This window comes from Myotis daubentonii, chromosome 5, assembly GCF_963259705.1.
Source record: "Myotis daubentonii chromosome 5, mMyoDau2.1, whole genome shotgun sequence".
NCBI lineage: Eukaryota > Metazoa > Chordata > Mammalia > Chiroptera > Vespertilionidae > Myotis > Myotis daubentonii.
Window position 1 is genome coordinate 48,784,599 of NC_081844.1, and position 72,089 is coordinate 48,856,687.

Sequence of the window (72,089 nt, forward strand, 5' to 3'; positions counted from 1 at the left end):
GTCTTTGTTAAACCCAATGAGGAGGAAATAGTGCATGTCATCTCTGATCTTAATTTGAGAATGAATGTAATAGTGTTATGAATGCAGAGGTTGCTTTGTATTTGGTGACACATACAAATATTTTGTAAAGGCTCATTACAGTTTGCTTGGCATTGATTTATTAATGTGGTGAAAATGAAATAATCTTAAATAGCAATATTTGATGGGCAATCATGTAGGAAAACAGAACAACTGGAGATAGCAGCAGCAAATATTGTCCGGTTTCAAAAGTCAAAAGAAACCAGAAAAATAATAGTTGGTAGATAACACATAGAATGTCAGAATGGATATAATCTTATTTATACTCCTGATACAGATGTAGGTTTTCCTTCACTAAAGGTAGAACTGACAGCTAAAACCGGTTCATTTTAAAATTTTACGAATATTTTGAACAAACGCATGTCTAATTTGCTTTTGCCAAGTAACCCTACCACCAGCAATGAAAGGAAGATTCCATGTTTCCACATTCTATCTAATGCTTAGTATTGCTTTTAGTGTATATACCATCTTTATGGTGTGAAAATTAAATTGGTGTTGCTTTCAGTTTCATGTCCTAGAATACCAAGTTAGATGAGCAGTTTTATGCATATTTAATGTTAACAAATATGAATTTTTAGTTCTACAATTTGACTAACTTTTTATTTGTTTGTATTTTTTAACCATTTAAAAAATAGCTTTTCTGTATTCTGAATACCAATTCTTTGTTAAATTTTCCAGATACTAATATAGCACTTCACATTGGCCCTTGCACTTTAAATTAGTTTTTCATACCTTTGGCCATGCCTGTGTTTGCTCAATTTTAAGAAAGTTCAATATATCCCTTTTTCTTTTACTTTTTACTATTTTTTAACTTTTTTTAGTCAAGTAAGTGCTTCTAAAATGTAAGAAGAAACCCTACAATGGATAATAAAGGGATCAATGCATCACAGGGCTAACAAGTCAAGAATACAAAGAACATTTACAAACTACAGAAATGGTTTTCTGAGATTTTTTGTTTTATTTTTTGCCATATAAAAAATATGTTGAGGATGTAAACAAAATACCTTTTTTAATAGCCACGTTTGATAGCATTTCCCTGAGTGACAATACTGCCTGAGACACCCCAACCCCATCCATTTCCCCAAATGCCTTACTCATTAAAGTATTTTATCCTGCTTCTCACAGATACAAATAAGGCTAGCTCCTCCCCCTGGCCCCAATTTTGTTGTTGTAGTAAGAACACTTAACATGAGATTTATACTCTTGACAAAATTTTAAGTGGTCAATGCAGTATCATTAATTATAGACACAATAGTGTACAGCAAATCTCTAAAACTTACCTTGCAAAACTGAAACTTTTTGCCCATTGAATAGCAACTTCCCATTTCTTCCTCTCACCAGCCCTAGGTAAGCAATATTCCACTCCCTATGTCTATGAGTTTGTCTATTTTAGATACCTCCTAAAAGTGAAATTATATTGTATTTGTCATTCTGTGCCTGGCTTATTTTATTTAGCACAATGTCTTCCAGTTTCACCCACCTTGTCACATATAGTGATCTTTTTTTAAAGACAGAATAATATTCCATATCATGTACTTATTGCATTATCTTTATCCCGCCATCCACTGATGGACATTTGGATTGTTTCTTGGCTATTGTTCACAATACTGCAAGGAAGGTGTTAGTGCAGAAATCTCTTTGAGATCCTGATTTCAATTCTTCTGCATTCCCAAAAGAGGGATTGTGGAATCATAAATAGTTCTATGTTCAATTTTTGGGGAACCTCCCTATTATTTTATATAGCAGTTGCACCATTTTACATTCCCAATAGTGTACAACTTCTCCATTTTGTTACCAACATCTGTTAGCTCTTATCTTTTATAGTAACCATGCTAACCTATGTGAAGTGATATCTCTTTGTAGTTTTCATTTGCATTTCTGTGATGATTAGTGATGCTGAGTATCTTTTCATATACTTGTTGGGCAATTGTATGCCTCATTGCTTTTTCTTTATTATTTGTGCTTCTTAGTACTTTTTTAAAGAAATTGACCCAAGATGAATTAATGGAGTTTTTCATATGCGTTTTCTAATACTTTTTAAGTTTTGCTTTTGATAATTAAGCTTTAAGTACATCTAGCATATTTTTACACATAAGGTACAATGGTAATGTTGAGTGTAAAATATAAAGAACTTAATAAAAGTGTCAACACAGAAAGAAAAAGCACAACACAATGTGTTGTTAATATTATAAAGCAAAAGTTATTCCTAAAATTATCAGCATAAAGAAAGAGGGTGGTTGCCCTAACCAGTTTGGATCAGTGGATAGAGTGTCAGCCTGAGGACTGAAGGGTCCCAGGTTCGATTCCGGTCAAGGGCATGTACCTTGGTTGCGGGCACATCCCCAGTGGGGAGTGTGCAGGAGGCAGCTGATTGATGTTTCTCTCTCATCGATGTTTCTAACTCTCCCTCTCCGCTCCTCTCTGTAAAAAATCAATAAAAATATATTTAAAAAAAGAAAGAGGATGGGGTTAGGGAAAAATGGAAAGATGTAGTGAGAGATTATAGGCTGGCTGTCCATGTTACTAAAGGTACAAAAAGATAAAGCAGAGAAAAAAAAATAGTGAAGTAATGCAATTCCCAATGATTCTAGAATTCACATTTGTTTTAACATTTTAACGTCTCTGGCAGTTTTTCTCTTTCTTAATAGTACACAAAATATGGTGTGACTTAGAGTCAACAGCATCTTAGATTTGATGAAGCACTTTAATAAGATTTTCCTAGAGCTGGAAAGAGCACAGATATTTACATTAATAAGCCCCACTGACTGCCGAATAGGAACAATGGTTAAAGATATATAGGTAGACAGATCATGGTAAAATGTCAGAGACCCAAAAATCAATCAATGCAGGGACGAAAATCAACGGAACCAAGAAGTAAAGAGAATGAGACCAACATCATTTTAATCAACAGCTTTGGAATATGGAAAGAGTAAATCAACACTTTCGAAACAAACCTAAAATAATTTTGGACAAAGGGAAGACTTTGTGAAGACACAGGGAGGTGATGGCCATCTGTAAGCTAAGGGGTGGGGCCTCTGAAGAAAACATCACTGCTGGCATCTTGGTCTCAGACTCCGTACTGAACTGTGTGGGAAATAAGGGTCGATAGCTTTAGCCAGCTGGTCTGTGGTTTTTGTTATGGCAGCCCAGCTGACTAGCACAGAAGTGGGAGTCCAGGAAGGAGGGGGAAGGGGGCGTGGCCCATGAGGCCCCTCTAGGCAAGGCTGTAGAGCTGGCATTGGCCCAGTGCTTTCTGGGTGGACAGGGACACAGCTGTCCACCATGGCAGCCTCTGCAGGTGTCTGCTGTAGAGGGGGACAAGCCCAGGATGCCCCAGGCACCAGGTGCCCTGAGCCACCCTCCTCTGAGTGTCCGGGCTCAGATCTCTGAGGGAGCCTGACAGGTTGGCACAGCCAATGTCAATCCACAGAAGGGGCAGGAGTGTCCTTCCACCTGCGCTGTGGAAAGCATCCGCCATGACCTTCAGCCAGATTAGTTGGCAAAACAGCTTTCCTCAAAGGGGCCTTGTGGATTTTAATTCTGTGAATAGACACCACGACCTTTGCTTTCTCGGTTAATCAGCAGGCGGTTTCTCCACTGGGCAGGTGGGCTGCCAACCAGCCAGGGCCCTCTCTCCTCCGTGGGGGGAGAACACAAGGTTTCCAGGGAGGGCTGCGCACTGAAGTTCAGGCAGGTGGAGTGGGGTTGGTGCCCTTTCAGGGTCAGAGACATGGGTCTGTAGGGCTGTCAAATCCTCAGCTTGGAGGCTGGACTCCCTGCACAGGACCTTCCACGGCTCCTATCAGTGCCCAGGAGACAGCCAGCCCGTCCCCAGCCGCATGCACATCTCACCCAGCTGGCCTTGCTGCGTCTGAGGTTTTCCTGCCACCCCTAAGCCCCCCACCCTCACCCCCCTGTTCACCTTTCACCAGGAACACTTATTATTGTGCGACTGTAGACTTCGGAATGTTGTAGTGAGTAACGTGTTAATACTTTCCTTGTTCTTGGTAAAATGAAAGATTGGTAGTTGTACTAAGGCTCTGTAAGCGACAGGTAGCTAGTGGTCCCACACACATTGCTTGTAATTTTAGCCGAAAGCAGATGCATTAGGTTTTCTGGCTGCCTCGTGTGGGGTTATCAAGAGTGGAGGCACAATTCCTTCAGCTTTTGAAAGAGTGGATGGAAGCATGTGGACTTGTCAGGAAACATTGGCCTGGCCAGTCCAGTTCCCTTTGGTCTTAGAATGTTCTGGGGTTTCAGCTGCCCTCCTTCTTTGTCCCCTGAGCCTTATTCTGCCCCCACCAGGCTCTCTTTATTATCAAGCATAAATGAAGTGGCGTAAATGGAGAGTTATAAGTAATTGAGAAAAAAAAGTTTTATCTTTTAGCTCATTTAATTTCACGTATTTCTTTTTCATATGCATATAAATATTGTATTTATTCTTTTTACTTCGTCACCCAAACTTTTTCTATTTCCTAGATTGCTTAAGGAGAAAACATTGTTTTAATTATAACTTTATTTCCCTAGTAACCCAGCAAATATCTAAATCATAATCTACAACTTAAACAGTGAAATATTTTTAATTAAATATATCAAATAAGAATCACCAGTCTCTAAAACCTTTTAATGATCTAAGCATTTTAATGACAATTTTCAATTAACTTCCATCTAAATATTTATTCTGAAATTGCTTTCTCTCAAAAAAACATTAGTCAGGATAAAATGTAAATGTTTTACTAATCAATGTGGACATAGCTGTTTTATTAAACTACCTGTACTTTTAAATTATTAAACTATTTTTCTTTGAGTCCACTGAAGAGGTTCAGTATACAGACCCCATCATATGGTATATTGATTTTATGAGCTAGCTTTATTTCAAGCACTGGCTCAAGAGAAAAATCTTTCTGAGCAGGAACCAGCCACGTTTAAAATGAGTGCTTGGTTTAAACCCATGTCTGAATCAGATTTACAGATATTTCTGATCCTGCTTCTTTAAACATAGTTTCATTGAAGCTAAAAACCATATGCTGGTATAATAACTTCAAATTTTATTTGTAATGGCAAAGAAAAATATAATATTATAACAGAAAGAAAAGAGAGTTTATGTCTAAAATGTGTATGTGTTGCTATATTAAGGATATTACATCCCAGCGAATAAAAATAAAATGGAGCCCTGGCCAGGTTGCTTGGTTGATTGGAGTGTTGACCTGTACTTCAAAAGGGTTCTGGTTTGATTCCTAGTCAGGGCACATACCTAGGTCCCATCCCTGTTGAGGATGAGTACAGAAAGCAACCAATTGATGTTTCTCTCTTGCATTGCTCTCTCTTGCTCGCTCTCTTTTCCTCTCTCCCTAAATCATTTTTTAAAAATCCTCTGGTGAGAATTAAAAATAATAATAGTAATAATTAAATGGAAATAAACTATTAAGACTCATGCAACTAACTTATAGCATTTCTATTAAAAAAATAAAAGATTAAGATAACATAATATGCATTGTCTATAAAAAACTAAGCCAGATTATAAAGAAATGTGATAGTAGACCATTATTCCTGTACTTAGACATTAATATTTTGTATTATTCTTCTGCATACACAGTGTTTTGAACTACCATTGGAAAAAGAGACAGTTATTCACTAATATAAATAGCACAGGCATGTCTGGGGAATGGTACTAGAAGTGATTATGTAAATCACAGATGTATATAAGAGGATCATAATTACTGTTAATTATTTAGGTTGAAGGCGAAACAAAAAATAAAGTTAGAGTTGGCAATTACAGAAAATCCAATGTGTGTTTGAAATATTTGAAATAGTTGCTGTCATTAAAAGGTATACTAAATAGCAAATATGTTTTATAAGGGTGTATAAATAATATTATTTTAACTTTTTTGCCAATATAAATTATTTTCCTTTATTACCAAATAACTTTCAACCAATTTTTAAAAGAGCATTTTATTTTTAGGTATCAAGGACTTTGTTAGTTTCTGATGTAGAGAAATGGTTCTAATTTTTCAACCTGGAGAACAGTGTTTGCTGTAGGACATTGCTAACTGCTCTTTAGTAGGTAAAGCACATACAGAAATTTTTATGACTCAGAGAGGAAATGATGAGGGCTGTTTTGTTGTTCTTTTAACTTATTAAGCTAGATAGTTTTTTATCCTTTAATCTGTTTATATATTGTATTACATTGATAGAATAGTCTAATTTATATCTGTCTTCAGTGCTTTCTTGCATCTATGATCATAGTGAAGCATCCATCTTATATAAAAACTGCTGTTTGAAATTTTAACCCTACTATTTCTGGCTTAAATAATAAGGAAAATAAGACTATTACCATTTCAGAGAGGCCATTAAACCTTCCCCAGACAAAGTTATCAGTGCTGGCGTCAGGCCAAGCCTTTGGTTGAGGTCTCAAAGTGCCAGCACATAGGGCCCTTTAAAAACTTGCAAAGAGAACCGGAAAAAACCCCATATTGGGGAGACAAAGAGGATAAAATAGTATAAATACAGGTAACTTCCTGTGTGATTTCACCCAGAATTTGAGAGATATTTTCCTCTGGGTCTGCACATAATAAATGTAACTCCATCTCTCTAAGTGTTGCTTGGTTCTTCTCCGGTTTGTCTGTAACAATAGGTAAGGTTAACTTTAATCCCCTCTTGTTTCTCTGGTTCCTTACTTGGCTTACTGTCTGAGTTGTTTTTTTGTTTTTGGTTTTTGGTTTGTTTGTTTTTTTGTTTGTTTGTTTTTTACATTTTAATGCAATTTGGTGATTGAGTGGGTTCCTGTGAGGCTGGTTTGAGAGTTTTTCACTTCATGGAGATTGGTTTTGCCTCTGCTACGCACCCTGAATAGCTCCCACTAGAACCATTTTAAATTAATCTTTCTGCTTTGGTTTTGATGGGCTTTATCAAGAGGCAACTCAAACCCCACATCATTATAAGTACAGGCCTCTATTTACAAATTTTTATATTAAGAAACATCTTCATCTAGCACCTAGGTAAAGCAGACATGCTTGTGTGTGCCTCCTTTGCTGGAAATGCAGGTTTGTTTTTCTCTCTGAGTATTCTTTCACTCAGGCTGTTTCTTTGAAGGCCTTGTCCTGAAAAGGGAATGGAGGGAAGTTCTCATTCCCTCACTTTGTAGGAGCCTAAAGCCTTGTCTTTTGTGTCCCCTGTGATTCCCAAATCCCTAGGCTCCATACCAGGCAAATACTTTGAACATAAATGTGGATTTATTGCTTGATCACTCATGTTGCCCTGCTATTTATCTATTTGCACTTATAAATTCTGTGGTTCACCTGGAGTCCATGATAGCACAGATGCCCTATCTCTCCTTGAAATTCTGGTATTCCCATTTCTCAAGTGCACAGTTATCTGGAGAAATTGCCACAGGTTCCTTCATGGAAAGGTCAGGGCTATATTTGCTATACATATTTATGGTGGTGTTACAATGTCCTTCCTCAAGATGCTTTTTCCTTCTCTCCCATCATTGAATTTGGGTTTTGTGAACTATATTATTTGTAGAAACTTGGTAAAGAACCTACATTTTCCATTGGGATAGCTGACACACTGACCTTCTCACTGACTCTCAATTTTATCTTGCTTCTATTGACCAAACAATCCTCTAGTTGGCTGATTGCTTATAATGTCACCAGGAACTTTACGAACTATTAAAGGTCAACGTATTGTCCTGAGAGTCCAGGCACATTGCATATCCCTTCCCCCCAGCCTTACTGCACATGAGGAATTAAACCATCTTATGTATGAAGGTAAAAAGTGTCATACCCTGACCACTGCCACTCTAGAATTCTATCAACCATGTTGACATTTAAGAAACACTGTTCCATGAAAACACCTTTCATTAACTTTGACTAGAATATGAGAGCCAAACATCTACACATCTGGGGTAGACTGAAGAGATTTAACAGTATTTAACCACTCTTTTTGCATAAGAAATTGGGGAGAACAAGAGTAGGACATTTTCCTAAAGGACAAAATAGTCCAGATAATGCAATTAATCAAGAAATGATCTACAGTTTTCAAAATGGGATAGTAATTATGAATGTAGCCTGTCAGCTATAAGTCTAATCTTTCTTTATCCACCCTCATGGGTGCATAACTGGTTGTTAGGAGGAGAAAAGGCTGTAATTAACAGCAGCAATGGCTGTTTTCCTGTAGCACAAACAAGTAAATAATAATCTATAAAACTCTGTGGCTTGAGCAGAAATGATTTGGGTCCCAGGAACATAATAACAAAAAATACAGAGTGATGCCCTCTCCCACACTTCTTTCCAGACCTCCAACAAATGGTATTCTTTACAAAAGGAAAATGTCTTATATGAGCAAAAGAAAAAGAAAAGCCAAATCTTCATTAAATCAGTTATTGAATTTTTGTTTTAACAATTGGCAACAAGAAAAAATAACAGTCTGTTTGCATAGCTTTATTTACTTACGATTTCATACTGCTGGTGTCTAAGAGTGAGGGGTTACTCCTGGTGAATTGGATAGTTAGCAGTGTTAACCAAGTTAGATTAAGTGAATAGAACTTGTTTTTGAACTCATACAGAACCAGCAACTCTGCCAGTATATTCACTTCATGAGAATGGTGAAGATAATGAGAGAGATTCAATATTGAATATTATAATAGTCTATGGAATCTGTGCTGCATGGTATATCCACAAATATGGTCATTGGTAAAATATGAAATTTAGTGAACTCAACTTTCTAATGAGAAGAGAGGCTACTAAGGTTAAATTTAATGGTTTGCATGGACAGGAGGCTGAATAAAATATCATCCACTAGCATCTTCAGAGAAGTAGTCTATTGTGGGGAAAAGGCAATATATAAAAATGCTCTTCTTTCTTTAAAGTCCTGATGACGTAAGACATAATTTTACACTTACAGGTAGGGCAAGACTGAGCCTGCTAAAAAAAACTGTTGCTGCCAGTGGCAATAGTTTGCATGATTCAGATTCTTTTAATAGCCCACTAATTTTGGGAGTTTGTACAGAATGTCTAGCATTTTGATTTACCAACTGAATATATCAATATCTACATTCTTTCTTAGTATTCATTTCCTGAAATTAATTAACAATGATGAGAACTGTGCAATCCTATATTCTAAGTCATTTCACATTAGGAAAACGTTTGGATTACTGCCATTCAGTTTCTATAATTCTAATTTCTAATTTTCTCTATCTTCATTTTGGAGATATTGAAGCTTATCTTTTAAAGCTGCTAAAGACAACATGCATAAAAATAACAGTGGCATCATACATGTCATGACATATCTACCAAAATAATACATACTAAATATACTGTACTACCTAGGTAAAAGTACTTAGAACTCATATTTCTTCTTTTTTTTTTCTTCTCTTGCATGGATGCATGCATTTATTTATTTAATCATTAAACATATATTAATTGGGTGACTATTATTTCCTCAGCCATTGTTCAAGCATATGGAGATTTAGGATCCTGGTACTCATGAGCTCACATTGTAGGATAAACTTGCACTTTTTCTCTTTTTCTTCCCTCTCTTCATTGTCTTTGGTATCCAGTGATTGCTAACCAGTGGAAGTTTATAGAACTAAAATAATAATATAGAGATCTGTGAATATTTTTACAGAAGTACAACTTTTGATACATTTTGAGCTATAAAATGTATTGCAATTGGGCAATAAAGATAAATGAATAAAAACAAGCATAAAATAAGGAGATGAATTTGGCTATTATGTAAATAAATTGGTCATTTATCAGACAAAGAGTTTTTGAGATTCCATTTTTATTTGAAAATGTACATGCACTTGAAAATAGGTATTTTGAACTACTATAATTAAGTGGCCATTTATATGCATTAATTTAGCTAGAAAAATCACATTGTCCAATAAAATGGTTGTCTGACTAGACTTAAGAAATTACAAAATGCTTTTAAATCAAGTTCTGTCCTCATAAGAGAAAAATAATAGTGTAGGTTTTGCCTTCTTGCTTTTCTTTTCTTATTCTTCCTTCTCTTCCTTTCCCCCTCCTTCTCCCTCCACCTTCTCCTTCCCTGTCATGTTTCTGCTTCTGCTTTTGCTGTTACTGCATCTGCTTCATCTGCTTCACCTATTTATTTTCCTCTTCCTCTTTCTTTTTTTAAAATATATTTTTATTGATTTCAGAAAGGAAGGGAGAGGGAGAGAGAGAGATAGAAACATAAATGATGAGAGAGAATCATTGATTGGCTACCTCTTACACACCCCACTGGGGATCAAGCCCACAACCCGGACATATGCCCTGACTGGGAATGGAACCATGACCTCCTGGTACATAGGTCGACACTCAACCACTGAGCCACTCCAGCTGGGCTCTCCTTCTTAACTGCTACCTTTTTTCCTTTCTCCTTTTTCTTCATTGATTTCTTTTTCTCTTCCCTCTCTTCATTATCTTTTTTTAAAAATATATTTTATTGATTTTTTACAAAGAGGAAAAGAGAGGGATAGAGAGTTAGAAACATCGATGAGAGAGAAACATCGTTCAGCTGCCTCCTGCACGCCTCCTGCTGGGGATGTGCTCGCAACCCAGGTACATGCCCTTGACTGGAATCGAACCCGGGACCCTTCAGTCGACAGGCCGACACTCTATCCGCTGAGCCAAACCAGTCAGGGCTCTTCATTATCTTTTTTATCTTATTTTATTTCTCCCTCTTTTGTTCACCTCTAATTATTTATTTAAAGAGCACTCTTACCTGACCTTAGCTGGTTTGCCTCAGTGAATAGAGCAGCCAAGGGCAAACTACGGCCCGCGGGCCGGATCCGGCCCGTATGAAATGAATAAAACTAAAAAAAAAAAAAAAGACCGTACCCTTTTATGTAATGATGTTTACTTTGAATTTATATTAGTTCACACAAACACTCCATCCATGCTTTTGTTCCGGCCCTCTGGTCCAGTTTAAGAACCCATTGTGGCCCTCGAGTCAAAAAGTTTGCCCACCCCTGGAATAGAGTGTTGGCCTGAGGACTGTTTTAAATGGCATACCGAATAAAAGAAAGTGCAAATACCCTGGAATAAATAGCCTGGGGTTTGAGCATCCTATGTAATAAAGAGGTATTATGCGAATTCACCATCACTCCAACACTCAAGATGGCTACCCCCATGTGGTCAAAGATGGCCACCCCCATGTGGACACAAGATGGCCAACAGTGGAGGGCAGTTGTGGGCAATCAGGCCTGCAGGGGAGGACAGTTAGGGATGACTGGGCTTGCAGGAGAGGGCAGTTGGGAGTGACCAGTCCTGCAGGGAAGGGCAGTTAGGGGCAACCAGGCTGGCAAGGGAGGGCAGTTAGGGGTGACCGGGCCAGCAGGGGAGGGCAATTAGGGGTGACCAGGCTGGCAGAGGAGGGCAGTTAGGGGCAATCGGGCTGGCAGGGGAGTGGTTAGGGGGTGATTAGGCTGGCAGGAAGAAGCGGTTAGGGGTTATCAGGCAGGCAGGCAGGCGAGCAGTTGGGAGCCAGCAGTCCCGGATTGTGAGAGGGATGTCCGACTGCCCGTTTAGGACCGATTCCACTGGGATTGTGCCTAAATGGGCAGTCAGACATCCCTTGAGGGGTCCCAGATTGGAGAGGGTGTAGGCTGGGCTGAGGGACACACTCCCCCATGCACAAATTTCATGCACCGGGCCTCTAGTTGTACTATAATTACTAACAGTTTAACTCTAATACCATCTAAAATTGAGTTTAATTACCTAACAAGAACAAAAAAGATGGATTACAGCATATGAGCTAAAAATTACACACATTTTTTTTTGCAAATGCAGACCTACAGCAGAAACACTTTGCTAACTATGTTAGACATTTACATAACTACTTGAACTCCACATTACAGTTTTAGATCACTGAAGCTTAAAAAGATGAGCAATAGTTTTGTCAACTATTAAATATCACTGGGATATGTTCCATATAGTTAAAAAATATAACTCCTTTTCATCTTCCATTATATGGCTGCTACATGCTGATCATTTTTATTAAATTCCACATTAACTTTCTTTTAATACACTACTTATTCTTTTATATGTATTTGCAAAAATTATTTTATAATAGCATTGAAAGTCTATTATTGATTTCAGAGAGGAAGAGAGAGGGAGAAAGAGATAGAAACATCATTGATGAGAAAGTATCATTGATCAGCTGCCTCCTGCATGCCCCACACTGGGGATGGGAGTCCGCAACCAGGCATGTGCCCTACCTGGGAATCGAACTTGACCTCCTAATTCATAGGTTGATGCTCAACCACTGAACCATGCCTACTGAGCAGCACTGAAAACCTTAACCTGATGCATTTATCATGTGCCAAATGTGAGAATGTTTGAGACTACTTATGGTGAATGCCTGAAATTTCTACAATTCAGTAAATAAATTTTCCTTGTATATAAATTTTTATTCCTTGATTTTCAAACATGGAATATTTTAAATAAAATGTATTTTAAACTAATGGTATCAAATTGTTTTTATAAATAATTTATGTATTATAATATAAATGTCAATCTGGGAGAGGAACATATATGTATATATAATGTAATATGACACAATAACATATTATACAGATAATATATTACATATGGTACAACATAATAATGTATATATAAGGTAACATGCTGGGGTCCAGCCCCAGCAGGTCCAGGGGTCCCCAAAGGTGTGGACGGAGTCGGCGAAGAAGGAATGGCACGGAGACAGTGTTCCGTTGATCAGCAGCCTAGCCAGGATCTCTAGCCAGGATCTCCAGCCAAGTTCTGGTCTGGATCTCCAGAGAGGTTCTGCTGTTTATTGTCTTGTTACATCCGTATTTATACCAGTTGATTTTAATCCTGTCAATTTCTATTACAAAGGTTAGGGCGTTTCTTATCTCCATTCCAGGGAGTAAAGATTATGTAGCTTAAGCATGATTGTTTGTAGTTAAAGTGATTAACTACCCGCCTGGCACTTAGTTAAGGAGTTTCATCCCCTCCCTGACTTCAGGGAAAAATCCCTACCTGGGGAAACAACCTTTCTCGGAGAGGTGACCTTGGTTAAAACACACAGCACTAAGGGGAGCAAACATATTAAGAACAGTATGCTATATACGCCAGGTCCATTGAAACATATGCTGTGCAGATGTTTCTTTCCTGCAGCGACTGTGTCAAGCAGCAAGGATGGACCGGCTTCTGGCAGTAACATATACATATGTGTGTACATATATAATTACTTTACTGTGAAATATTTCTGTAGAAAGAATAATGCCACTTACGTGTGCATTATCACAAATTGAGCACCAAAGAAACCTAACAAAAGAAGCAGAATATTGCCAGTGCTATAAAAGTCACCTGTGTATCCCTCCCTAATAATAGCCCATTTGCTCTCCCAAAGTAAACTACTCTCCTGCAATTTACTGCTCTACAGTGAAAAACAGTGCTTGTTTACTTCACTCAGAACCTGTTGTGGGTAAAGGAAGGGAGGGTGAGGGACATCTGTGAAAGTGTCAACAATAAAAAAAGTGTGTTGGCTTTTTCTTAATATTATATATGACTCTTTTTAATAGTCATATATAATGAGAGTAAGGTTGGCTATCATTTATTAAACCCATAATATGTGTCACTTAATTCAATGTCATTTATAAAATAGAATTTTATCTCATTTTTATAGCAGCTTTCCAAGCTACATCCATATTGTCCCATTTCACAAATGAGGAAACAGGTTTACATAAATTCAGTGATTGCTTGAGTGCACACAGAGGACTGGTTTGTCAATTTTCATAGCCAATGTGATATTAAACATGACATTGATACCCATTGAGAAAGCCTAGAATCATAGGAGTCTTTGGAAAAATACCAAATTGAGGTAGTGAATTAATTGAAAGAAAGCAGTGTTTCATCAGATCAGTAGGTCAATCAGTTAAAATTGATAAGCCCAATTGCTTCCTATAATAAAATTTAAAAACATTTTCTTCTGCCCACTTAAAATATTTATTCAAAATATGCCATGAACTATTGGAAAAGACTTAATTTTAAAAACTAGGCTGTAGATTATACTTGCTTTGAAATAACTTTTAAGTAGGCAGGTATAGATATAAATAGCATGTAAGTAAATTTATTTTTATACATTGGAAAATGTATTTAAGTAAATGATATGGATATCATTGAATAAATAGCGAGGCATATGAAATAATGGAAGAGAGAAAAAGAGTAAAGATAAGAGTTAGAATAAAAATAGGTTATAACATGCCAGAAAAAACTCCAAATGTTAAACCAGATGAATGCTGATTATACTTCTCTCTACCTAAAGGCCTCCAAATTAAGCTCCCGACCATCACAGATGGAATAAGGCCTAACCTAAGCCAATAAGTTTTCTCTTCAAGCTAGTGTGAGTTGGTTTGCATGTGAACAGCCAGGGGTAGAAGACACAAGACTGATAATTTATTAAGAAAGTTTCTAGGATTAGTAATTACTAAGTGCATATTCCTTTTTCTTACAGGTGTGAAAACAGAGCCAGAGTCAGATGTGTGTGAGTGTGTGTGTGTATGTGTGTGTGTGTGTACGTAGATGTGTGTGTGAGTGTGTGTGTGTGTGTGTGTGTGTGTAGATTTGTTTGTGACTATCCTTCTTACAATACCAGCATCCAATTAATCTGAGCAAAGAACAAAGTTTTATACTCAAAGTATTTATAATCTATTGGCGATATCTAAATTTTTTTAGCCTATTACAAATGCTTTAATTCAAATACCAAAAATAAATAAATAAATCAGTGGAAAGCAAATTAATTTTAGGAGTAGCAGATAGCCTAAATTCATTAATGATAAAACATTGAATGATTTAATATATTTTCTGATGTAATTGTTAAATAGGTTTACAAAGCAAAATCTATTCCAAATAGGAAGAGGAATCAGTCCTAAGAATAAACTGAAGAAAGACTGTCAACGATAAAAATAAATTTAATCAACAAAGTTTACTTATCTTTAAGAATGCACCAACATATAAAGGTTATAAGTGTAATTTTTAAGAAAAAATTATATAAAACTATAAAACAGAGTGATCTGTAACTGGTTGATGCCAGATTGTGATAATCAAATATTTGTATCTTTTCCCAAGTCTGTGATGTGACATCAAAATAGTAACTTGAAATTGATTATGGTGGAAGTATTTACAGTACAAAAATTGGCAAACACTAGGAATTGGCAAAGAATGTACCAGCATTTACTTTTTAAAAATATAATTGGGGTGATATTTATTAATACTGGCATTTTCTTTTGCTATATAATTTTGTTATAATTCTTAAATGTTCCTAATTTTCTTATGGAAGAACTTTTTCTCAGATGAAAAAATTAATCAAAATGTAGATTCATTCAATCTATATTGATTTAATGTTTATTAAATATTATTATACATCAAATATCAGATGCTAAGTATACACACACACACACACACACACACACAAGATACAGTTTCATTCCTCCTGCTACTTAATATCTTGTAAGAATCTTTAAATTACATTGTTTAATATAGTCTTGTTTGTAGCAGGTCATGTAATTTTGTCCAAACCCCCAAAATTGGGGTGTAAGTCATTAATGTTTTTACTGGCATGGTAGTAATAAAATTGAAGTTAAAAATGAAAAAAGAAGAATTATACATACACAGACACTGTACCAATAAGCAGGACATACCGGCATATTTGGAACCTGTCAACTTTGATGCCCTCAATTTAAGTAGGAGTTAATTTAGGTGAAAATGGTGGAAATAGCATTCTAGGTCAACAGGAGATAAACAATAGGGGCACTTCATTATAATATAAATCATTGCAATGATGTAATACTTCATTCATTGAGAAAGTCTCAATGAAGAGGTGAATGTGTATGTGTGTGTGTGTATACATATAAAATGTATTATAGATATAGTTATAGATAGATTAGATATAGATAGATATACATATAGATACATGTGTGTAAATATGTATATAAGCACTATAGTCTTATCTTCAGCTACACTGAACACTTCCAAATTAATCAAATAAGCTATTTCCCCTTTTGTTTCTCAGTATTCAGATAGATTGAGCCTTTTGAATGGAACAGTACTTCCCAGAGGGGACTGTGAACCAGTTTGCTACCAAACCTTTTATGATGCTATAAGGAGCTTTATTTATTTTTTTAAATTTTGTTTTATTGCTTAAAGTATTACAAAGAGTATTACATATGTCTCCTCCCCTACCCCCTTGACATTCTTGTTTGACACACACATACATCAACACTTACAAGTTTAGCATCTAAGTTTATAATCCCACTAGAGGTTGCTGCACAACATTCATGCACTGCGGGATGTGGGGGTCCCTCAGCCCGACCTGCACCCTCTCAAATCTGGGAGCCCTCAGGGGAGCCCTCTCCAATCTGGGAGTTTCTATCTGTCTTTGCAATCATATGAGTGAATTGTCTGAGACCCCAACTCAGTTGGTTTGTTGCTCACAGAATAATAGAGGCATTTTTTTTCTTTGCTTCATTGGTGGAGATTTCCTGGAAGTTTTAGGGTATCTTCCCTTTAATTTTTCCTAGACACTGATTTTACTTGTGTCTCACCTTTGCTTTCCCTCCATCCCCCACCGCAACAGTAACTTTCTCCAGGCTCACTTTGCTCTAGTGTCTAGGAGATCCGTCTGCCACCAGAACTATGATTCCCAGCATTCCTGGTGCTCCCTGTGCTCTGGGCTTCTGCTTCCAGTCCTGGGGCAGCCACCAGAACTACTATTCCCAGAATTCCTGGTGCTCCCTGCACTCTTGGTTTTCCCTTCCTGCTCTGTCTCCATCCCACGGCCTCCCACTCTGCCAAGTCCTCCAAGCCACCAGCTCTCCCTCTCTGCTCTCTGTCTGGTGGCTTGGGGAGCCAAGTTCCCCAAGCCGCTCCACTCTCCGCCACCTCTCCCACTCTGCTCTCTGTTGCTGGGAGCAACCGAGGGAGCTACGTCCCCCCAAGTTGCCGGCTCTCCACCCAGTGCCTGTGTATGCTAATTAACCCGCCATCTTTGTCAGGTTAATTTGCATACCCACTCCTGATTGGCTGGTGAGCATAGCAGAGGGATGGTCGATTTACATGTTACTCTTTTATTATATAGGGTTATATAGGATGGGGTATCACATCACTGTCCTTGAGGAGAGTAACACAGTCCTCAGTTCAAAGAAAGATTAGAGAAATATGTTAGCAAAAACAAAAGAACAAGAAGGAACATGTGGTTCCCTTAAGACAGTGGTTCTCAACCTTCTGGCCCTTTAAATACAGTTCCTCATGTTGTGACCCAACCATAAAATTATTTTCGTTGCTACTTCATAACTGTAATGTTGCTACTGTTATGAATCGTAATGTAGATATCTGATATGCAGGATGGTCTTAAGCGACCCCTGTGAAAGGGTCGTTTGACCGCCAAAGTGGTCGCGACCCACAGGTTGAGAACCTCTGCCTTAAGATGTTAGTATTTAAAATCTTAGCTACTTGTCTCCTGAGCATGTTTCAGACATTCGGCACAGTGTTAAGTCAGAATTTAGTTGACTTTAGAACTAACACCACCCAAATGTTTAATTTCATATAAAAGGGAAACAGTGCCAAATGCTTAGATATGTCTATTATTATATATTAAGTTTCTTTCTAAGTGACAATCTTTCAGTTCTAGAGACTCTTAAGTCTGACAAAGTAGCAATTGTTAGAGTTATTGGGATCAGAATTACCACATCATTCAAACAAAGACTCTGGACATCATTTCTCCGGACTCATTTATTGGATACACATTAACTCACAGTGCTGTGGGCTTGGCAGATCGACATATTGGCATTAGGACACTACACTGTTCCTGTCTCTGTTGACATATAAGTTGTTCCTTCTGAAACACATTTCCAGTTGGCTAAGGAAGACATTTCCTCTTGTTTTAGAGACATTTGATTGAGATTGTTACCTTTGCAATTAAATCTGGGGGAGGAAAAGTAAACCTATATAGTAATAGGAAAGGAAGTTATTTTACTACTAAGATTTGGATATAACCTTTAGGACATGTCCCATGAATAGGTTGAAAATATTATCAAAACAATCCTGCTCTATTATTTAAGATAAATTAGGCAGGATAACTGGTTGGAGTGTAAGCTTTACTCATTGTTGGTAATATGACTACCATAGATAAAAGTCTGTATATGAAGTTTTAAAATATGGACATAAACAAACAAATGATCCAAAAACAAAGAATGGGATATAAGAATGACACTGTATGGAAATGAAACTGTATCATAAAGCGAGAGAAAATATTTTGTAGTTTTGGCTCCTAGTATCAGCACCTTCAGCAATAGAAGGTGACAGCAATGAGGAAGTGGCTCGAAGGACTTTGGAAGCAATAAGAAGTAGTGTTCATGGTCTTAAGTCTGTGATCTTGAAAATAAGAAAAAACATTCATTAATGTGAACGTAAAATCACAACATTTAACCTAAATGGATAACTCTGCAATGGAGAGCATATAGAGAAAGGGATTTTAAAGCAGAATACAAGTAGATTTTAAATGACAAATAAAAAAGTATCCAAAATGTGTACCCCCAACCCTAAACTCCTAAAGAGTTGGAAACACACTTTCCAGTATGAGTTATAGTTTCATCAATTTCAAGGACAAAGTAATAATAATTTTTTATTTTTACTAAGAGTAATAATTATTTTTTTATTTCTATCTATAATTGGTAGTATAATTCTATTTTTATCTTCAAGTTGGACTGTAGGATCTGTATTATATATCAATCTTAATAGAATGAAACCATGGTGTCAAAATCATGGTCCTGAAATTGTGAAAATTTGGTCTCTGAATAAGTCAATGAATCTAAGACATAGAAAACTGACCCATTAGTTGAATGTACTATTGAATGTTTAACAGAGATGGTTATTGTACAGGTCTGGACACCAAGGAGGAAGTGAAAACAAAGTGGTTGCTTTTATTTTTCAAATCACTAATGTGGAAATATTTAACCAGAAAGTAGAACAGTTAAATAACAGTTGAGTCAAATTCTGTCCAAAAAAGTTAACTGTACTTGGTCTTTATAGGTCTGAATGTATTTTTTTTATTAAAGACGTTTGTTGTAATGACTTGGAAGAAAAAAGATAAAATACTTTTAGATGGAAAGGTAATTTGGGAACTAAAGATAAATTTAACTATGAGAAAAACAAGGGAAATGGTGCTATATTATCAAATAACTAAAGATCAAAAAACTATTATACAAATTAAAAAGGAAAGACGTATACTGGGAGAAAACTGGCTTCAAATCCTATCATGAAAAATAGAAATACACTTTAAATATAAATCTCATTTTTAACTTTATTTTTATTGTTGATACTATTATAGATGTCACCATTTTCCCCATTTTTGCCTGCTTCCATCCAGTCCTCATTTCCCCTTCCCTCTGTCCATAGCCACACTATTATCTGTATCTGTGGGTTATGCATATATGTTCTTTGGTTAATCCCTTCACTTTCATCCAGTCCTGTGTCCCCCGGTGCCCTTCACCTATGATAGCTGTCAGTCTGTTTCATGTTTCCATGCCTATCTTTCTATTTGTTCATTAGATTTATTTGGGTTTATTTTGTTTATTAGATTATACATATGAGTAAAATCATATGGTATATTTCTTTCTCTGACTGGCTTATTTCACTTAGAATAATAATCTCCAGGTCCATCCATGCTTTCTTGAGGGGTAAAAGTTCCTTCTTTTTAATGGCCACGTTGTATTCCATTGTGTAAATGTACTGCAGATTTTTTATCCACTCATCTACTGATGGACACTTGGGCTATTTATAGATCTTGGCTATTGTAAATAGCACTGCTATGAACATAGTGGTACATGTATTCTTTCTGACTGGTGATTCAGGATTCTTAGTATATATTCCCAGGAGTGGGATCATTGGGTCAAGACAGTCCATTTTTAATTTTTTAAAGGAAACTCTATACTGTTTTCCACAGTGGCTACATCAGTCTGTATTCCCACCGACAGTATACCAGGGTTCCCTTTTCTTCACATCCTGACCAGCACTTGATGTTTGTTGATTTATTGATAGTAGCCATTCTAGAAGGTGTGAGGTGAAATCTCACTGCGGTTTTAATTTGCACCTCTTTGATAATTATTAATGTTGGACATTTTTTCATTGTCTCTTGGCCATCTCTATGTCTACTTTGGAGAAGTGTCTATTCAGGTCCTTTGTCTATTTTTTAACTGGACTGTTTGTCTTCCTGGTGTTGAGTTACAGAAGTTCTTTATATGTTTTGGAAATTAGCCCCTTATCAGATGTATCATTAGCAAATATGTTCTCCCATACAGTGAGTTCCCTTGTCAGTTTGCTGGTAGTTTCTTTTGCTGTGCAGAAGATTCTTTGTTTGATGTAGTCCCATTTGTATATTTTATTTTTTTCCTTTGTTTCTCCTGTCCTAGGAGATATATTGGCAGATATGTTATTACATGTGATGTCTGTTGTTTTACTGCCAATGTTTTCTCCTAGGTTTTTATGGTTTCCTAACAGACCTTGAGGTCTTTTATTCATTTAGGTTTCTTCTTGTGTATAGGATAAGTTGATAGTCTAGTTTCATTTTTTTGCATGTGCCTATTTCCCAACACCATTTGCTGAAGAGACTGTCTTCAGGATGCTCTTGCCTCCTTGGTCGATTATTATCTCCCATGAATGTGGGCTTTACTTCTGGGCTTCCTGTCCTGTCCTATTGATGTGCATGTCTGTTCCCATGCCAGTCCAGGCTATTTTATCACAATGGCCTAATAGTGCAGTTTGATACCAGGTACTGTGAGACCTCCAACTTTGTCTCCTTTCTTCAGATTATTGAGGCTATTCAGGGTCTTTTTTGGTTTCATATATATTTTTGGAATATTTGTTCTAGATGTGTGAAATATACCATTGGTATTTTAATAGGATATGTCATTTTTAAATTAAAGTAACTTTTTACATTTTTTTTGTTTGATTTAATAAATATGTGTAGTATCTGAATTCCTACGGAATTGAGCATATTGTGACAATATTGGGAAAAGTAGTCTCTCATGTGTACAATCTTTTTTACAAATTTGTTTTGAGAAATAATTGGCATAACATTTTGTACATTCAAGGGGTACAACATGTTGATTTTATATATAAATATATTTTATATGATTACCACTATAGCTTTAGCTGACACCTTCTGTGCATGTAGTCTTTTGACTCCCAGTCAGCCAATAGAAGAATGGGGTGTGGGGCTGTCACTTTACCAAGAGATAAAGAGGATTCACACCCTATGCTGGGATTACCACCTTGCGTGGAGCTGTCTCTCCCTGTTTCAGACTCAGTGTGTGTGTCCTATGACACTTGGCCAACCCAAATACTATATCTGTCCCCTATGGGAAGGGGTTGGGGTCCTTCATTCTACAACATGAGAGGGTTGTGTCCCCATGACTGCCACTGGGAAGGACCCCATGGCATGGTGGACTGTAACCAACGGCTAAAGCTGATCTCGCTCTGTCTCTTCCCTATGAGAGTAAAGCATCGCTCCACCCAGTGCTTGACTGTGTTGTGTTTTCATTCATGACTCCATTACCAAGATACAGTGGGCAGAGTGTTCAGACTTCTGCTACTGCTGATAGGTAAAAGATGCCTCTTGCATGACTATTATGCCATGGCTAAAATGGAAATAAAAAGACTTATCAAATTACTACAGAGGAAGAATTGCAAAAAAAAATTAAAAATCTAAAGAAAACATTGAAGATTTTCTGATCCCTTTACTACATGGACTCACAGATTCTGTGGTATTATATCAAAAAATGTTGGGATGGAAATGAAAGTAGAAGTAGACAAGCATATGTAGATAAACTTAGTAACAGAGTGATTTATCACATTTTCTTGTGTAAAATAAGCATTTTTCAGTAGACATAGAGAAGGTATGTTTATACAGGTCAACTTTGAAATAAATACTGAAACAGGAAGTTTCAGTCAATGAAATATGACAGTATTATATAGTACCCAATCATTCAAATAATAATGATGATCTTATTTATTACTAATATAAATACTAATATTGATAAAATAATAACATGTAAGTCCTATATTGGAGAGGCTATAGATTTATATATTTAAATCTAGATGTGATCATATCCAATATGCCATTACCCTTCTTGAAAAATGTTAATTTTGACTTTAATTTAATCAATGAATGGGTTAAACCACTCATTTTAAAAAATGAAATAAAATGATAAAATAAAAAGGATATGACCTGATGCATGCCTGGAATTATGGCAGTGGACCATCGTGTTATTCATCTTTCTTAGCATTGTAAGAGGTATAGAAACACATTTTATACTCATTGAGAATCTAAATATTATGTCATGTGAGCTTTGCAAACTTATAAATTTGTTGTTGTTTCATTTAATCACTGGTGGATGCCCTTCTTTACTGAGTTCATTAGTTTTATGTACCTCAATATATTTTCCTGAACATATTTCCTTCTGTTTTGTGATTTCATGCTCTGGCCATCCTGCTGTTTTTACTGCTATGAAGTGATCTGCTCTAAGCAGACAAATATCTCCTGCAGTAAAACACTCCCTGCTAATTTTGTTGCTTTTAAAGCTGATGCTATAAATCACTTTCTTAATCTAGGAACACCATTTTCCTTCTCTAACCACTTCACTGCTATTCTGGGAGCAACAACAAAGACTATATCCTGGCTCACTAGGTAGCTTCTTGATTCTATTCTTAACAAACAGCATTGATAAAAGAAATCATTTCTGCCACAGGAAGGCCAATATCATAGAGGATTACTTAGAGATTAGCCCGTGGAAGGTCGTTACCCATTGGCTTTGATTGCTATTCAATCTCAGCTAATATAGGGATTTTTAAAATGTATCTTGTTCAGTCATATTTATTTATGGCAATGATAAACATTCCTTTATCTCTCATTTGTCATAGTTTCCCTTCTACCCTACTCCTTCCTAACCATATCTCTTGCGTTTTGCTTACATAGCACTCCAGAAGAAGCCAGTCTTTATACTGCTTCAAAATGATTTTCCAATTTTATCTTCCAAAGCTGTTAAATAGGTCAAGGGTTTCAAGGTCTGGGACATTCGTACCAAATGCTATTCTTAGTAAATGATACAAGAGGCAACCAATGAGTTCATGAATAGGTGGAACAACAAATCAATGTTTCTCTCTCTCCCTTCCCCTCACTCTCTAAAAATCAATAAACTGAAGAACATTTACATGTGGCACAGTACTTTGCAGACCAGCTGTGAACAGGATGACCTTGACAGGAACCCAACCCAATAAGTGTAGCCAGTTGACATCAACATGTAATTGATCAAATAGTGTATATAAGCAACTGCTAAGTCTCTCTTCCCTCGTCACAGTTTGGATATGAATCCCCTGTCTCCTTTACTAGCTGCAAGTAAATAAAACTACATTAAGAGAACCAAGTCTCATTTGAAAAGAGCACCCCATGTGGGGAACCCCTTCAGTTCAGTGACAAAGAGAGGTGCTTGGACTTCGTTAATAAACCAAGAAGACAGAATAGTTTTCCTGGGGAAGTTTATTTTCTACTTAGGATTCAGAAATAAACTTAAAAAGACAAATATAGTAACTGCAAATACTAATAGGAAACAACCAAATTACTGAATTGAATAATCAAACGATGGAATGTAACTTGTGATAGGGTGATTAGAGACAATATCTGATCAGGTAGCATGGAAGCAAAGTCCCGAAGAAAAGCAGGACTAAGTATTTAACAGGAGATAAGCCGCAGGGCAAAGATACTATTGTGAAAGAAGTCATGAATGACTTGGTGAGAAACAGAAATCTTAGGAAGACATCTTGTTCTGAGATATAAAAACAAATCTAATGACAAGTAAATAGAGGTTTTAAAATGTTAGTTTGATGATACCCCTTTAAATAATTAATAGAGCACTTCACTTCACTTTGGGCTTTCTGTTTTTGTGCAAAGAGGATTTCTGTGAGGAGTGAAACTTGGCTTCTGCTTATCTAAATTTAACTGAGAAGAGCTGACACTGTGTGAGTTAAAAATTTAGTTAAATTGTCACAGATAAATTCTGACATCTCAGTGTCTTAAGTGAGTTAGTTCATTAACACTGAGAAGTGTGCCTTAACACTTTTCACACATAAAGTTTATTGTGGGTGAAGTTCTGCTCAATAGAGTTATTCAGGAACCCAGAGTGATGGTGGCTCTATCTTCTTCAACATCTGATTTCTCAGATCACCTTAGATTTTAAAAAAAAAAATTATTGTCAAATGGAGAGAAATAGAAAGGACTGACTAAACAACTAAACAAGATTTTTATTTTATTTTTGCTAGGGACTTGGCTGGAAGTAGATTTTATCACCTTTTTCCATATCCCATTAATTGACAATTCAGTCAAATGACCATAACTAATGACAAGAATACTGTAAAATGTAGTCATCTGTGTACTCAAAAGGAAATGCCAGCTTTGGAAACTAGCTAGCCAATCGCTGACCCAAAGAACAAAACTGGTTCTTTTCAATGCAACTGGAAAGTTTTCTGGGGACAAATATCTTTTTTAGGCTAAAACTAATAATAAAAATTGCAATCTTTTAGATTCAGTTTGTGTTATTAAATGCTATTCAAAATCAGTTTTATATCTTGTTATAAAATATTTATTCTAAATACTGTCCTTCCATACCTTTTAAAAATGTTTAATCAGAGGAGAACCAAGATGGCGGCATAAGGTGCAGACCTGTGCGTGCTGCCTACCACAACAACATTGAAACTACCAACTATAAGACAAACAACTATCAGAACCATGGGAAAGCTGGCCCAGTGGAAGCTCTACAACTGGAATGAAAGAAAGAGGAACATCGAGACTGAGTAGGATATACAGAGGCGCCAAGAACAGAGGTACAGAGTCGCATGCCAGGCGGGCTGCAACTGGATGCATGGTTTTTTACAATCAGAAGGGGTTACAAACTCTCGAATCCATTGGGCTTGTTTGGGGTGAGATTCTGAGGTCCCAGACCCCTACGGGGAGAGGCAGGATGGCCTTGCAGCAGGTCGGAGATCGAGGGTGTCTTTCTCGCGGAGCTGCTCACTGGCACTCAGGGACAGGGAGACGCGGAGTCACAGAGAGGCGAGGAGTCACAGAGACTCCATTGCTCTTTGCTCCGCCTTGGTGATTCCCGGCGTCCCGCCCTACTCAATTTACATCCCCGCCCAAGCTGTGCCAGTGGCACAAAAGGAACCACCTGCGCTGTTGCAGCCTAACCCAACAAACTGTAGATTTCAACTCCTCACATACATAAGGTACACACTCAAGAAGCAGAATTAGGTTCAGAGGAAGCAGGAGCCAGACCCAACTGGGCGGGCAACATGGAACCACTGTACCAGCAAACGCACAAGCAGGTCCACCAGATCCAGTCTCACATGGGACGCTGGGAGACAGCAGACAAGCAGTCTGTGTACTTAGTAAAAAATGAAATCCAAGCAAGCATACCAGATATTTGGCCACCAAGAACGCCTAGAGATTTTTTCCAGCAAGGAGCCACCCAACAAAAGACAGAATGCCAAACTTCATGTTGACCAGTTAAAGTATGATGTCCAGCACCTGCAGACTGCTCTCAGAAACTTCCAGCATCGATGATAAGCAAGGAAGCAGCAGGAGAGACAGCAAGAGGAGCTTCTGACTCGCACCTTCACCCCCAATGTGGGATGCGGCGCCCCCCTGTGAGGCTGAGAAGGCCCCAGCAAGGCTGCAATGGTCCCTGTGAGGCTGCAACAGCCCCTGTGAGGCTGAAACGGCCCCTGTGAGGTTGAAACAGCCCCTGTGAGGCTAAAGCAACCCCTGTGAGGCTGAGACAGCCCCAATGAGGCTGAGACGGCCCCTAAGACGCTGGGACAGCCCCTGTGAGGCTGAGACGGCCCCTGTGAGGCTGGGACAGCCCCTGTGAGGCTGAGACGGCCCCTGTGAGGCTGAGACGGCTCCTGAGAGGTTGAGACGGCCCCTGTGAGGTTGAGATGGCCCCTGAGAGGCTGAGACGGCCCCTGAGAGGTTGAGACAGCCCCTGTGAGGCTGGGACGGCCCCTGTGAGGATGGGACGGCCCCTGTGAGGCTGCGACAGCCCCGGTGAGGCTGCGACAGCCCCTGGGAAGTCGAGAAAAATACCACATGATCTCACTCATTTATGGATAATAAAAACCATTATAAACTGATGAACAAAAAATAGATACAGAGGCAGAGCAGCATTGAACAGACTGTCACACTATAGTGGGAAGCCTGGGGATGGTTGGGGGGGTGGGAGATCAACCGAAGGTCTTGTATGCATGCATGTAAGAATAACCAATGGACACAAGACACTGAGGGGTAGGGGAGGCCGGGGGTATGTCAAGCGGGGGGGGAGAGGAGACATATGTAATACTCTTTGTAATACTTTAAGAAATAAAACAAAATTAAAAAAAAATACCCAATAAATTTCACAGGACCAGTCTACCAAATCTTTAAAAAACAGGTAATACTTAATTCTGCTTAAATTGTTCCAAATCTTAGAAGAAAACTCTGGAATTATTTAATGAAATAAAACATTGATTTTGAAAAAGAAAATGTTTAATCTTTTGATATACTCTATCTCCTATTAGTAGAAACTAACTTCTAAACTTATGAATATGAGAAGGTTTATTTATCATAATGAGATAGGCTATGCTGCAGTAACAATCTCAGTTACTTAACAGTTGCTTAACACAATAAAATTTACTTCATGCTATGTATCCATGAGGGACATTGGAAGGGGTCTGCCTCATACGGTCATTCAGACAGAATTTGGATCAAATAGGCTTCTTTGATCATTGTAGGGAAGAATAAGTATATATACACAGAACACATATCAATTCTACTTATAGTCCATTTTCCAGAGCAAGGTATGACTTCCCTTCTAACTTCAAATTGGGCTGAAAATATGTGGAAAAACATTAATTTTAAATGAGCAATATTGTTTCTCAGGATGTGTGTTTTTCTTTTTTAAATTTATCTTTATTGTTGAAAGTATTACAGATATTCCCTTCTTCCCCCCCACCTCCTGCCATTGACCCTCACCACCCTGCTCCTACCCGTCCCAAGGCCTTCACTGTAGTATTGTCTGTCCATGGGCTATGCATACATGCATATATGTTCTTTGGTTAATCTCTTCCCACCCCACCTCTCTTCCCTCTGAAATATATCAGTCCATTGCATATTTCAATGTATCTGGATCTATGGAAATATTAGCAACATTTTATGGGCCCTATTTTTAAAAATACTTTTTTAAATATATATTTTATTGATTTTTTTACAGAGAGGAAAGGAGATGGATAGAGAGTTAGAAACATTAATGAGAGAGAAACATCAATCAGCTGCCTCCTGCACACCCCCTACTGGGGATGTACCCGCAACCAAGGTACATGCCCAGGACCCTTCAGTCTGCAGGCCAACTCTATCCACTGAGCCAAACCGGTCAGGACTATAAGAATACTTTAAGGAAAATTTTGGAGTTGAAATTGTATCTATAAGAACAAAAACTAGTCATACCTAGTAGAAATTTATGTGACTCTCTTACACCTGGTATCCTTATATCTTGAGTGGTCTCATCAAAGGTTATACCAATGGTACCAGCAGTGGTCTGGGAAATGAATAGAGATTTCTACATATATGATGTATCCCCTTTTCTAGTCACTGGTCCCAACATCTGTGAAAGTTCCAAGATCAACACTCTGGAATAAAGTGATTCCAGAGAAAGAGGAGTTGGTACTGAGGCTAGAAGAAGAAATGGATAGAAAAAAAAATGAGCTTATTAGCTCAAGAGTATGTGATATAGTTGAGAATTTAATAATCTTAATTTAAGAATTAATGTAAGTATGGTCGATTTATTTTTTTGAATTTAATGAAAATTATAAAATCACACATTTAAAGATTCTCAGCAAACCTTAAATAGTATATATAAAAAGGAAATTACATCAAAGCATATCATAATAAAATCGTAACACTAACTCAAAAATATTGAAATAAATTACAAAATGAAACATACAAAAGAAAAATAATGGTAGATTATTAATAAGAAAGGCAAAAATGTAAGGCATTTGTGATGGAATGACATCTTTAAAGTGTTGAAATAAATTTCTGCCATTTTAGAAATCTCTACCCATTGAAAATTTTATTCCAAAGGAAAGTAGATGTAAAGACTTTAGAGAAATAAAATCTGAAAGAAGCAATGGCTAATAGGCCTGTACAAAACAAACAAGAAAGAAAAAATATTCAGGTAAAAAAATGATAGCAGATAGGTACTTAAATTTACACAAAGAAGAACTATGAAAATAGAAAATATGGGCCAAATATAAATGTTTAAAGAAAATAATGATTGCCTGGCTGGCGTGGCTCAGCAGTTGAGTGTTGACCTATCACAGTTTGATTTCTGGTCACGGCACGTGCCTGGGTTGTGGGCTCGATCCCCAGTGTGGGACGTGCAGGAAGAAGCCAATGATTCTCTCATCATTGATGTTTCTTCCTCTCTCTTTTCTCTTCCTTTCTCTCTGAAATCAATAAAAATATATTTTTAAAAATAATAATAATTCACTACTTAAAGAAAAATTATTTTTTTCTGAGGCTTAAAACCAATGTCAAGGAAAAATATATGGTAAAAATTACACATGGTTTCCAAACAGTTCCACCTACTCAGTAGTTTTAAAAGCTATGGACTCCAAATCCATGGCCCCAAATCATAACAAATTTCATTTATCGTTAATATTAGCTCTTAAAAATTAAATTATTTGATTACTCAGTTTACATTTCCTCAAATAGATAATTTAAACTTAAGTGCCTATTTGAAACAAAATTAAGTTAAAAGGAGAAAATATATTAAAGTATGTAGTAATTTGGCATATGCAGGAGAATATATAACAGAAAGATCATAGTATATGTCTTGATTGGAATCCCAGTACTCCAAAGCTAGATTGAAAGACTATAGAGAAAAAAACAGGGCTAAAAGCAATTTCTAGAGCTGTGACTCCAGCTCCTGTTATAAGAAATAGGTGTGGAAGGAGGCAGTTTATGTGGAGACTGCCATGGATTAGTCATGGAGCCATACTGTGTCAATACATGGTGTGGCAATGAAAATATGAAGCCTACATCACTTTCCTTTACATGGTACTGAATTCATTTTGTGTCCTGGCTGTGAGGATCTATGTCTGTGTGCTCATGAGGTTGACTCACTTGTGTTAACATATACGAGGATTGGCATAGTAATAGGGATAGAAAGGTGAATACAGAGTAATTTGGCATATGCAATTTTCCTTCTCCCTCTATGTTTGTTTCACTGCAACAGACATTATTTTTTACATTTATTTAAAGTTTATGAAGTTTATATTAGAAAATATGACGCTAGGAAACATTTTCAAAGATATCTAGAAGGAAAGATATAACTAGTCTTATTCAGATCTTGGTCCCTCGTAAATACACAGTAAGGTATTTCATCTCTTTTTATAGTGTCATCAATAGTCTTGTCTTGGTTTCCAAGTATGTGTGAGACAGTCTTAAGAGTTATATTTATTTATATTTATTCATAGAAACCAAATGTGGAATTAACACGTCCCAAGGAAGTGAAGTGTCAGTTTGAGCCAATTGCATGTCATCTAATCAAATTTCTTGAATTAATGTTCCCAGTGAACAGTGTTTCCTAGAGGTATATTGGCTAATGTGGGAAGTGAAGATGCAGATTAATTGAAAATCAATTTATGGATTAGATAAAGAGCTCTTAGGTAATATGCCATTGGCAGTTAAGCTTAAATCCTTTGGAAAATAAAAGCAAAGAAATGATAAATGCACAACATTTCTTGGTCAGCATTCATTATGTAACAGTCCATAATTTCACAATTATTCCTAGGCGGGTAATTACTTGAGTTTATGTTAGCAACCATATAATTTGATTTTTAAAACTATGCTACTAATTATTAGGCTTAGGAGGATTTATTTTGTAGTGTTTATTCAGTTTGGTACTATATCGTTTGGAATTTGACCCTGTAAATTCGGGATTTCTATATGCTCCTGGGAGTATTCTCCCTTTAATGAGACATTGATAGTGCTGGGCTATTAACATGAATCATTTCATTGAAAAGGTCATTAAAGACCTAAATTCATAAGCAGGCCTACTTAAATGATGAGCTATAATGGCATTTTCATAAGTACTAGAAAAATCCTGAAAGATGCATTATTACTGTAAGTAAAACAGCAAATATATTAGTTTAAAATCAATTTTTAATTTATTTAGTGAATAGGAACATAAGAGCTGCAAGAGAGACTTCAATGTCATATGGTTTTGTAGTTTTCATACCTGATTTCATATTAGCATGTGTTGGTCCCTAGAAGTTCTTCTTTGGTAAGACTCTTTTGGAGTTCAGAAATCTGCATTTCAAACATGATAAAACAAGTTCTTTAGAAAATTCTGACATAGGAAGACTATGTAATTGATAATCAAGAGTGTCTTTCATTTTACATACAAAAAAATGATATCCTCCAACCCACCCCAAAAGAGACCATAGCTTAAAAATCTATTTTTTATTTTGTCCAGTTTCTTAGATGTGTAGGCCAAGGAAGAATCCTGAATACCAGTTACTTCAACATGCATGGCAGAGCACATTCTAATATTTTTTTTAGAGTGCTATATCCTTTCTTTATAAATTTGTGGCATACTTTTATTTATTTGTAATACTGTTTTTGAGTTTAAAATATACCTTATTAATGTATGAAGAGACATTTAGAGTCATTATTGCATTATTTAAGCTTTGTACTTCATACTTTACTTTTTATAGTCTCCCTATTTCACACCTTGTACTTGCCAATTGTTAGTTCCAACCTCCCATTTCTGACTTGTCAAATGAAAAAATATCCCATGAGTTAAGTTTTCTGTATCTACCCTCATATGTATATAGAAGTGTAATTCCAAGTTTTGTCATTGTATCTTGTATGTCTATATGCATTATAAATGACATTTTACATTTTATTCATTTTTATGAGTTCTCCACTATGAGTGTTATGAAATGAAATAAACACATACAGTCCTTTCTACTTACCCACACATTTACTTTTCTGGCATTCTTCTTTTCTTCAAACAGATTAACATTTTTGTTTTGTGTTATCCTTCACCTTGAAAAATATCCTTTAGCCTTTCTTGTCCTGCAGGTCTTTGGGAAACCAAATCTCTCAGTTTTCCTAAAAAGTTGTTATTTTATCCTTAGTTTCAAGAGTCTTTACTCTATATAATCCCTGGATGGACATAACCTTTATTTGTATTCCTTTCTTTTGGCCTTTAAAAATATCATTCTATTTTTTTGTTGTTGTTGTTGCTCTTGATTATTTATGATGAAGAGTAAATGGACATTTATATTCTTTCCTCTATGTACTATTTCTTTTTAATCTGAATGTTTTCAGATTATCTTTGAATTTTCTACTGAACATATTTGGATCTGAAATCTGATTTTTTTCTACCACTTTGGGGCGATTTTTCTACATTGTTTTTTCAAAACTATTCCATCCTCACATGCTCCTCTTCCTGGAGCTATTATTGCATATATGTTAGACTTCCTTTGTCTGAAAATTGCTGGCTATTCTGTGCATATTTCTTTCAATCATATATCTCTCTGTTATTCATATAGCATATTTTTGTTTTTTTAATATATTTTTATTTTCACTGAGGAAGGGAGAGGGAGAGATAGTCAGAAATATCAATGATACGAGTCATTGATTAGCTGCCTCTTGCACACCCCCCACAGGGGACTGAACCCACAACTTGGGCATGTGCCCTGACTTGGAATCCAGTCATGATCTCCTGGTACATAGGTTGAAGCTCAACCACTGAGCCACCCCGGTCAGGCCATATAGAATATTTTATGCTGATCAGTAATCAAGTTCATTGATTCTTTGCTTATCTCCAATATGATGTGAAGTACAGGAAAACTTTACACCTCAGTTATTATAATAATCAGTTTTAGAATTTTTATTTTATAGATTCCAATTTTCTGATGAAATTGCAAATATGTGCATTTATTGTCACCTTTATTTACTTTTGCTAAATTCTTTGAACATTATAAAACAGGCCCTACTTTGAACTGAATGATACCTGCTTTAAGCTTGTGGTCTGCTAAATCTAACATCCAAGACGTCACTGGTTTGATTCTTACCAACTGTTTATCTTATTGATTACTAGTCACATACTCTGATTTCTTCTCATATCTAATTTTTAAATTATTTTTTTAAAATATATTTTATTGATTTTTCACAGAGAGGAAGGGAGAGGGATAGAGAGTTAGAAACATCGATGAGAGAGAAACATCGATCAGCTGCCTCTTGCATACCCCCAACTGGGGATGTGCCCGCAACCAAGGTACATGCCCTTGACCAGATTCGAACCCAGGATCCTTGAGTCCACAGGCCGATGCTCTATTCACTGAGCCAAACCGGTCAGGGCTAATTTTTAAATTATTATTTTCCACTGAAAATAAAGTATCTTTGATGATGCATTAAAGATACTATTCTGTTAGCTTTCTCTGAAGTATGTTTATTTTCTTCTGGTAGAGAGTTTAAGTCCTGTCTATCACCTTGCCCTTAGTAGTCTTTGTTAACACTTTACAAGGAAGGATCTGTAGAAGGTCCAAGGTGTTTGTCAAGCTCTTCTCACTCAGTCTTTGCCTCTCCCATGGAACTTGTCAGGGCTTGATTTTCATGGTGTCTGGGAGGAAGAGTGTAACCCTTACTTATGTTGTCATATTTACTCATAAGCCATAGTCTTTCTGATGTCTTTGTTAGATACACAGCATGCACAAGAGGTTGTAATAAGATTCATCCACTTTAACTGGTCTGGACTACCAATGTCTCAAATTGCTGTTTGACCTCCAGTATTGGTTTCATGCTCAGCACCATAGTCAATGCGGTAAATTGTGTAGAGTCCCTATTACTTATGTGAGACCTGGTCTTTGGCATAAAACTTACTAGAAAACCTCATGCATATTTGTGGGAATCAACATGGTATGGCTCCATCTTCTTCAGCGGCTGTAACGACAGAATTCAGCTGCTTGTGTACCCCTGCATCCCAACCGCCCCCTCTTTATCTCAGTTGAACCATCGTGGTTCCCCCTAGAGAGCAGCTTGCTGGGCCATCATTAGGAAATTGTCTGTGGGTAGAGGGGAAAGGTGGAGCCCATCTCATAGATTCCCATGCTTCTGGCCGTTGTGTGCTGCCTGCTTCTAACTTATAATAACTGTTGACATATTTTGCCTGGTTATTTTGTTGTTTGCATTGGAGGTTCTAACCTAGTATGATTTAGTCTGCCATATTTGGAAGTGAAATTCTGTGATGATATGTAATATTTGGCATTAACGGAGTACTTAAGACTTAATTGCAATTTCAAGAAAGATAAAATTTTCACCTTATCAAAATAAAGGTATAGCCCTAACCAGTTTGGCTCAGTGGATAGAGCGTTGGCCTGCAGACTGAAAGGTCCCAGGTTCGATTCTGGTCAAGGACATGTACCTTGGTTGCGGGCACATCCCCAGTAGGGAGTGTGCAGGAGGCAGCTGAATGGATGTTTCTCTTTCATTGATGTTTCTCTCTATCCCTCTCCCTTCTTCTCTGTAAAAAATCAATAAAATATTAGATATAAATAAATAAAAAATAAAGTTATAGCTCACATAGTTCAGGAAGAAAGAACACAGAAATTATATCCTTACCTTACAAGATGAGTCAATCGATGATGTTTAAAGTTGTCTAAAACTGGTATTTTAATTAAAATTCAACTGAGATTTTGAAAATAATGTAACTGTTCATATTGGGTGGAATAAAAATTGGAGTGAGCAGTGTGATATTAATAAGATCGATTGTTATCTTTTGTTGTAATAAGTAAATAGTTTTCATCTAATATTTATAAATGAAGAATTAAAATTGTGGAGGTAACCATGGGAAATATCACTTATTAATTGTTAGAATAGAATATTATTGAAGGAAGATGGGGAAAAATAAAGAGGAAATTCTTGCTCTTTCTAATGAATTGAAATTTTATGTGTGCTAAAAATTTATAAACTACTATATATTGAATAACCATATTTATTTTGACATATATTTATCACATAATAATTGGCCAATTATGGGTTACATGATGAAAATATCCTATTTTTATTCCCTATATGATGTTTTTAAATAATTTAAAATTCTTTAATTGAATGACTCATTTTTATGATTAAAATACACACAAAGTCACACAAAAAATAAGTATAGTATTTGGTTTGGATTTTTATCTCACTCTATCTTCAGGATGTTGATCAGCCCCAGTATTCCTCAGTGACCCAAGGACCCTAGTAATTCACTGTCCTTAAAATACCCTAGGTCCGTGGTCGGAAAACTGCAGCTTGCGAGCCACATGTGGCTTTTTGGCCCCTTGAGTGTGGCTCTTCCTAAGCCTTAGGAGTACCCTAATTAAGTTAATAACAATGTACCTACCTATATAGTTTAAGTTTGAAAAATTTGGCTCTCAAAAGAAATTTCAATCATTGTACTGTTGATATTTGGCTCTGTTGACTAATGAGTTTGCTGACCACTGCCCTAGGGCATCAAACTAATCCCCCAGTGTGTCAATAAATATTTTCTGATGAAGTTTTTTCTGTTTTTACCAAAGATTAAAATTATATGTGCTGAAATTGAAATAAAAACATATTTCTCAGGATGGAAACTAACTTGTGTCCAGGGCTAGCTAGCTTGAGCCCCTAAACCTACTTTATGTTTCCTCCCTTGACTCTGAGGTCATCTTGTACAGGTGACCTCCGGTGGCTAGCGACTGCATCTAAAACATTAAGAGACTGGTGTGGTTTTGATTTCCATCTTCTTCACTGCCACATGTTGGATTTGACACATAGATTAGTCTCTTGAGGATACCAAGCCACCATTTATTTAGGAAGATTCTCAGCATCTGAAAAAGGAAGTGAAAAAAGCACTCTCATGGGATGAGTTCTGATACCAGTTGGAAGATGGTGGGTTAAATCATGCTTTTGAGAATTATAGGTTGGCAAATACTTGATTATGCTTGCTCTACACTACTAGAGAGTATTGTTATCTTTCACAACTCATCACTGACTTCTACCATAGGTCATAAACATAGTACAAAATAAAATGAACATGTATATTTAACCTGTTTTTTCTATATATTGTATTTTCTATGTATTTCTGAACTTTATTTCCTTGCAAAATTGCTGACATTACACATTATTCATAAAGTTATAGTTCCCAAAGTTAAGAGGAAAGGTTCATTTTCATAAAATGACTAAGCTGCTTAGTTTTATTTTATACTTCTCCATATTTTATGACACAAAATAAAATATCTTAGGATAGCACAGTTATGAATCATTTAGTGTCCTAGAATATATGAACATAATTGTCATCTAAGACAATAGAAAATGCATAAAAGAATCTCTCTGAACTCAATGGGCATATTTAAAACCCTACAAATATTACTGTTCTGTGGAATAATGAGCAAAAGAAAATAGATTGTGTAATTCAATAATCCTCTCCATAAAAAAAATACTGAACTCAGTCCTGTGTGGTTATTTAGTAGAGGAATAACTCTGATTATTAATATGGGGGTAATGTTTAATATAGTGTGAAAGTCGTCCTGATGTATTCTTCTGTGATAGAATACATTTTACTTTGAGATTTTCCTGAGTTCATCTACAAGAGAATGGTAATTAAAAATGAAGATGCAATGCTTATTCTCATCACAAATCATACTTTATTACATGCACACTTTTAGATACACATTTAAAGGGTACCCATCATAAATTTTTATGTTGTACATGAAGAAAAGTGGGTACTATTCCAGTAGGTGATAACTTTACAAATTGTATGGAAATGAATGGCACAAATGTGCTGGGGCTTTGTTGAGAAATACACTGCAGTAAAATTTATCACTCAGCAAGTTCTTTATTCAAATGCTTGTAAGTTCAGAAATTATCCTCAATCAGAACCTTTATTTTTTCCTGGTTCCTTATTTGGTTGTGTTATGAATATAGAAAATAAGTGAATATCCAAACCAGTATTCATGGGGTATTAATACTTCCGAGTGTTTTTTGAAGTCCATGGATAATTACTCGGAGCATCTGAAGTTTGTAACACACTCAGAACTTTTCACTCCTTCTACTTCTTCTTTGCCAAGATCTCTAGACACTGATAGAACAAATAACTCATCCAGGAATAACTGAGGTGCTTTGTTCAGAGTGTTGAACATTTCTGTGGGGAGATAAAATGCAGAGTACAATCGTGTAAACATTTTTAAGCTGTCTATTCTTTCCCTAAAAAAAAGTTTGCATGGTTTAGTTCAAAGTGTATGTTTTGGCTGAAATTTGAATGGGCTCCCTACATCCTTACTGTACCTCTTCGACTTTACCAGAGTTCTCTGAGCATACCCTGAACCTTGTAGGGCCCAGAAAACATTGTTCCAAAATTACTAAAGAAAAAGCATGGTTACACTTATTATTTAAATGCTTAGTCTCAGTTCCGTAATTTGTAGTAAGGGGATAAGAATGGCTATTTCCTAAGGTTATAGTGAAAATTTAAAAAAAGCAACAACAACGATTTATAAGTGTCCTCAATGACCCCTTTAAAATAACAAGCTCGAAGCATGTGTTAGTTCTCTTCCCCATATACTTACTGACATAGAAAATTACCTGCACATAATCACATACATTCCAAAGTAAAATATGCTCATTTACTGAAAAACGATGATATAGATACTAAAAAGTATGAGCTTAAATTGTCACATAGCTTCAGCTACACATAGTAGTTATTTTTATCTGACTTGAGCAGGCTACAGACTTGGGGAACTAAAGGCACTCATTCACTTGATTTATTCATTCATTCATTCAATCACTATTTATGGAAAATCTGTTGTACAGCAGGCACTGTGTGAAGTTCTGGGAATACAGCAGTGAACAAGACAGACATGCTCCATTCTCATAGATAATATGAAACAAGTAGATTAAACATAGTATCTGAAATACGCTCTCACCAAACAAAAACAGTATTCCTCATAATTCACAATCTGATTCATGATTTTAAATTGTAAACACATTTTTACGTGATCACATAGAATTGAAATAACTCAAGTTCTGTTTATTTGTCCTTATTAGTACTGTGTTATCATTGTTTACTTCAAATCCACTGGTTAAATGTAGGAAAATGTAGTACCACAAGGTTTGGAAGCAAATTTGAGCTTTAATTGAGCTATAAAACAAATTGGAATTGTGATGAATTTGGTCTTTAAAAAATGTGAATACTCTAAAAGTAGAATTTGTGTGATTCAAGGGCTCACTGTATAGCTGAGAAGTTTCCAAATTAACTTTCTTAAAGAATATATGTAAAATACAATGTTTGTGAAGGCATGTGTCTATGTGTTTAAATATCACATTCATGTTTTCACAGACTTTATAATTCCCAGTTTATGTTGATAATATAATGTTCAGTCAGTTTTGTTTTTGCTCATAAATTCTCTGTAGAATGTGTGATACCCTGTGTCCTGTACCCACCACCTCAATTTTAGCAAACCACTGGGCCAAACCCACTTTAAGGAAAGATGTGGGATTGACTGGTAAATGCCATAGTATGTCAGCTGGAGCCAATGAGCCCTACACAGCATTAGGATTAAATCCCCAACTAACCCTGATTCATTTCCATTACATCGCAGCACAGCCAAATTATTCCTATTTTAAGCTCATCTATCACTAAATCATAATTCGATGGTCTTCTAGTTTATCAACAGTAAAGGAATCACATTCCTTGTTCTGTTTATGCATAGTTCAAAAAAAGAGAAAAATTTAAATACTTTCAAGTGGCTCGTTTCTATCTTTCAAATAATTGAATAGGATACCATAAGGGAAAGTGCTCTTTTTGACTCTGTGAGTGGGATGTGGGCTGAATAAGAGAGAAACCAACCCACATAATCAGAGAACCCAGTCTTACAATGTGTAACTGTACTTTGAGGCCGTGGCTGCAACAGATATAAATTATATAACCCTGAAGCACTGTAGATGGGAATGAAGGATGCCCCAACTGGGATTAAGGTTTTGGGATAGTGGTCAAAGGGAAAAAGTAGAACTGAAGAGAGCGCTGGAAGTATGCGTAGGGTAGACAGCACCTGACAGAAAGTTGGAAATGTGCAATTGGAAATGTACACATTTCTCAAATTTACAAGAGCACAAGAGATATGCAGAAGGAACCAAAGGAAGCATTACTGATTAATGAAATATTTTATAGATTTCTACTTTTCTGTATAGATTGATGAGGAAGGTTTGGGTGCTATTTCAGGAAAATGATGTTGTAATTCTAGTGATTGCACAGGTGATTTGGGGCACTTTTGGAAAGAACAGAAAGGAGAGATAATGAGACTGTGTTTCTTCTGATCCTTTGTGGATGCAGGTGTTCAAACAAAACTTCAACTTGGTCTATTCAGGGGAAAATATTTCACACTGAGATAGCCTATATAACATGTTTTCAAATGAAAAAAGCTGCTAGAATTAGGATGCATCAGCACTCTTTTTTCTTTTCTTTAGAGATACATCAGAACCTGTACAGCATTGGTCTAGAATAGGACCAGGCCACTTTGATGTGGTTAAGGTGGGGAGAAAATTCCTTCTTTCTTTACAGGTTTTGGGCTTGAGCCTATTCTGATAAAAAAAAAATGTGAGCGTCTATATTTTTTAAAGATGTTATAGTTAGCAAGAATCATTTATATTCTTTTTGTTGTTGTTGTTAACCCTCACCTGAGGATATTTTCCATTGATTTTTAGAGAGAGTGGAAGGGAAAGGGAGAGACAGAGAAACATCAGTGTGTCACATCGATTGGTTGCCTCCTACATATCCTTGACCAGGACCTGGAGCTTGCAACTAAGGTATGTGCCCTTGACCAGAATGGAACCTGGGGCCCTTCAGTCTGCAGGTCAACAGTCTAGTCCAGCCGTGGGCAAACTACGGCCCGCAGGCCAGATCCGGCCCGTTTGAAATGAATAAAACTATAAAAAAAGAGACCGTACCCTTTTATGTAATGATGTTTACTTTGAATTTATATTAGTTCACACAAACACTCCATCCATGCTTTTGTTCCGGCCCTCCGGTCCAGTTTAAGAACCCATTGTGGCCCTCGAGTCAAAAAGTTTGCCCACCCCTGGTAGTCACTGAGCCAAACTGGCTAGGACTCATTTATATTCTTAAGGTGAACCCTAGCTAGAGGGACTTTATATACTTAACATGGGGGGGGGACTATGTCTGAAAGAGTAAGAAAATGGAGGGTGGTAGTGTGGATCCACTTTACCTACCCCCAAGCTCTGACCCCAATAACCATGCTCAAATTCCCCAGCTGTGCTCCAAATTGGACTACAAAGCGTCTGGCTCTCCTCCCAACCTCATCCCTCTCACCCTCTCAATGGAACAAGTGGGAAAAGTTTAGTGGAAACAGCTGAAGTAACAGTTCAGTGAATCTCACAACTTCAGTATATGTAAGGTCAAGACGTGTTGTAGAATGTGATGTGAATGCATAAAACAGGAACGTGAGATAAGGGTATGTGATTCTTGGCATCCAAAGATGCAACAGCTGCCCATGGAAATCACCAATCAAAGCAATGGCATAGGTTAAGAGACAGATTTTCCTTTTACTGCCATTTGATTGACTTATAAGAATATTTTTAACAAAAGTAATTTTATGTACATTTGTTCAAATATAAAAAGGTGTGCTATTGAAAATCAATGAGATATTTGCAACTGTGCATTCTACTTTGCCTATGGGCCAGTAACTTAAATAGCCAGAGTTTATTTTTCCTTCAACCTCCCATTCTATAGCAAGTGTCTTAGTCCATTCAGGCTGCTATGTCAGAAATACCATAGACTGGTGGCTTATAAGCAACAAATACTTAATTATTACAGTTCTAGAGACTTGGGAGTCCAAGATGAAGGCACTGGAAAATTCTGTGCCTGGTGAAAGGGAACTTCCTGGTTCATGGATGGCCTTGTTTTTGCTGTGACTTCACATAAAAAGTGGCAAGATAGGCCTCTGGGATCTCCTTTATAAGGGCACTAATTGCATTCATGAGGGTTCCTCTTCCATTACCTAATTATCTCCCAAAGGCTCCACCTCCAAATACCATCAACAAGGGGAGTTAGGTTTCAACACATGACTTTTATAAGAAAAAAAAATTATGGAAGGAAAGGAGCAAAACCATTCTGTCAGTAGCACCAAGCAACTGCACTCCATTATTTATGTGACTATATTCATTTAAAAATTAAATATGATCATATTTATTGAATCAAAAAATTTATTGAATCAACACTACTGTATCTGACATATCAAGGTTTAGTATTTTTAACCTTTTCACTCAATATTACTCTCCTACAGAGCTTTTTACATTTTTGTTGTTGTTGTTAATTGCCTAACTTCCACCCTGAAATCTTATACTGTATATCTGTTTATATAGTTTGGGCCTTTGGAAGACCACAAACCATTGTAATATCTAAGATACATTCATCCAGAAGAATCAATTTTTGTCCCCTTACAGGTGATATGGATTCCCTTTGAGGATGCATAGTTTAAATGATTTCTTTGATAAGGTACACATTATATTATTTTCTATACTACTGCCAATATTTAAACAAATCTATCTCTGCCAATTAATTGTTATGGGTATTATGTAAACCTCATTACTTTCACCAATTTAAAATGCCATCTTTGTTTACTGGGTTCAGGTAGGAGGAAGTAGGACAGGTTATCGGGGAGGTGACAGAATTCCAGATCACCCTTGGGATGATACAAAATTTTATATGTTTATTCCTAGAAAATATTATCAAAATGAATCTATATATAATTGACAATGACCATAATAAAAACAGCAAAATTGCCTGAAGAAACATTGGGAGAAACAATTAATCCTTTAAAAAGCAGCTTTGTGCATTCATTATTATCCTAATTCACATCTGTTTCATTGTATATGTCTTTTATATGAAGAAGAAAAAAAACATATAATTTTCTATTCACCCTGGAAAGTACCACAGGATGTCAATAATTTTCTCTGAGCTCTTAATGAAAGGCTTTAAATTTCAATAAAGAATGTTCTTCCATTAGGGAACTCATGAAGAGTTTGCAGCAATTTATTCCCAGACAATACTGAATGGCATCATTTTACCAAAATTTTCACAAAGTAATTTCACTCAAATAATTCAATAAGAAGATACCTTTATAATTTTCTTAATCCTTATAATATCAATTAATTGACACCTATCTTTTTTTAAAAAAAACGCACCTTGCTACAATAATATGTTGTTGAATTCACAATGTTACTTTTAATAATTTCATATCAGTTCTTTAGTCAGAACAATTAAAACAATGAGCCTGTTAACGCCATTGTAAATTATATTGTGCTGTATTTATAATGTGTTATCTTTTTAACATATAATTTAAGTCCTTTTTATTTTTAATATTTTGCCATAAAGTCTAGTCTATGTATACAAGGTGAAATAGAATGTGTAGATTCTAATTTAAAAACTTTGGTAAAAACAATTTCTGAATTCAGTAAGATAATTCTACCAAAAGTAATTATTTATTGTTTAAATCTCTAGATCAGTGGTTTTCAACCTTCCTAATGTGGCGACCCTTTAATACAATTCCTCATGTTGTGGTGACCCCCAATTTCATTGTTACAAATTGAACATAATTAAAGCATAGTGATTAATCACAAAACAATATGTAATTATATATGTGTTTTCCCATGGTCTTAGGCGACCCCTGTGAAAGGGTCGTTTGACCCCCAAAGGGGTCACGACCCACAGGTTGAGAACTGCTGCTCTAGATGATTGCCCTGGTTCTGTATTTCTTTGGGTGCATAAAATATGCTAAAGTAACATAAGAGAATAACCATGATTTAAGATTAGTTAGGTACTTTTTAAAATAATGAATGCATTCTATAATAAATCAAACCTTAAGCCTTTGATAATATATTTACTTATTAAATTTAAATACATGAAAATTCAAGTAAATGGTCATTGAACACACTGCTAAGAGGATGGACTCTGGAATCAAGTTGCTAGATTTGAACCTGAGCTGTAACATCTACTGTCTGCATGACCTTTGGCTATAATAATTAATCATTATTTTTTTTATCTTGTTTTCACTCTCTGTAAAAGAGGGATATTAATAGCAGCTAGATAGAAAGAAATCAGACACAAAATAGTTTTTATTGTATTATTTCTCTTATATAAAATTATATGGCAGGCCAAACTAACCTGTGATAAAAATCATAATAGATCATTCTCATTGATAGGAACTACTACGGAAAACAGTATGAAGTTTTTGTAGTGCAGGAATGATCATGATAGAAATATGAATTATATGGTTATAGGCATTTGTCTAAAGTTTGCCCTTAATATTTTCTAATTTCATTATTATATCTAGTAAAGAGGGAATATGCTAATTGACCCTCACACCATTGCAAAGATGACAGCGCCCACAGCGAATAACAAAGGAATATGCTAACCGACTTCCCTGCCCTCAAAGATGGCAGCACCCACAGCCAATAAGGAGGGAATATGCTAATTGACTGTCCCACCCTCAAAAAATGGTGATGCCCACAGCCACAAGATGGCCGGCAGGGGAGGTCAGTTGTGGGCAATCAGGCCAGCAGGGGAGGGCAGTTGTGGGGGACCAGGCCTGCAGGGGAGGGCAGTTGGGGGTGACTGGGCCAGTTGGGGAGGGCAGTTGGGGGCGACCAGGTCTGCAGGGGAGGGCAGTTGGGGGTAATCGACCCAGCAGGGGAGCAGTTAGGTGTTGATCAGGCTGGCAGGGAAATGGTTAGGGGGTGATCAGGCTGGCAGGCAGAAGCAATTAGGGGCAATCAGGCAGGCAGGCAAGAAGTTGGGAGCCAGCAGTTCCAGATTGTGAGAGGGATGTCCGACTGCCGGCAGTGTACTAAACCAGCAGTTGAACATCCCCCAAGGGGTCCCAGATTGGAGAGGGTGCAGGCTGTGCGAGGGACAACCACCTCCAGCGCACAAATTTTGTGCACCAGATCTCTTGTATATAAATAATACCTCAATATTTTTAAAAATATGATCATGATAAAAATATTAAATACAAATTCAGTCTACTATAGAATAAAGGCATCCTAATAAACAAATGATCAATGACTGCTCTGGAGGCCAGGGCTTGGTTGTGGCCCTACTTTGCCTGTTATGATCCTGGCAGGTACCAGCTATGAGCCTTCCTTCTGTTGCTCCACAAATACTTTTTCATGACTTCATGTGCAGACACATCAAGGTTGATCAAGACATAAACTTTTCTTAAAGGAATCAAAATTGGAGCAAATGTTGGCATTTCTTAGTTTGCCTCCCATCTTGTAGAAGATGAGTTTGATGCTTATTAAGTGCTCTTTAAGCTTGAACTAAGTAGAAGAATTCATTCTACTGAACCTATGGAATAGATTTGCAACACCAAGAAATAAATGATGAGGACCAAAACAACTGCCACACCCACTATTCCACACTGAGGCAGCATAGTATGAGAGGCAGAAACTATGAAGTCTGGAAGCTGAGTACAAGGACAAGTTTTGCAATTTATTTGCTGTGTGTTTTTATAAATTTGCTTAAAATCTCACTTTCACTGTTTTAAAGAGTCTGATGCAATATCCCCTTAAATATGCTAGTTTGGGAAACATTATATATATATATACAGAGAGAGAGAGACAAAACCGCAGTGTATAACAGCTAGAATACATATTTGCTTATCTTGTTGCAGGATAAAGTTGATTTCAATAAAAATTAAAGTGTTCAGATGTAGCATCTCATAAGTGTCAGGTTATATTTTAGCTAACATTTGCTAAGTGCAAGTTATTATCACGGTTTTAAAATACTGAGGTATCAAAGGAGTCTTTTTCATTCCACTATGGAATATGATTATATTTCTAGAGTACTTTGGAAACCTAGAGACTTCAGGAAAGACCATTCTTTTTGGTCTCTTTATAGAGTTGCATATAAATAGTTGGTCACTGCGATATTTGCTTTATGTTTTAGTAGCAATGGTGAAATCATATGTATCCCAACTGACTTCTTGGGTTACATCTTGATAAAAGTAAGAATACATTACCACCACACTTTATGCCACAGGTAATTTCCTTTGAATCCTAAGAGAGTCCAGCAATTTTACACTTTTCACTTGAGAGAGCCACTTCTGATGTTAAAACAAAACAAAAATAAAACATGGACAGAAAAAATTGCATCCATCCAAAGACTTGCTCTGGTCAAACTGCACAGCTGTAAAATGTAAATGAAGCGCTAGAGTCAAATATTTCCTAATTGCCTGTTTTAATACCGTCTGTTCATTTGCTGCATTTGGTAATGTGCCACTAAATATGTAAAAACAAGTTAGTTACACTATATTACTCGAAAAAGATGCTATCTTCAGTAAAGATCAGGGAAATTTGTTTATATTGGCTTCCAGAAATATATTAACAAAATAAAACCATTTATCAGTGAGAGAATTTTAAATGCATCCCATTCCTCTTCATAGTCTGCTTTATTTTGGCTTGTTAGTATGTGAGTATTGAAAATACGGAGGTTTACTTTGATGTGCTGGAAAATGTATGACATTACTTACGAGAGAAAAATAATAATTGTCACCACTGTTGAACAATTATGCTTTCTTATCCCTCGGAGGCTCTTACAATTTTTCATTTCTGGCTATGAGTAGGAGGAATTTCTTAAAGTTTAGACAGTGACTATCTTAGGATCAGTTAAAAATGAAAAGTACTAGTAAACCTAAACCAAGTGCTTGTCTTCACGCAGACAAAATAATTAGTGCTTGAGTTCATTCATTGAAGTCATGCATCTTGTGTCTGTATACAAAGCTAATGATTAAAGGAATATTTTTCAGCCTCAGAAAAATAGTCTGTTAGGTTGTTCTTTTCTCAAAATAATGAGGAATCAATTGTGTTCCAAGAATCACAAGAGACATGGTTCCTTTTTTCTGGGAAAGAAAGTTAATTAGGGAAAAAGGAAAGCTAATAAAAATAATTGAGTGCTAGCCAAATGCCAGCTGCTTATCAAATATCAAGTATAGAACCAGAAATGTTAGTGGAGGGCTTAAATCAACAGGCTTTGGAGTCAGACATAATTCAAATTTTTTGTTGTTAGTCCTCACTTGAGAATATTTTTGCACTGATATTTTTAGAGAGAGTGGAAGGGAGAGGTGGAGACAGAGAAATAGAGAAACACTGATGTGAGAGAGACAAATCTATTGGTTGCCTCCTGCATGCACCCCAACTAGGGTGGGGGATAGAGCCTGCTACCCAGGTACTTGCCCTTGACTGGAATTGAACCTGAGACCCTTCAGTCCATGGGCCGATGCTCTATCAACTGAGCCAAACAGGCTAGGGCCATAATTCAATTTGAACCACCTTGTATAGTGAAAGGAACCATTTTCTCAAGTGTAAAACAGAAATAATACTGTCACCTACATGTCGTGATTTCTGTAAGAATTAAATAACATACAAAAGCCTTAAGTATCTAACATGTACTCAATAAAGTGCTTTCTATCATTACTTTATTATTATTTTTTGGTTGAATCATCACAGCAATCCTGAGACATATATGTTGTTATCTTATACAAATTAAGAAAAGTAAAGTCTCAAAAATTAAAATGACCTTGCCAAAGATATGCAGCTAACGTAATTTAAACTTGAATCTTTAAAGCTGACTGCACTCGCCTCCTTCCCACTTTCTGGTTTGTGTAAGGCAGCAGTTGCTCCATCCAGGCCACTGTACAGGTCACACTGTAGAAAATGGGGAGACTATTCACACAGACAAGGTTACATTTACAATTTTAATGTTCATCACAGTAATTATCTCTTAACTGCTACTTTATCAGTTAAGTGGCACAATATTGGACCAAAAAGTATTATCCCATTTAATGTTCAGAAGATCCTGAAACATAGACATATTTCTTTTTGTTTTACAATGAGAAAAGTGATCACAGAGCAAGGGATTTGTCATGATCAGATAACCAAATGTGAAGAAGATCCATTACTTGAAACCATGTCTACCATTTTCTAAAGTTTATGATATAAGAAAAAGCAACACTGCTCCCCATGTGAGTCCAGCAAATAAGATTAAATTTATATTTTCAAGAACTGGTCTTGCCAACATGAGCTGTTACATTCACCTCTACTCTTAAAGAAATTTTACTGGGTCTTACAACATATACAGTTATGACTTCCAGCTTTTATGGCTACAGTGGAAATAATTGGTGGGAAATTTAAAAGCAAATTGTCTTCTCTTTGGTGTCCTTAGAACCAATCAGAGCACTAAAACTGTTGCAGTTTTCTGATAGTTTTGAAGTAAATTGTAGTCTACTTTCATTCTTTTGCATGTGGCTCTCCTATTTTCCCAACACTATTCATTGAAGAGGCTTTCTTTCAGCCACTGTGTGTTTTTAGGGCCTTTGTCAACAATGATTTGCCCATATGCGGGTGGTTTGATTTCTGGGCTTCTGTTTCTGTTCCACTGGTCTGCGTGCCTATTTTTCTGCCAATACCATGCTGTTTAGTAAAACTTTAAATAAGGGTTTGATAAGCTTAATATTATTACATAAAAAGAATTAATGGATAGCACAGAATGAGACCTCTGGAATGAGCATCAGCCCTTTGATGTTCACTTTCTATCAGTTGTTAAACATTTGGATATCGTATTGATTTCACTATTTAGCACACTTTCTTTATTAGTCAGTATGCAAACACAGCTATGCTTCACATTTAAATGCATCACCCAAGGGCTATTCTATTTACACTCCAGCTCCTTCTCTCTTTTCTCTTTCTATTGAGGATTTGTATGCTTTTCTGGGGTACGTTTAATAAGCCAAGAGAAATTTGACTTGTCTATTAGAATAGCTTAAGTAAGATTTGGAGATGGTGAATGGGAATAGACTTTCTGAGAAATGAACAAAAAAACTATAATATTTATATATGTATATAGTTGACCCTTGAACACTTGAGGATTGGTGGTGCCAACTCCCTGCACAGTCAAATATCTGAGTATGAGTTGTGATTTCCCAAAAACTTAAGGTATCCCTTGGTACCCATTTGTGATTGGTTCTAAGAAACCCTGTGGATACCAAAATCCATGAATGTTCAACTACCTTATATAAAAATGGTGTAGATCAGTGCATCCACTTGGCCCTCCTCATTTGTGGACTCCCAACTGTAGATCAAAAACAACATAGGTACTCATTGAAAACCTCCACATGTAGTGGATCTGTGCATTTCAAAACCATGTTGATCAAGGATCAATTGCATACACTTTTCTTCTAGAAGTATGTATCCTAAGCATAAAATGATAGTTGGTTCATGTTGCTATGGCCATTGGATCAGCTCCTTTATTATCAACCAAAGTAAGGACAAATCCATCTCCAGCCTCCAAAGAATTTATGAAATGAAGAAAAGATACTGTTTTCAAAATAAGCTGCAGATCATAGATTAACTAAAGCAGTACCACTGTGACATCAAATCCTGTTTACAGAGAGAAAATTAGAGGTCATATTGCCAACCCTTAACTCTTCATTAGGTGTGAAAAATGTGAGATCAAGAATATGAAAAATGTTTTCTTCTACCTACTAGTACTTGTCTTTTGGTAGTACAGGTTTTCAATTACATGAAAGCTAGCTTCTTTAAATTGTATCTATGGTACTATGTTCCCATTTGCTTATTTTAATCCTCGCAGCTATGCTCCCCAGGGACTTATCAGTGGCTTTCTCTGTGAGGAAACACATGGAAGCCAATGGGCCTGGAAGGATATGTAAGGTAGCTGGATGAGACTAAGGATAATGTCTAGAATGATTCTTATGTGAGGTATTTCCCTGGGAGCTTTTAACAGCTAATTCTGAGGACAGAGGTGCAGGGAAACCAGAGAACTGATGCTAAAACAAAAATAGAGGTAGACGTTTTATAAAGATGGAGCATGTTGGATAAAGTAGCAGAATAGTTTTTAGAAGTAACCATGTAGGAGATTGGAAAGAGTACTAACATGAAGAGGATTGGCTTTTAAAGACTCATACTGTTAATTCTTATTTCAAATATCTGCTTTTCAAAGTGTCTTGGTTCTGGAATGCGTCTGCTGTTCTACTGGCTCAGTGTAAATGTGCCAAAATGACAGTTGGAATTGATTATTGTGATCTTGGCTTCAAAGAGTAATCATTGCAAACAAAAATGCTAGTAGAAAAGTCCACCAAAGAAAGTCAATCAGTGTTCGGATTCTCTACCCTGACAGAACAAGAAACGTAGGAGTTTGGGAGTATGGAGAATTGAGAAATAGTACATCTCTCTGTTTTCATAAGTGCTTTGATCTTAGAAGGCAGATGGATGGCAGAAGAATGAACAGTTTGGACACTAATTTCATTTCAGATGGCTCTACAGATACTCTTCTGTGTTACTAGATATTACATATGGTAACAGAATGTTGTTTGGTGGGATGACAGAAGGTTAATAGTTAATGAGGAATTAAATTCCAATTGATTAGTCATGAATACTGGATAGAAGGATATAATATCTCTCTTTTTCTATTGACTAATTATATCACCTGATAAAAGGGCTCATATTGGATTATTCCTTAAAATCAGGGGTTCACTGGGAAAAGACAAGCAGGAATTTTTATAAGATTAATGAATATAATGATTCTCTTTTTATTGCTTTGTAATAAATCAGCTTGCCCTATTAGCACACAGTAGGAAGCTATGTGAAGGGTTTCAGAATCTTTCAACATTTTCCAATGATTCCAGTGAAATAGCACACTGCTTTTTCATTATTTTGAGGGATACTAAATAACTCTCTGCATAAAAACATATAACATATAATGGGAAAATTTTTGTTAGAGAACCGTGTTATTTCCAGCCATGTCGGGCCCAAACATTCGTCGCCAAAGGATGACAAGAGAGCAGATTATTTTTTTTTATTCTGTAAGTAATGTTCTTATAATTGTAGTTGCCAAGTTTGATCCTTGGTAGTGTTTGTCTGAGTCCCTCAAGTGTAATCTAACCCCTCACAATTTTGCCATGTACTTTGACCTATCCTAAAGCAGCAAATAAAATATTGTACATATAAAACACATTTTGAGACTTGAATCTATAAATATCCACTAACGTGGGCCTTATAAATTCTCACATACTTAAATTTAAGGTCTAAACTAACTCATATTTAAATAAGTTCAAGATTATTTTCTGAACATAGTAATGTATGTATATACTAATTCGTGCAAGTCATGGAACATTACTTAATAAAAATTACTTAAGTTTGTAATAGAAATTTTCCTATATTACTAGCAACTCCTGTATGATTTTCAAAGCAGCTACCCAAATCCTAGAAGTTCTGGTCTTGGCTGGCAGAGCCAGGCAGAGGCACTAAAATGATCTTAAGTATTGAACTTTTCATCATCCAAAAAATTCAAATTCTTAGGTAAAATTGTGTTCTTGAAACTGTGGGTGAAAATAACCAGTTTGCAGTTTTCTGAGGGAAATACTTTAGATTTATGAATTTATTGGAATGCATAGGTTTAATCAAGAGGTGGATATTATACCCAACTTCCAAAATTTAAGATGAATGCCCAAATAAAAAAAAACTGATAAATATTTGGGACAAATGTATTAAACTCTACATTGAATTATTTCTAAAGCAGCATACAGAAAATATACAATTATAAAAAAAGTATATTCTTTACCTGTATATATGAAAGATTACTAAAAGTTATCTATTTCAAAATCCATTTTTCAACATTTTTCAAAATTTTCTTTTTTCTGTCCAATTTATTTGGCATGTCTTCTGGAGTTTCTTTTATATCTAAATTCCAGTTCAACAATCTCTCCTCTCACAAGAGTAGTTCTTTCCTGCTTCCTCCTCCTTTTCTTAAAACTAGTTAAACTGAGTAAGCTAGCCTCTTTTCCATTAATTAAAAAATATTTTTGTTCAGATTACCAAACAGTACTGAAAAACAAATAGACAGATACAATGATTCTAGGGGTCAGAAACGAGATATAACTCTCAATTTTCACAAGATTTTTTTTTCAATTTCTAGATATATTTATCACCTGATAACTTTCTGATGTTAATTATGGAAGTTGGGGGAATGAAAGCCTAAGGAGTTAGGAATTATGTGGAAAGCCAGCACAGAAATAACCTCTTTACATCAGTATTTTCCTATTTTCACTATGTGTTACATGCACATCCATGACTGTTCTTGAAGAGATATTTATTCTCCTTCCATTAATGGAGTTCTATTTTATGGTTTTTATTACCCACACTGCAATTCCTCTTAAAGTTTTGCCTTGAAAAGTAAGAAACATCTTTTCTCTTTATATGCATTCCATAAAGTGCAAAGTGCAAGGTGTTATAGATAAGTGTTCACACATTTTTAAGACCATTTTTTGTTGTTGTTTATCAAAATAAAATAAAGTGGGTTTAAGATGTTTGGTGAGAAAGCATTTCCACACAATTTATTGAGGCTATGGGCATAGCTTCCTGAAAAGGGGATTCTGCACATTACCTGCTCTTATCTTGGGTTTAATGTCCTATTTTTGTTCAAGAAAAGCACAAACATGGCATCCATAAAGGATATTGCCTTTTATAATATGTATTTAGATAACTGTAATGCTAAGTGAATTTCTTGGAACTGTTAAAATACATGGGAAAATCGGGGATACATTCTTAACAGCATCTTGGGTCTGCTTCAGTTTACCTTGTGGGTGACCTTACAATCATCTTTTTTGGAATCTCTCCAGGAAATTTAGAATTCATAGTGAGTGTTACCACTCACTCCATTCCTCAGATACAAGACTTGATTATATGGATGTATTTACATCTGCATGAAGGAATTTTTAAACAGTTCTAATGTGGTTACCAACACAAAAATTTCAGTATTTATGTAATCTGAAAGAGTACCCTTTTCTTTTATTACTATACACAATAGTTCATTTATTATAATTACCAATTCAATTCATGTTTACTTATTTACTTATTTATATGTTGCCTTTATGTTATCTTATAAAATAATTTGTGACTTGAAAAAGTAGAAGTCTTATTATGTGTTTTTCTGAACTTCTTCCCTATAAACCAGTATAGAAATATCTTTGTCATCATGCCACACTGTTATCTTGTCATCCATGACACACTCTCTAGTGTTATATCCAGTTTTACTGTCTCAGTTCTTTGGTCATATCATCTAAATGTAAGGTTGCCACCAACATTATACCAGTCATTAAAGAGTTTTGTGATATTTTATGTCCAAAAATAATAGTAAAGTTTAAACATTCCAAATTCATTTAAATTTTGGACATAAGATTAAAAATTGTTGGTACAATCCTAATATGCAAATCAACCAAACAGTGGAACGAACAGTCACTATGACATGCACTGACTACCAGGGAGCAGACACTCACTGCAGGAGCTGCCCCCTGGTTGTCACTGCACTCCCACAGGGGGAGCACTGCTCAGCCAGAAGCTGGGCTCATGGCTGGTGAGCACAGCAGTGGTGGTGGGAGCCTCTCCCGCCTCCACAGCAGTGCTAAGCCATCAGTCAGACATCCACCGAGGGCTCCTGGACTGTGAGAGGGTGCAGGCTGAGCTGAGGAAGCGCCCCCCCAACCAGTGCACGAATTCCGTGCACCAGGCCTCTAGTATAAAAATAAACTTTTAAGATTGCCAATGATTTAAAAAACCTTTCTGCACTTATATGTGAGTCAAAGTCAATAAAGTTTTACATTGACGTTCTACAGAAGCAGTGATTTTTGTCAAATGTCAAATTTCCTCTTGTCTGAAGCTAGTCATTTATTAAGTAAAGTATTTTAGAATAGATATACATGGATGGAATTTCTGAATATACAATTACAGGTTGCCTTTTAATTAGTTGTTTCAGAACATATAAGCTTCTGTTTACAGAGAAAAGGTCTGAATACTATTATTTTTAGATGTCTCATTATTTTAATTACAGAAACCATGATACTTTTCCCCAAAGGTTAATTGGCTTAAGAATTTTGGCTCAATTCTTTTTTATTCATTACTTCAATTTCCCTGGAGTGGAAGTGATACTAATCAAAGAAGAGACAGAGAGAAATATTTATAGTTATAATACATTAAACATATAACATACATATAGGAGCTTATAGAAAAAGACATAGTTATAAAACTTTCAGTTATTAGAACTAGTTTGAATGAAACACTGATTGAACCTCTGTGCATATTTTTTTCAATAATCATCTTTCCTGAAGTCAAATAATTACTTAAGTGTATCATTGAGGCTTATCTCTAATTGACTTGATAGCATATAACCCACAGATGTTATCTCACAAGGGTTCATTATAAGTTCTCAACTTCAACTATCCCCACCTTACTCCCTACCAATAATAGGTTGCTTTATACCTAAAAGAAAAACTTGAGTTTTTAGCATATCCTGATCTCATCTCAGTCTAGCAGGAAATACACATGCACTATTTAGAAAAGTAATTAAAGTCATATTGGATCTCTGTTTATCATCCCTTAATACAACTGAGGCATTAGTCATGTAAATATGCACTTCCTTTCTAATGCTTTCAGTCTCTTATTAAGTGTTCTTTTCTTTATATCTTTAAATATTCTGTTGCCCCTAATGTCTTTTCAATGATTAATTTAAATTATTTTGGGGACTATTATTTTAATCTCTCATTCAAACTATTTGAGATGAAGTTTAATTAGAACCTACATGTGCTCCTCATTTTTATCCTCTCCATTTGGCTTTAAGTCTTGTACTACTACATATAGTAAAGTCTTCACTTAAGGCATCTATAGGTTTTTGGAAATGATAACAGGAAATACAACAAAAATTGTTTTACCAAAGGCTAATTGATAAAAAACAAGAGTTCCTATAACATATTTCTGATCACAAAAACATCAACAAACTTCTAAATAAAAACCCAAAACACTTTTAATATTAAACATTGAAATAAATGTGAGCTACACATACACTAAGAAAGATTAATCAAAATAAGTAAGACAATGATCTTCCAACCTGCTTATCCCAGTTCAGGGCCTCAGGTAGCCAGAGCCTCCCCCGGCAGCTCAGATGCAAGGTGCAGTGAGCTGAGTGTATATTCTGGCACATTAAAACTGGATGGAAATCAAGAAAGAAAAAGTCTGAGAAACCAGGCAACAGGGCTCTTTACTATCAGGAAGTCCCAAGGTCACAGTCTAACTGCAGACTGGAGAGCAAAGTGTTGGGATGAGAATGGAGAATGAAAGTCTCTCAAAAGGACAATAAGTGAACTTAAGAAATGTGAATGTTTGACTGAGGAAGCAGAAAATAAAATGAAGACGTGAGAAAAGTAAATAGGCCAAAAAAATCCCTACTATTTTATGTCAGCAGAATCAATAACAACATTGTTACCCCATTACTACTACCATTAGTACCAGTATTATCTGCAAAACAAACTGTGATTAGAATATGAAACTAAATATGACCTTAATAGTGTAATTTTTCTGTCATTTATTTTAAGATATAGTAGTAGAGTCCATCTATGGAGAAAATGCTGAGGAATACAACCAGGGGGCATAGAAGAAAGTGTAGCTGACTAAAGGTGAGATGTAAAGGTAGGCATCAAATTTTCTCCATGTTTACAGTGAAAGTTGTGCTAAGATGAAGGAACTTTTAGATCAATAATAGCCTTGTCTTATAATGTGGAAATACTGACCTTAACATAAATGCTAAACACTGACCTTAACAGAAACATAGATTGAATATATATTTTAAAATTAGAAATGTAATCTAAAGAATAATTAACAAAATATATATAACAATTGTCAAAACTAAAATTGTTAAAATTTAATAAAATATTTATACTTTATAGTCCATATTATTATGTCTATTAGTGAGAAAGTAGCCACCACCTGACCTGACAAAGCGTACTTACTATACATCGCTAAGAGATCCTAGAAAATTAGCTGGATGCAGTGCAGAGGGAACATGAGGATTTCATCCTTGGAACAGGTGAAATAGCTCTACTTGTGTGTGGGAATACTATGCTGCTTGCTGATTTCTACCTATACTCTAGTATTTTATCTTATTTTCTTTCTATTTATAAAATTCTGCGAGTTGTAGTTGGTACAGTGGACACCAAACCAGAGACTACATATCCTGGCCAGTAGAGGTGGCATCATGCCTAGTGTGAGACCAGTGGAATTGAAGTGATGGATATATGCATACCACTTACTTCCTCTTCCCCACTTCCATAGCCTGAGATCCAAAGCTAGAAGCCAAACAACATATTTAGGATTGCAAAGTAAAACTCAACCTAAATATTGTGGCTCATCAATATTTGGAAAGATGGGACGAGAGAATATAATTCCTATCATTATTAATTAAACTGAAAAGTACACACAAAATTCTATTCAAATGACATTGCTGGAAATTAATTAATGTGAACATACCTAACTGCAGAAAAGACTTAAGAACAGATTGGTGGTTTCCAAGGGCAGGGGTAGCATGGAGGTTGAGGGTGGGGATTATGGATGAATGAGGTCAAACTTCCAGTTAAAAAATGAATAAGTCCTGGGATGTAATGTACAATATAGTGACCATAGTGAAAGTTGTTAAGAGAGAAGATTCTAAAAGTTCTCGCTATACAAACACACAAAAATTATAACTATACTAGAGGCCCAGTGCACGAATTCATGCATGAATGGGGTCCAGCCGATCAGGCTAGGCCAGCAGGGTGAAGGGGCCATGAGTGGTTGGCTGGGTGGCCCCATCTCCGATTGGGGTGGGGGGGACTGATTAGGGGTGGGCCATCTGTGGGGAGGGGGTGAGGAAGGTTGGCTGGCCAGTCTTGCCCCCGATCCCACCTGGGTAGGCCATGGGGAGGGGCTGTCCCCCAATTGGGCAGGTTAGCCGGCCTCAATGACGTCATAGCGACCAGTCGTTCCAGCATTCTTGTCACTTGGCTTTTATATATATAGATGAAGTGGTGGATGAGTTAACTTCATTGTGCTAATCATTTTGCTATATATCCTATCTAATAAAAGACAAAAAGGGTAATTGACGTACCTTTGCTACGCTTCCCATTGGCTAATCAGGTTGATATGCAAATTAACCACCAACCAAGATGGCGGCCGGCAGCCAGGCAGCTGAAGTGAGCAGGAGGCTTGCTTGCTCCAGTGATGGAGGAAGCCAAGGTTTCCCGCCTGCCCCAGCCCTGCTCTGAGCTCCGGAAGCAACAAAGCTTCAATTATAGAAGCTAAACAAACACCAGATCCTGCTTTCAGCCGGCCGTGGCCACGGAGCTGGAGCCGGCTCTCAGCTCCAGTGACAGCAACAAAGTTTCAATTATAGAAGGTAAATAAATCCCAGAATAAAAAAAAAAGAAAAGAAAAAAAGGAGAGGCTGGGAGCTTCAGTCGCCGGCCAGCCTGAAAACGGCCCTCAGCCCCTCACCCAGAATGGCCAGGCACCCTAGTGGGGACCCCCACCCTGAAGGGGGTGTGACCAGCTGCAAACAGCCATCAGCCCCTCACCCAGGCTGGCCAGGCAGCCCAGCGGGACCCCAACCCTGATCCAGGACACCCTTCAGGGAAAACCAGCTGGCCCCCAACTGTGCACCAGGCCTCAATCCTATATAGTAAAAGGGTAATATGCAAACTGACCCTAACAGCAGAAAGACTGGGAATGACTGGTCACTATGACACACACTGACTACCAGGGAGCAGACGTTCAATGCAGTAGCTGCCCTCTGGTGGTCAGTGTGCTCCCACATGGGGGAGCTCTGCTCAGTCACAAGCAAGGCTGATGGCTGCCAGTACAGCAGTGGTGGTGGGAGCCTCTCCTGCCTCCTCAGCAGCGCTAAGGATGTCTGACTGCAGCTTAGGTCTGCTCCCCGCTGGCAAGTGGACATCCCCCAAGGGCTGCCGGGCTGCCAGAGGGATGTCTGATTGCCATCTTAGGCCAAATCCCCCGGGGAGCAGGCCTAAGCCAACAGGTGGTCATCCCCTGAGGGTTCCCAGACTGCGAGAGGGCACAGGCTGGGCTGAGGGACCCCCCTACCCTGAGTGCACAAATTTTTGTGCACCGGGCCTCTAGTACATATATAAAACTATTACATGTATACCTTAAATGTATAATCTTTTATGTCTATTATAGGTCAATAAATTTGGGGAAGAAAACACATATTGGGATATGTAGTCTTCTGATGCTCTTTGCATATGTTAGAGGTTATGTCTACCTAGCACCCATCAACCACTCACTCTATCAACACATATAAAGTGGAAGTTCAGTTTCCTCTTCATTGTTGTAACACATCTCTCTTTTTCCTTCCAAGATTTAATATTTCTACCAAGGTTGTTTTGTAGTCTCAAAACATTCATTAGAAATTGTTATCAGTCAAATTTTGCACAACAAAAAAGCATTTTATGTATTTCTTAACTTTCTTTGAACAGGTTTAAAATTAGGTTTGAAGTAGGTATACAGACATATTTTGTTTGCTATATTCCTTTAAACTGTTTTTCAGTTATTTTCTTATAAATATTCTTATATAAACTTATATCCTTTTTGTATATGCAGTCAAATAATAAAAATACATCTACTGACTCTCATAAAATCATCTAAAATATCTCAGAAAATGATGTACCTGCTTTTTTCTATGTTGATCAAAACAGTGGTTATGGTGTATTTTAAAAATTAATGAAATTAGAGAATATCTGTATAAACGCATAGCAATGCTAAATCTTTACTGAAAGAAAAATTGTACATAAATGAATATATTTAAGCCAGTAGCACCACATAATAAATCAGTCCAAGTATAGTATAGAATATTTCTAAATGGGAACAGATATAAATTTAAGTGCTAAATAAGGAATATGAATACTGTTTGAAAAATAGGCTATACTGTCTCAGAAAACACTTCGAAGAACTTATAAAAAGGGGGTTTGTAAGGCTCAGTCTTAAGTTGAAAGAAAAATTGACTAAAAATTCTACAAGAAAACAGAAGTTAGTGCTTTACATTTTAACTGCAGAGCTTAATAAATAAAAAATTTATCTCTCAAAACATTGTTTTTTTTATGATGGAGATAAATCATTAGAATAAAGAAGTTAGTAGTCATCATTGATATAATAACTTCAAAGAAAGCTTTAACACTCCTTATAACATTTTACAAAAATAATTTATTTCTCCCAACAGAATAATCCTTAACAAACAGCATATACTTGGACTATCAGTGTCAACTACATCTTCATGTGTCAGAGTAAAACATGCATAAATATTAATGTAAAATTTCTCTTTCAATATTAAATACAGTAAAAATAAACACAGTAAGAGAAACAAAAAAAGCAAAGAAGTGGTTTAAAGGGTATCTGGATGTTATGGGCTATGTATTAAATAAGTCCAATAGTGAAAGAAACATTAGGCATGACACATGCACCTTTATTAAAGAGGAGTGTAAATTTATTTTTTTAAAAAAATATATTTTATTGATTTTTTACAGAGAGGAAGGGAGAGAGAGAGTTAGAAACATCGATGAAAGAGAAACATTGATCAGCCGCCTCCTGCACATCTCCTACTGGGGATGTGCCCGCAACCCAGGTACATGCCCTTGACCGGAATCAAACCTGGGACCTTTCAGTCCACAGGCCAACACTCTATCCACTGAGCCAAACCGGTTTTGGCTAAATTTCTTTAATATAAAAGAAATAATAGCTAAATGTATGGTTTCTTAAGTGGTCAAAATTTAATAAGTATAGAAAGAATGTTCATTTTAATTGAACATTTTACTTTAATACTTTGTTTATAGTGCTATATAGGTAAGGATTTCACTGAGAAAGATTTGGAGTTACTAGGAATTTTTGGTTTATATGTATTAATAAAAAAATTGCCCAAATATAATTATCCAGAATGAACATATAGATAAAGCAGAGCTTTGGGGAGCAATAATGGATATGAGAAATACTGTACAGTTTTTTTGTGATTAATAATGTTTTAAAAATTTGGTTTATATCATAGCAAATGCTAAACATGTCCATAATTGGGCATATGTATAATGGTATATATAATTATGTATGATATAATCCTATATAATAAAAGAGAAACACGCAAATTAGCTGTCCCACTGCTATGCTTAAGCCACACCCACCAGCCACGCCCACCGCCAATCAGAGAGACTATGCAAATTAACCCGACAAAGATGGCAGTTAATTTGCATACACAGGTGTCAGGCACCCCAGGAGGCAACAGCAGCCATGGCCGCAGGCTCCCAGGACCTTTGCAGACCTGGGAGACGAGGCCGTAGCCACACCTGCAGGCTCCCGGGAACTTGCTGGCAGAGAGCAGGAGGTTTGAAGGACTTGGCAGAGCAGGAGACCACTGGACATAGAGCAGAGCGAGAGAGAGGGCGGCTTGGAGGGCGCGGCTCCCTCTGTCATCCCAGCTTCCTCATCACAGCTGTAGAAACTAACAGCAGGGAGGAGGAAGTCCAACCCCCACAGAATCAGCCAGAATCAGCCTTTGGGCCGGCGTTATCGACAGAAAATGTCTGCAGAGAAGTGTGCCTCTGATCTTGAAAGAAGGGGGCGCCTGCGACAGAATGTATCTGAACACCAGCTACAGGAAAAACGTCGCTCTGATGCCGAAAAACACCGGAGTTATCGAGTTATCGAAAGAAAATGTCTAAAGAACAACGTGCCTTTGAAGTTGAAAGAAGGCGGTGGCGACGACAGAATATGTCTAGAGAACAGTCATCAAGTACTACCAATACTGGTAGGAACTGCCTTCTCAGTGAAATTGGAGTACATGAGAATGCAATTCTCGAACATAGCTGTGGTAGAATGACTGTTCGATGTGAATTTTGCCTATCAATAAATTTCTCTGATGAAAAACCATCCAATGGGAAATTTACTCAATGTTGTAGCAAAGGGAAAGTCTGTCCAAATGATATACATTTTCCAGATTACCCAACATATTTAAAAAGATTAATGACATACGAAGATTCTGACAGTAAAAATTTCATGGAAAATATTCGTTCCATAAATAGTTCTTTTGCTTTTGCTTCCATGGGTGCAAATATTGCATCAACATTAGGATATGGGCCATACTGTTTTAGAATACATGGACAAGTTTATCACCATACTGGAACTTTACATCCTTCGGATGGTGTTTCTCAGAAGTTTGCTCAATTCTATATTTTGGATACAGCCGAAGCTACAAGTAAAATATTAACAATGCCAGAAAACCAGCACTGCTCAGAAAGACTCATGATCAACATTAACAACCTCATGCATGAAATAAATGAATTAACAAAATCGTACAAGATGCTACATGACGTAGAAAAGGAAAAGGTATTGCTCCCACAGAAGTAACAATGGTGATTAAATACAATCGTAACAGTGATCCGGGTAGATATAATTCTCCCCGTGTAACTGAGGTTGCTGTCATATTCAGAAACGAAGATGGAGAACCTCCTTATAAAAGGGACTTGCTCATTCATTGTAAACCAGATCCCAATAATCCAAATGCCACTAAAATGAAACAAATCAATATCCTGTTTCCTACATTAGATGCAATGACATATCCTATTCTTTTCTCACATAGTGAAAAAGGCTGGAGAACAGATAATGCATTAAGACTCAGAGACAACAGTGTAATCGACAGTAATACTAGAGAAAATGTAAGGACACGAGTCACACAAATGCAGTATTATGGATTTCAACTCTCTGTGCTGGACACGTTCAATCCTATTTTAAATGCAGGAAAATTCACTCAACAGTTTATCGTGGGTTCGCATTCAAAAATGGAGGCCAATTGGATAAATTTCATCAAAGCAAACCAATCTAAGTTGACAGTTGAAAAATATAGTGGTTTGATGGATTATCTCAAATCTAGATCTGAAAATGAAAATGTGCTGATTGGTAAAATGATAATACTTCCATCATCTTCTGAGGGTAGTCCAGAAATATACAGCAGCGATATCAGGATGCTATGGTAATTGTAACAAAGTATGGCAGCCCCAATTTATTCATAACCATGACATGCAACCCCAAATGGGCAGATATTGCAAACAATTTACAACGCTGGCAAAAAGTTGAAAACAGACCTGACTTGGTAGCCAGAGTTTTTAATATTAAGCTGAATGCTTTTTAAATGATATCTGCAAATTCCATTTATTTGGCAAAGTAATAGCTAAAATTCATGTCATTGAATTTCAGAAACACGGACTGCCTCACGCTCACATATTATTGATATTAGATAGTGAGTCCAAATTACGTTCCTCTAATATCCCTTTCAATGTGCATGAATTTTGTGCACCGGGCTACTAGTATATATATAATTATGTAATATATACTTATAATATATAAAACATACAGTATGTGTACATATACTCATATGTGTATATATACTAGATTACTACAGTTCTAGAGTGTAGGGTAACTCTAAAAGAAAGTATTTTGAATTATCATAAAATTTGTTAAAAACGTTAAAAACATAGTAGTCTTTAAAAAATGTTTCACTTCATAACATAATATAGGAAATATTCATTTAGAAGCAAATGTAAAATGTGTTTGGATACAGTATTTAGACTGGCCATTTCATTTCTTTAGTAAGCTATAGTTTGTTATAATTTTAACACCCTAGCCCAGCTGTGGGCAAACTATGGCCCGCGGGCCGGATCCGGCCCATTTGAAATGAATAAAACTAAAAAAAAAAAAGACCGTACCCTTTTATGTAATGATGTTTACTTTGAATTTATATTAGTTCACACAAACACTCCATCCATGTTTTTGTTCCGGCCCTCTGGTCCAGTTTAAGAACCCATTGTGGCCCTCGAGTCAAAAAGTTTGCCCACCCCTGCTCTAGCCCCTCTGAGTTATTTTTATCTATTCTTCCCTTGAATCTTCCCTTTCTCCATTCCAGTTCACCAACTTCAGACATCTTTAAAATATATTGACATAAAAATCCAATTGATCAGAAAAAATACCAAGCCATACCTGACCTAATTTTACAGAAGTTAAAAGAAAGATCTGCCATAAATATAACTGAATATTATATACATAGCTTGTATTTGGTTTATCCTATATAATAAAAGAGAAACATGCAAATTAACTGTCCCTCCACTATTCTCAAGTCACGCTCACAAGCCAATCAGGATCGAGTATGCAAATTAACCAACTAAGATGGCGGTGGAGCTGGAGCGAGAAAGAGGCTTGGGTTGCCCCTGGTGATGGACAAAGCCAAGCTTCCCGCCTGCCCTGTCCAGCCCTGGGCTCTGCTAAAGGCTACAAAGTTTCAATTATAGAAGATAAATAAATACCATATACCTGCTTCCAGCCAGCTGTGGCCTCCCCTCAAGGAAGGGCTGGGAGCCTGGGTTGCCAGTGACAACCCAAACTTCCAGAACTGGGCTCTGCTCAAGGCTACAAAGTTTCAATTATAGAAGATAAATAAATCCCAGAAAAAAAAAAAGAAAAAAATTAGAGGCCTTTGCAGGCTTGGGTCACCAGGGAGCCTGCCCAGCCTGAAAACGGCCCTCAGCCCCTCACCCAGGCTGGCCAGGCACTCCAGTAGGGACCTCAACCCTGAAGGGGGTGCGGCCAGCCTGAAAACAGCCATCAACCCCTCACCCAGGCTAGCTACACCCCCATGGGGTGAGGGTCCCCACTGGGGGGCTTGGCCAGCCTGCAGAAGGCCCTCAGCCCCTCACCCAGGCTGGCCAGGCACCCCAGCGGCACCCCCACCCTGATCGGGGACACCCTTCAGGGCAAACCAGCCTGCCCTCACCCATGCACCAGGCCTCTATCCTATATAATAAAAGGGTAATATGCAAATTGACCTAACAGCAGAATGACTGGGAATGACTGGTCACTATGACACACACTGACTACCAGGGGGCAGACGCTCAATGCAGGAGATGCCCCCTGGTAGTCAGTGCGCTCCCACAGAGGCAGCTCTGCTCAGTCACAAGCCAGGCTGATGGCTGCCAACATGGCAGTGGTGTTGGGAGCCTCTCCTTCCTCCTCAGCAGCGCTAAGGATGTCTGACTGCAGCTTAGGCCTGTTCCCGCTGGCAAGTGGACATCCCCCAAGGGCTCCCGGCTGCCAGAGGGATGTCTGACTGCCAGCTTAGGCCCAATCCCCCAGGGAGCAGGCCTAAGCCAGCAGGTGGACATCCCCCAAGGGGTCCCAGACTGTGAGAGGGCACAAGCTGGGCTGAGGGACACGCCCCCCCCAGAGTGCACAAATTTTTCTGCACCAGGCCTCTAGTTTTTAAATAAAATCAAAATAATCAGTGTTTCTCAGATATTATAGTATGCAATGATTTTCATTACATTTGCAGAGTGAATAGAATAAGAGATATAAGCACCTTTAATGTGTCCAGAGTGAATATTTACTGCATGATAAACAACAGATGTTGTTTTTTGTTTATGTTATGATCTAATACACATTGGCATCTGAATGCACAGCTTCAATAACTGCATGATAAAGCCAGGCAGCCTGAAGTCTTCAATTAAGGAGAAAAACCAGATCCTTCAGGTCATTTCTGGAAGAATAGAAAACTGCATTGCAATTAGAGTTTCCACTGGGAGAAATAGCTCAATCTAATCCCATTTATAAATAACAAAAGGAGCAATGATAGTGATTTATCATCAGTCAATGCCAAGAAAATACACTGACAAAAAAAAATGACCAGAGAGATTAAAGACAGCATTGATCTGTGTCTAGGATTCCTAACCCAAAACTAAGTATAGCATGCTCTGGGGCCAGCTCTGGGGCCACTATGTTTTGTTTACACATAGTTTTTTTCTCATGAAAAGAAATCAAAACATTTTGAGAATACTTTTTATTGACTTAATGTGGCTATGGTGCATTTAAATTCTAAAAAATATTTCTTAATTCTTTGGAGTTATTAGAGATATGAAGAGATATCGCAGATTTTGTGAACATTATTATTTGTCTCATATTAGAAAGTGATATATTTTGGCCTAATATTAACTATTTTTATGATCACATTTCTTCACTATCAGCTTATTATTTATACAACTTAATAAACTTTAAACTGTTACCTTAAGATATAAAATATATATCTAATTAATCATAATCTACTTTAAAATAATATTATGTATCTTCACATATAGTGTAAAAGCCTTACAATAGCAAACTCACAATTCCTATCTCCAATCCTTTTTTATAGTACTGATATACATTTCACTTTTACATATGCTGTAAATACATTCTACTATTTTTGATTTAACAGTTAATTATTTTTAGAAAGATTAAAAACTAAAAAATACATTTATTTCTACTTCAATTTTTGCCATTTTCAGTGATTTCCATTGCTTTTGTAGATGAAGTTTCTCTCTAACATATTATCATATTAATATGATATAAGTTCATAATGCTCCCTTTGCCATTAATTTTCTTATAGTGCAGTATAGATCTGCTGGTAACTAATTCTCCCTATTTCACTTCATCTGAAAACATATGGTTATTTCCTCCAGTTTTGGAAGGTAGAAAGGAAATGAAAGATGGAAATTTTAATATACAATCTAGTAGTTTTCTTGCTTCTATTTCATTTAGTTCTTTTTCTGGAGATTTCTTCTGTTCTTTCATTTTGACATGTTTCTTGGTCTCCACATTTTGGCTGCTTCCCTGTGTTTGTTTCTGTGTATTAGGTAGAGATGCTACTTCTCCTGGAATTGGTAGAGTGTCCTTTTATAGTAGGAGTCCTATAGGGCCCTATGGGTCAGCCTCCCCAGTAACCTGAACTAGGCATTCTAGGTGTGCCCCTCTGTAGGTTGTGGGCACTGATCTGTTGTCGAGCATTGATTGCTGCTGGTGTCACTGGGGGGAGTTGACCTTCAGGCCAATTGTCTGGGAAAACAAGCTGTGACTGTAGCACAAGAGCTGCTGTACAGGAGGCACCCATAGGGAACAGGAGAAACTTTTCAGGCCAGAAGAGAGTGGCAAGAAATATTCAAAGTGATGAAAAGCAAGGATCTCCAACCAAAATTATTCTACCCAGCAAAGTTATCATTTAGAATTAAAGGTCATATAAAGAGCTTTATAGACAAGAAAAAGCTAAAGGAGTTCATCACCACCAAACCAGTATTACAAGAAATGTTAAAGGGTCTTCTTTAAGAAGAAGAAGAAGAAAAAATATGAACAATAAATGTCAATAAATACATATCTATCAACAATTGAATCTAAAAATAAAAACAAACAAGGAATCTAATGAAAAAATTAACCGATGAATAAAACAGAACCAGAGGCATGGAAACATGGAACAGATTGGTGAATCTCAGAGGGAAAGGGATAGGGAGTCTGAAAGAGATTAACCAAAGAATTTATATACCTACTAGATGCCATATTTGTCCACCGGTGGGATCCTTCAGCTTGGCCTGCACCCTCTCGCAATCTGGGACCCCTTTGGGGATATCAGAGAGACCATTTCAGCCCGATCCTCACAGGCCAGGCCGAGGGACCCTACCAGTGCACGATAGGGGTTGGGAGCAACCACAGAAGGGCTCCAGGACATGTCCTGCCCATCTCGCCCAGCCCCGATCAGCCAGACCCCAGCCACAAGCTAACCTACTGGTCAGAACATCTGCCCCCTGCAGTGCGCATCATAGTGACTGGTCAAATGGTTGGATGGAAGATTAGCATATTAGGTGTTTATTATAGAGGATATGCATTACCCATGGACACAGACAATAGAGTAGTGAAGGCCTGGAGTGGGGCAGGCTCTAGGTGGAGGAGGGCAATGGAGGGAAAAAGAGAGACATCTGTAATACTCTCAACAATCCTATATAATAAAAGGCTAATATGCAAATTGTCCCCATGAGCAGGTGTTCTACCAACCAGGAGTTAGACGTGTGCTGACCACCAGGCTCCTCCCCCTGCCCCAGGAACAGTGATGGTGGCAGGTCGAGGGAAGGGAGGCCCCGGCTGGCAGCCTGCAACCTCTAGGGACCCTACCCATGCATGAATTTCATGCACTGTGCCTCTAGTAAAGATGTAATAACAGTGCTTACAAAATATCTAGCTTGATTCATTTTTTTCTTTCACTAAATTTTTCAGTCTACTGTCTTCTCACATAATTTTTAACAAAAAGACTGCCATAAATCTTATCTCTGTTCCTCTATATGTAATATCTTTTCCTCTGGCTGACTTTAAGATAGTTTCAGTATTGTTTTGATATTTTGTTGTTGTTTTTTGGTGTTGAATATAATATGTCTTGGAGATTTAATTGTTTTCCTTACTTTTTAAAAAAAATAATCTGCTTGAGGTTCTCTGAGCTTTGTGGAAATATGTTTAGCTATTTTTCACATTTTTTAGAAGAAACATACATTATTTCTTCAGATAATTTCTACCTCATTATTTTTCTATCTCTTCTGAAATTTCAATTTCATGTGAGTTAGACCATTTGATATTGAATGGAAACAATATGTACTATTCATTTCTTTTCCACTTTATTTTTTCTTTAGTTTTAGTTTGGGTAATGTCTATTAGAATTCTTCACTGTCGCTTATTTTTCAAACTTTATCAAACTTCTCGAAGTCCACTGCCCACGATTATGATAAGAGGAATGTTGAAAGACTTCCAAGAAAAGAAATTTTAAAAAATTGTGGGCTACTTAGTCTTGATAAAAGATATATGAATCCCAAAGAAGCAGAACATATCCCAAACAAGATAAAAACTAAATTATATCCATAGATATTGCAAAAATATGTAGGATGCCAAAGACTTAAAAACATCAACAAAGAAATGAGAGATGGCATTGGAATAAAAAAATAGAAGAAAATATCCTAGAAATAATTAACAGCAGCATCTCAAAAGCAGCAATGATTACCTTGCCTTTCATCTCCCTTATATAATATAGATTCTAAAACTTGAGAAAGAACAGTTAGGACTTGGATGTATTAACAAAAAGAAACTTGCAGAGATGAAATTACGTCAATTTTATTTTATTTCTTTCATTAATGTCTTCTCTCCAGTAATATATTGTATATTGATGTTTGTATCACTATATATACTTACACATATAAACACATAAGTTAGAGGTGGTAAAAACTGCAGTCTTTGCATTCTCTACACCTCTACAGAGATCGTAAGGAGCAAAATCTTACTGTTGTAATGTACAAAAATTGGAAGGGAGTATTAAATCATGTTTAAAAATAAAATTTAAAAACATATTTGTTATCAGAAAGCATAAGTGTGAATAGCTGTGAGGATGAACAATAAGTTGGTACAGCTCACCAAAACAAATCCTCTGAAACGCTATCAAAGAAGAGAATGGGTGATGAGGAACATAGAGGGGGGAGGTTTAATAGCTCTTCCAAGGACATAAGTCAGATGCATCATGTTTTACTTGACAATCTAAAACAAACATATTTCTTTTCTTTTCAAACTTGCTTCTCCTTCCATGTGAAATATTGTTCATATAAATCCAACCACTTATTTAAGCTAAGACTTTATGTAACTCACAAACTGTTATTGACCCCTCATCTGCCCTTGTAAACTCATCAATTGCCACTGTGTCTACCTGTGTAGTAGGTCATGGAGGGGATACATGGTGTTGGAAAAAATAAAATTAAAGAAGTAAAATATCATCAACTCCTTTCTCTTCATAATATTTATAACAGAAAATTGGGTAATTCTTAAGTCATTATTTTTTGGGGTGTAAAGCAAGTTATTTGGGTAGGATGATGTGTTTCCAGGATGTAGTCAATATATCAAATAGTCCAGGTCCTTCCAAGCCTCCTCAAAGGGTAAGAGATCCTTCTTTTTTTACTGCTGCATAGTATTCCATGATGTAAATGTACCACAGCATTTTACCCACTCACCTACTGATGGGCACTTGGGCTGTATTAAATAACTTATTTTAAGTAGTCAGCAGACTATAATCTCACAAGGAAAGATAATTAGTTTTTTCTATTTTCTCTGCTGAATTCTGGGGATCTAGTAAAGTATCTTCCTTAACAGGGATTAATAAGACATGTGTAATATCAATGAATTAATTAATAAACAACTTGAAACACTTCTGTTTTTTTAATTTGGGAAGAGAAACAAGGAGATGGTCATTCAATGTACACTATATGAAGCTGCTAAGTCATTAGGGACATTGATGGCACCTACAATATTTCTGTGGCTAGATTTCTTTAGTTATTAATGTTTTAGGGACCAAAGCAGCCATGCAAATGCTAGTCCCAAGGAATTTATTGAAATCTGGGGTATATAGTTGACACTTCCACATTCCAAGGGCTACGTGGGAATCTGAGCAACTTATTTATATCTATAAAATGCAAATAACTAACATGTAGGTCTCAGGTTTGTTTTAGTTTGAAGGTAACACATATGTTCCTAATCTTTAGAAAATGGTCTCATTAGTTAATACCTTCATTTTATTTTCTTTGTCATTTAAATTCCATGCACACCAAAGATATTTATTGGAAATTCTTTTGGCACAGTCATCTAAGACATTAGCAACTTTATGAAACTCTCTAGTACATCGAAATTAGAAATTTAAAGTTGACTCAGTGGAAAATAGAAAATCGAATCCTTTTAACCAAAGAAGGCTTTGATTGTGAGATGTGATAAAACACACACACACACACACAAAAGAAACAAGAAGTTTAGCGTAAGTGTAAGTTGGTTTTATATATATTTGTAGTCACATATTGCATATTTACTAAAATCTCCATCTAAAATAAATTAGAATATTAAAATAAAATGTTTTTGATGTTTTTCATATATTTATATAGAATATTGAGTTTCATCATGGTGAGTATCTTTGAAAAGTTATAATGTCAGAACTTTGTATTTATCAAAAGGCCCTTTCATATCCAGTAGATTATTCATTTATGTTTTTCCCAAGAGAGTTCATAAAAGGCAAGAGAAAACTCAGAGCCAGCTACATCACAGCAGCTGAGGAAAAACAAGCAGCTGGTACATAAACATGATTGTAGATTCATTAGAGCATTAATATATAGTCATACCTACCTGCCACTCCTAGGTGAGAAAACTTTTAGTTATTGTCAATTCCATAGTGTTACAAAAGCTCACTGGACCCAGAACTGCTTGAAATATTAGAAAAAACAACAACAACATCTAAGGCATCCTTAACAGGAAGAGGGAAAGAACTATAGCTGAAGCCAAAGAGAAAATAAAGCTCCATATGGCTGCATGAGACCACCGCCAAAAAATAAATTTCCCTAAAATAAAATTATTTTTAGTGTAGGAGTTGATTATGATTCTGAGTAATCTGACGATAATTCTTCTTTATATGGAAATAGTTAAAGAAAATACATGTTATATGACTCAATATTAAGTCCACACACACACAGCCTTATGTATTACGTGTGCTAGCATTTGAACAGGAGGAATGTATTTAACTGAACTGGCAACATCAAGAATGAATAAATATTTACTTAAAAGCCTACATTTTAGGGAGGAAGAGGAAAGAAATTATCATATAATATTATGTACATATATTTTTGCACAAAAATAAAATATTCTGTGAAATAAGTAACTAAGTTAGGTACACAGTACACACAGAAAATAGAAGACATGAATAAAAACATGAATCAGTGGCACTTGCAAATAATGGTTTGGATGTCCCATAGGAAAATTTGTTATAGGGTAAATTTTTCAGGAACATATTTTTTTCTAACTTTCCACTGTTTAAGAATGAACAAATCACAACAATATATGGAAGTATATTATTTTAATTTCTTCCAATACAAAGGATGTTCCATACTTGCTTTTAAACATCTGAATAATAAAAATACCTGACAACTTTATAATTTCTAGAAAAATATAAAACAGCATGTAATATTGTTGGATGAAACTAAACTATTTCTATAAGTTGAAATAGTACCGTTGATTTTACTTCGCCCATATCTGAAACTATTCCACCTTTACTTAATTATTTGTTTCAATATGCTTCCATTGTTTCATTTTACTCTTTGCAACATGTAAAATAGATACATTCACTACAAATTCTTATTTACTTATATTTTAAAATTGGCTACTAGAAGAAAAAAATTCCTTAAAATAAATGTAATTTGCTTTTTCCTCCTGTTTTGACACCTTTAAAATAATTGTTGATATTTTAGAAACAAAAAATCCAATGATCTGAGATCTAATGGATTTTTTTGTTGACTTGTAGGCATCTATGAATACAGAATGTTTCAAAATCTGCTGTTTTTATGTTCAGTGGATATACTGGCTTTACTGTTTTGTTTCCCAAAATATTTAGAGACACACATAAACTAATATTTTATCAAATAATGACATGATGTAATATTGGGAAAACTTAGTTATTTTTGCAACTAAATTTGTTAAATCAAAATAATTATGTTTTTTCCTTAACATTTTCTTCATAATTTTACTATAAAAATGTTTGTATCTCTTATTTGTCATGTTAACTTTTAAATTAATTTTCAGTAACCAATTTTGGTTAATGATAGTTTTGTATCATTGTGAGTATTATGCTTGGTCTATTAATTCAAATATATTTATTATATCTGTGTCACATTTCACAAGATATCAATTTTATGAGAAATATTCATTCTTCTGTTAAGTTTTAAGCAAGTACTAATCTTAGAGTATATACTTTTAGTTACCTCCAGTTTATTTTCAATTCACTTTTTCTCCAAGTGTGGGTTTTTATTCTTATTCATCAATTTTTGTGGTTTTTCAGATTTAGAAATAGTGATACAGCAGTCACTTTCTCATTTATAGCAAACTTTGCTGAATACAGTTTTAGAAAATGTCTCTTATATTTCTTTGTAACATTAATTATCATTGGGAATTGAAAATAACTGTTTGCAGTGAATAATCCATACAAGGCTAACCAGCATATCTTTACCATTAAGATTTTTTTAAAAAAAATCAGAAGATTGTGGAGATAATGAGTACTGAAAAGGCCTAAAATACCAGAGAATGAAGAACTCTTCATAACTAAATATCAGCAGACATTTTTTCCCCTGTGGAAATTTGCCAACTCTCTGTGTGACATGATGATCAGATTTGCCCAGAACAGTCTCTTTTATGGGAGAAAACAGTAAAATCTTCAAAGTTACCTGGGACTGACTAAACAGTTGGGAAATTAATCCATCTATAAAACAGGCCACATTTATGAATTTTGTGAATTCACATGTTATGAATTCTAGGGTGCCACATGAGGCTGGATGTCTGGGCCAGAAAGGCAAAGTGAAGTCACCCACCCTGTCAAAGTGCTTAGCATGAAAAACGTCACCGATCCAGGAGGCAGGGGTCTGAGGAGGTGCTGGCTACACAGGCGCAGTGAGTCCCTCCCTCAAGACATAGTCAGATCCTGAAAATGTGTAGGAAGAGGCTGAAAAGCTAAACTCAAGCCTGTGAAGGAGAGAATGAGCTGAAAGCTCTGAGGAATCAGAAAGTGTTGTGCTCGTAATCAAAAGACTGAGAAGAACCTCCACTTAGATTCTGGCCTTGTAAGTTCCTATAGGAACAACCTTTTGCAGCTAACAAATAAACTCTAAATTAAATACTAAACACAGCTATCTGAAGATCCTTGAGAGGGAACAAAAGCAGACAGGCTCTGGTTGGCACTTGGACAAAGGGAATGTCTCTGGGTGAGTTTCCAGCTTTTATGACTTTTAGCCGGAGGCAGGCTGCTGGCAGTGCTACATGAATGGCTAAATCTTCAAAAGAAAATGGGAAGGCTTTATAGCATGAAGAGTACAGAGTTTGGTCTGAACAGAGAGAAAAAATCTCAGGAAGTGAGTTAAAGGAGAGGCCCCAAATCTGTGTGCCAACACTCTCTGACTATCTGGATTACCCTTGAGCCGCACGTCTGTGGTCAGACAATAAGCAGGGAAGAACTGAATAACAACCTAGCTTGAAGCTTCTTCACAAGACAGTTTTCTGTTTGGGTTGGATCAAAATAACTGCCCGCTAAAACATACAAACAAAATCGATAAATGTTTGATGGGTTGATACTCCTGGCAGCCTTTCTTTAAACATTTTTGGCTTCAACTAGGATGCTTAAAAAACTTGTATTTTAAGTTTTGTAAGATAAATTATCGTGAAAAAAATATTTCAAATTATCCTTAAGTCAAAGTACACACAAGAATAGTTCAGAGTATTTTAAAATGTGTCACTACGTTTTAAGCTACGAAATGCACATTCAGATTTCCCCGTAACTAATATTGATGTATTTATTTATATGTATAGGCGTTTTATCAGTGTAGTATTTGTTTATTTCGGCCATTTAGACACACCAGAGGCAATTTTGCCTGACATTTCTTTTAGGACTGCCAAATTTTTCTGCAGAATAATGGTGCACACTAAAATACAATCTGATACATTTGGGTGCATATAATGTGCAACTTTACATACAGGCACATTACTCTTTGAAGTATGGAATGCATTGGTGCCATACATACAAACCAATGAATTTTGTTGATTTATATTTCACACAATTATTGATCACCCCCAAATTATCTGTTGTCTGTCTATCTATCATCTATCTATCATCTATCGATATATGTATCTCATACAGCAGTAAAAATTGAATTACAAATGTATTCAGACAGGAGAGAACATCCATTCTAAGGATCAGTGAAGTGAAATAGCACACTTAGAAATGTGTACATCTCATATTAGAGTAATTTTCTAGAAAATCATTTCTGGATCCATATTTTTCTCCTACACGACCCGCATGCCTTCAGAGCCTGGTATGGTGTCTCTGTTTGCGTGGTGTGTTCTCTTGGCTCTGTCACAATGCTGGATGAGTCAGTGCAGTGGAGGGCAAGTCCTATAAGGGATATGGCCAGCCACACATTGCAAATCCCAGAAATATATCCTATTAAACCAAAAGTAAGACTCCCCAAATCAACCTGTCTTCACTGAGACCCAAAAGTGACCATGCCTAGTCCAAAATTAGACAGAATGAG

The 72,089-nt window shown here is 36.5% G+C and overlaps 1 pseudogene; it reads left to right on the forward strand.

Annotated features, from left to right (window-relative positions):
• The first annotated feature begins 25,420 nt into the window (after positions 1-25,420).
• On the forward strand, positions 25,421-25,806 carry LOC132236118 (Golgi SNAP receptor complex member 2-like; annotated as a pseudogene).
• Positions 25,807-72,089: the final 46,283 nt, after the last annotated feature.